This window comes from Dermacentor silvarum, chromosome 1, assembly GCF_013339745.2.
Source record: "Dermacentor silvarum isolate Dsil-2018 chromosome 1, BIME_Dsil_1.4, whole genome shotgun sequence".
Lineage (NCBI taxonomy): Eukaryota > Metazoa > Arthropoda > Arachnida > Ixodida > Ixodidae > Dermacentor > Dermacentor silvarum.
In genome coordinates, this window is record NC_051154.1 from 51,464,527 (window position 1) to 51,536,615 (window position 72,089).

The 72,089-nt window shown below is 44.3% G+C and overlaps 3 protein-coding genes across 15 annotated transcripts in view; all 3 read right to left on the reverse strand.

The window, feature by feature from the left end:
* Window positions 1–3,114: 3,114 nt before the first annotated feature.
* On the reverse strand, window positions 3,115–25,877 carry LOC119462909 (ubiquitin-conjugating enzyme E2-24 kDa). Of its 3 annotated transcripts, XR_007467136.1 has the most exons (7): window positions 25,725–25,877; window positions 25,216–25,344; window positions 24,970–25,020; window positions 9,141–9,273; window positions 6,131–6,278; window positions 3,744–5,402; window positions 3,115–3,610 (listed from the first exon to the last, which is right to left on the reverse strand). XR_007467136.1 is itself a non-coding variant. In XM_037724088.2 (6 exons), the coding sequence occupies exons 1-6, from the start codon at window positions 25,802–25,804 to the stop codon at window positions 5,305–5,307; spliced, it is 639 nt and encodes a 212-aa protein (XP_037580016.1). In that variant the 5' UTR covers window positions 25,805–25,877; the 3' UTR covers window positions 3,115–5,304. The 3 variants fall into 3 exon arrangements, 2 of the variants coding, with proteins under 2 accessions (XP_037580016.1, XP_049523907.1); XM_037724088.2 differs by having other exon boundaries at window positions 3,115–5,402; XM_049667950.1 differs by lacking the exon at window positions 25,725–25,877 and adding an exon at window positions 25,541–25,685 and having other exon boundaries at window positions 3,115–5,402.
* Window positions 25,878–31,516: 5,639 nt separating this feature from the next.
* On the reverse strand, window positions 31,517–45,170 carry LOC119462896 (syntaxin-17). The gene is made up of 6 exons (XM_037724082.2): window positions 44,774–45,170; window positions 41,168–41,363; window positions 40,899–41,095; window positions 40,045–40,095; window positions 35,836–36,052; window positions 31,517–31,700 (listed from the first exon to the last, which is right to left on the reverse strand). Exons 1-6 carry the CDS (start codon window positions 44,936–44,938, stop codon window positions 31,552–31,554), a joined length of 975 nt encoding a protein of 324 aa, XP_037580010.1. The 5' UTR covers window positions 44,939–45,170; the 3' UTR covers window positions 31,517–31,551.
* Window positions 45,171–71,190: 26,020 nt separating this feature from the next.
* LOC119462932 (probable nuclear hormone receptor HR38) overlaps window positions 71,191–72,089 on the reverse strand; it is a 42,536-nt gene continuing 41,637 nt past the window's right edge. For all 11 annotated transcript variants that reach the window (XM_037724097.2, XM_049667983.1, XM_049667970.1 and 8 more), the window contains one exon: window positions 71,191–72,089. This exon is cut by the window's right edge and continues 1,735 nt beyond it. The gene's annotated coding sequence lies outside the window, so the exon portion shown is untranslated.

A 72,089-nucleotide genomic window follows, 5' to 3' on the forward strand; every position in this document is an offset into this window, starting at 1 on the left:
CGAAATATTCAGCTTTGACCATTCGTGCGCCCATCGGTGTAGTCTGTCATTTATTGTGCATCTAAAGTGCACATATATTCAAGTGTGCGCCCATTCACTTATTCTTGACACATTGGTGAAAGAGTGGGCATAAGTTTCCGTGCCGGTTGGGGTAGATGGGCGTAGATACTGTGCGCGAAACGTACTATGACAGAAAGCGGCACTACTCCCTTTATCATTGTTTAACGAGCAGTACTCACTCTTGCAGACGTACCGAGGCTGAAGCCCTCTCTTTGAAGGTTAGCGATACAACGCTGGCGGATGAGCAAATTTCAACATCCTCGAGAAAAGCCGTACATAAATCTCGAAGCGCGGGAAACACGTACGGACTATTGCAGCAGCAGTCTGCAAACTTCGTCACATATTCATTACATTCCTTAATATGCCAGTCACTATTTTTGCAGCCAACTACTACACGCGTTTTCAATCTACATGATTCAAACCAGCATGAATGGAGCACAGTGCGTTAGCGAAAACGTTAGCGAAGGTAGAAGCGGTAATGGTTTCTTATTCGTGCACTGTCACTGAGGCAACGTATGGCGCGCCGCCGTAAGCGACATCTCGTTTTTCTAGAACAAACTGCTCTGCGAAAAGGGTCATACTCGGGCACGATCTTCGCTGCTGCTCGCCGCTCGTTTCCTAGCTTACCTCTTGCTAGGCCAGCTGTCAGCACACGTCTTACTGTGTTGCTCCGCCTCCTCATGGATCAGGGGCGTAGCCAAGGGGTGTGGGGGGGTTCAACACCCCCCCCCCCCCCCCCACTTACCCACCCTTTGTGTGGTCACGGTGTTTGTCAAGGCTTTGACACTCTGTGAGGTTTTGGGCGAGAATGTGGCGGCCGCATTCTGAAGCAACAAATGCGGCAGCCGCATTTTCGATGAAGGCAAGAATGCTCGAGGCCCGTTTAGATTTAGGTGCACGTTAAAGAACCCCAGGTGGTCGAAATTTCCGGTATACATTTCTGCCGCTTCCCTTTCAGGTGCCGGTTAGACCGTGCTCACGCAGGATTAGTCTGCGCGCGAAACATCTCGTTTGCGATTGCGCCCCTATGGAAGGCTGGTAGTTACTGTTGTGTTGTTAAATCCCAGACCAGCAATTACGGAAGGCTGGTAGTTGCTGTTTTGTTGTGGAATCCCAAACCAGCAATGTACACACGAAGGGGTTGATGACAGCAGTGAAATTCCACAGACTCGCAACAGAATGCACGAAAGAGACAACCGACAAGCATGAATTACTGCTGCGCACAGTACAGCGTAACTAAACTCTTGTTGCAGGCGCTGACAGTTCTCGTCGGAGTTCACGCGTCCTGAGAAATTGATTATGTGCACTATGCACTGAACAAGACCGGAGTTCATTCCTGCATCACTAGTACACCAATCAGTCGAGATTCTGTGAGGTACAAGGCCGCTTCCTGTTTGCACCGGCATAAGTGAAGCAGAAATGAATTGCACGCACTACTTAAAATGCGTACACATGCCATATCTATGCTGTGCGGTGAAATATTCTGTGCAATTCTGAATCTGTTGACGTAAAGGCAAATGACGGCTGCACGCTCGCACACAGCGGAAGACACAGCGGCCCATGCACTTGCCGCAGGAAATGCAGCCCTCTCGTATGAGGGAGCAGGGCGACGAAAGCTTCGGAAAAAAAAAAAAAAAAGCCTTACGCGTTTTGCGCGTATTTAAGTTTTCTAGCGCAAAGACGCAGCGAACAAGCTATTGCTATGGGAGTAGGTATAGCCTGGTCACACGTGCATTTTCACGCGTATAGCCGTCCTTAATTGTGAAACGCACTTCGCCCCGACGAGGACGACGCCATCTACGTTTAACAGAGATTAACAATTAATCGTGTCTTCTCCAATCGGGCGGGTCATCTCAATGATGCGTTTTCGGTGACTGGTTCATTCAGTGGCGCGATGAGAGACCGTTGGTTCAAACGCCCACTGTACCTGTCGTACTTATTGTATTTTACTGAGCTTACTTTACTTTTTACTTAACTTTTTCACAAGCACATGCGAGGGGGGTCCCATGTCTGATATACATGTATATAGTCTGCTTAAACTACCGATATTTATTATCAATCGCATCCCGTAGAGGAAAGCAGACGCCGATCAGTTTGCGTCGGCGCGCATCTCTACCCACAGGGACATCCTCTCTGTAGTGTCGAGGCTTGGATCCGACTTACCCAAATTGTGTGGTTTCGTTGCTAACGGTCACACACCGTCATGGGCTGCAACATACAGGGTGTTTCAGAGAACACTTTCAAAATTTATTTAAGGTTGTCTGTGGCAGATAGCCCAATTCTAGTTAATGAGCTGGTGTACTCGAAGAGGTGGACATGCACACTAAATTGAAATGCATAATTGATTAATCAACAAAAATTCACTAATTAAGTTTAATTACCTGATGGCCCACATTACAATTTACAAATTGTAGACGTGGAGTTCGCAAGGCGGATCCACTTGGAATTAATTCTCAGGATGACCCCAGTTTCGAGATATTAAGTCCCGAACTCTGCGGAGAAATACATTGGCGTTCCAGGTAAATTTGTGCTTCAACGCATAAAGCGACGTTTTGTTAAGAAACTAACTGGAATGCCAATGCATTTCTGCGCAAAGTTCGGGAATTAATATCTCTAAACTGGTGTCATCCCGAGAATTCGTTCCAAGTGGATCTGCCTTGCGAACTCCACGTCTACAATTTGCAAATTGCAATATGGGCCATTAGGTAATTTGTTAAAAACTTTATTGACTTTTTGTTAATTATTCGAATATGAATTTCAATTTCTTGTGCAAGTAATGTCCGCCTCTTCGAGTAGACCAGCTCATGAACTAGAATTGTGCGATCTGCCACAGGCAACCTTTAAGAATTTTTGAAAATGTTGCCCGAGACACCCTGTATATGTACAATATGCACAATTTATCTTTACCGCCATAAACCAGTTCCCGTATATGTTAGTACTTGATTGATGGCAAAATATGCCAGTGCTCATGAGTACAATTATGAACAATATGCCACTATTATTGATAAAATTAAACGTTTTCTATCCAAAGATGAGAGACAGGCACAAATTCAGTTTTTGCTTTTTTTATTGTTTATGCACTTTGTATAGAAGATTTAAATTACACAACACCACAATCACTATGTAACAAGCAAACAGAACTGACACATCTGTAGCTACACAATTACATGGGGAAAAATGCATGAAAAATTGCCTACAGTAGAACCCCACTGCTACGTTTTTCACGGGACCGTCAAAAAACGCAAGAGCCGAGAAACAGGAAAATTGAGAAATGAGTGTAGTGCTGAACTGCACAAAATTCAATTCTTATATTTAGAAAAAAAAAAAAAAAAAGTCGAAGTTTTGCCCGGAAGCCGAAGCATCGATCGCAATAGCAAATTCATAGACAGCTATGCAAAGTACGGATAGTCGTTTTATCGACAGTATATACATTCGCTTATTAACTATATTAACAAGCGTGGTGTCAGCGCGCACAGGCAAACATGAAGACATGACACTCGATCACCGCATGAACCATTACGGGTTAATTTTTTTTCGTTCTGGATCAGAACTGGAGCAGAACGTTTTTCAGTGGAACAAAACTAACAGCGCGCACAGGCAAACATGAAGACATGACACTCGATCACCGCATGAACCATTACGGGTTAATTTTTTTTCGTTCTGGATCAGAACTGGAGCAGAACGTTTTTCAGTGGAACAAAACTAAAACCAGAACGAAAAACATTTCATTCCGACACCCTGCCGAGAACCCACAGCACGCACAAAGCTACGACCCGCCGATGCACCTACACTGTCTAGACTCTGCCCCCAACGCAGATCGCTTTCAAGATACGGTCCGCGCAACCATGCAGTTGATGCCCACTCCCTATCCCTCCTCCTCATACATCATAGGTGTCGCCCCCGGCCATTTTGGCGGCCAATCCCTTCTTCAAGCCACCAAGCCAAGCTACATGAAAAGTCAACATGGCAACTCGGGCCGGCAGTTCGAAACACATGATGTGGTCCCACAGTTGCGACGCAACAGCGGGTTTACCAACTGGGTCCTATGGGAGCTATGCCAGGAGCGGCCGAAAACAACCAGGAAAATGCAGCACCCGGGAACGTAACAGCGAGAATCTACAGTAAAAAATTTTGCTGCCACACAAAGCTCACTTGATGTGAGCTACAACACAGTGTTCCCGATGTGAAAGCTTGTAAACAGTAAACTCCCCCGACCCCCTGAGACAACAGCCACCGGAAAAGAAAGCTCAACACTGACCACACACACACACACATCCAAGCAACAGAAGAACCTGTTGCACTCGTTTTAGTCCACCAGAATTGGTTCACTCCTCATGCCACTTCATTCTTCAGTGCGTACAACTGGAATGAAACCTCTCAGCATGCTAGCATCAGTCTTATCAGTAAAAACATTCTCTCATGTAGATACGACATCACACGCATGTACACAGAGATAGAATTAAAACGGCACACAATTCAATCTGTGCAAACAGCATGCACACCGGCCACTCATAAAGTCCAACGTGTTCTTGATTACGAGCACAGTTCGAAAGATGGCCTTAAAAAGTGCACAGAGATTATGCCAACTGGCTGGTTTTCTGTACTTATATCAGGGGTCACAAAATTATACATGTCCATTACCACTTTGGTAATCCACTAAAAGGAGGAGCGCCCTTACTATGAACAAGCTCTAACGTAAGTAGATAAAAAAAGGGGCGTGGGATGTAGAAGGGGCAAGGATAGGTCAAGGAAGCTCTCTCCAGCACTATTTCTAGTATTTTTGGCAATTGCTTCACAATACCAAAGCAGCCACTACTTCACATTTCCTCACAATATTGCAATTTACAAATCATATTTAAGCCAAAAACAAGGAGCCAACATATGATTAAGTTACAAAATGGGCATAACGTCGAAAAATATACTCTATATACAGATGCTCAAACGAGTTGCTTGTGCAAAAGGAATCTCACTTTCTTTTCGCCCTAGAATAGATGCATGATGCACCAGGCATTATGTATACACACACATATATATATTTATATATATATAAAAAAAAAGTGAACGATAAAGAAATAGCAGAGGCTGACTCATGCACACACCACTGGCATCACAACAAGCCTGATGTGGATCCCCGCAGAGGGATGAGAGGACGAAAAAAACTTTGGTGGTGGAGACAGGAAGGAAGGAGGAGAGTGTACACTGCAATAATTAAAGTCGTTGCAACCACTACTTGGCTATCTAAGCTTACGTAGCATAGCGCTTTGTCCACAGTCGGGCAATGCGGTCATGCTCCTCTCTTTGCTGCATGAACTGTGTGGCGATGCTGCCCACCAGTGGGTCCGCTGCAATTGAGAAGATTTCACATCAGGCCAACCAAGCTTCAACGCTTTGCAAAGCACATCATATCCAAAAAGTAGCACCACGACCACACCATACCAACGCAAGTCCATTTACTTGATTTAGTATGTTTCTTAAAGGAAACCTCAAGAGGCCTCATCGCAAATTTTCTTTATACACTGGAAGCTGTCTAGGCACAGTCTAAGAAGCGCAATACGAGTCACGACGCTGCCAAGAAGCCACACCTCTGGGTGAAATTCTCGTATAACCCGCACTCCAACGTTACAGTTAATTGTTTTGAATTTTTACTGCGGGTTATGCATGTAACAATACGGTAGTTTCCTGCATGTTGTGTTGTGTACATTATGCACTGGGTTAGTGCATGACGGGTACAAGATGCACCACCTAATGCATAGGGCATTTCAAAGGTTATTGGTGGCCGTGACTCAACGAGATGGGTATTTAGATTCAAATGCAGTTGGCATAAAAGGAACTTATCTTGTTAGTATAGATAAAAGATGTCACAGCTAACTACCCACACTTGGTCTACAGTTAAAACAATCCATAATGATTCATTAGAGAGGTAGGCCTAAATGGACCAGATGTAGGATGTTTATTTAGGTTGTGTGTATGCAAAAACTAGACATAAAATGAATTTGTTTTCAGAACGATAGCACTGCTAAAATTGTTAGACCCCTGTACTGGATGAGGCACACTGCAAATGGCTACTTACCTGGGTTGCAGTCCGTGAGTAGAGAACATATTGACAGTAGAACTTTGGAAATGGTAAGGGCTGGACTCCAGTTATCCTTGAGGATATCTAGACATATGACTCCTTGGCTGTTAATGTTGCAGTGGTAGATGCGTGTGCGAAATGTAACCTGTGGAAAGATGATGGCAGGTTACAGGAACTGAAGTTGGGAGCAGCAGAATATCTTCTACACTGTGGCACATCATAGCAACTGCAGTAGAAAACACTATCAGTTGGATGAACTTATACCCTCATAAAGGGCATTTAACCTCCCGAGACCCAAACACAACTATGGAACGTAATCTCTCTTGAAGGCAGTTTTTATTTTCTGTTACATTTAGAACTTGAAAAAATTTTTTTTTAATTTAAATACCACGGTTATATGCATGTAAGTGAAAAAAAAAATAACTATCTCCATCATCTCCTCATGTTTGCTATAATAAAAACTGCATTTCATAGCTTAAACACGGAGATTAACATGGAACTATGTGTAGTACATTGCCATGTTGCTGACGCTTCCGCTATTTTCACGCAATCTCAAGTGATTTCGAAACACCTCAAGGTTGCTTTCGGCCGTCTGGGACAACATAGAGTATTGATCAATTGAGTGTCAAATTTCTTGAAAGCTGATGACAAGAATGAGTAAACCGCTGCTGTACAGTTAAACATGCACTGTACTTCATACCGAGAATGAATATTTTGCATAGCCACTTCCGAGTGAATTTTGAAAAAATGTAGAAGGCAATGTTTAATGTTGTACAAGGGGTCTTAGGAGGATAATGCACAGAAGTGATTTCATATTGAACTCCCCCCCCCCCCCCCCCCCCACTTAAAGAACACTAACAGTTAAAACAAAGTTGTGACAGATCCCTGACCTAGTCGTCCCCATAGAACCTAATGTATAGGCAGACCACTTAAGCCATAGTGGCTCATTGTATGCCCCACGGTTATCGCGGAGCGTGATAAGTTTTTGTAGTGTAGAGGCAGGTGCACGAACGTTGTTAGAGCTCTGGCTCTGGCACAAGGAAGCCATGTGCTTAGGAGGCAGTGCTCTGTATCACACAGGATGATGGGCACCATGCGGTAATGGGCACTGTCAGAACAGCAGCACCGGTTCTCACCCCCGGCACATCATTGTACACACACATGCATTGGGGAAAGCTTGATGAGTCGATATATTGTCCAATTTGCCACTGTAACCCCTCTTATCAAAGGTTCAAAATGGTGCTTATTAAAGCTCTCATCAATGGCATAGTCGTGCAATTCTGTATTTTTTTCCCCATTACTTTGAAAAGAAAAAAAAATCTATTTTGGTAGCATTTACTATGACGCCACATTTTTTTCTTTGTTGGCGGCGCAGGTAAAGAGTTGGCCGCTAATTGAGTAGCTTATCGGTGATTGAGCCTGAGATTACGCTCACAGGCAGACTGAGGGCTGTAGAAGCGGCGTTCAAGACCGTGCGTGACCAGCTGAAAACCACATTGAGCTAAGCCCCCTGGATAGAACTAAAATGATAGCAACAACCTTTTAACTTGTCACCTGAGCCAGCGAGCAAGGGCAGGCAAGGAGGTCCGCACCTCCATGTTGTAGCTTATCGGTGATTGGGCCTGAGATTACGCTCAGAGGACTGAGGGCTGTAGAAGCGGCCTTCAGGACCTTACGTGACCAGCCAAAAACCACATTGAGCCAAGCCCCCTGGATAAAACTAAAGGTATAGTGACATCCTTTTATCTTGTCACCTGAGCCAGCGAGCAAGGGCAGGCGAGGAGGTCTGCACCTCCATGTTGGTGAAGCGGAGTCACGTGGTTGCACTTGCGCTGTTTCCGTGAAAACAATCACGCAAGAATCCGTGCCTTTTGTTTTCTTGTTTTGACTTGCGCTGGCACCATGACAGTTGCCCTTAGCCAGTGTACTGCTCAACATTATCACAAAGAGAAAATTGAGAGGGCGAGCGGACCAAGAAAGGAAGGATGTTGCTACCTTTAATTTATTCCGGTGGCTTACAGCGGGAATGCTGACTAAGTTCATATGTGCACTCAGCTTGCATGTAGGCAGACGGCCACTAGGGGTGTGCAAATACTGAAAACTTGAGAATAAAGTCGAATATTGTCCTATTCAATTCGGTTCTCGAATCAAATAGCCAACGCAGTCACTGTCCGAGTAGAAATTACGCGGATCCTGCGCATGGTGAGAATTGACGTAAACGAAGCTTTGTGCCCTGTTTGCGCTGATCGACGATAATTAGCCATGATGTTCACGGTGAATGTTTTAAGTTCATCAGCGTTTAGTGCAATACGAGAGTGGCGAGTTGATGCTAAACGTTACATTGTGTGAATCACTTGCGTTTGTCTGCGTAGTACACAGAACACAGAGCAGGACGTGTTTGCTTGAGGCGTTGTGTGCCTAAATCTCAGATCTTATTACCGTATTTGCATGACTACCGCGCCACTGATTGTAATATGCAGTTATATTATTGCCCAAATATCTAAAAAAATAACTTGGTGCCGATTCTAACGCGCACATCAAGTAACGAAACCTGAGTCGACGTGTACCGTGTCGACTCACTGTAACCTTAGCGGCTAGTCACAATCAGAGTCCGACGACACCTCCTCCTCGCTGTCTGCCGACCACAGAAAGTCATTTTCAGTTTCATTTAATGCATTAGCAATGCCACTCTTCTTGAAGGCTCACGCAACTATCGTCTGCGGGTGCGCATTCCATGCACCATGGACACCTTGTGAAGTCTGCGAGCGTCGCTTTCTATAGACGGCCCCATTCGACGGCAGTGTGGCTAGCTACCTTACATTGAACTTTTGTTTTTAGTAAGAATCAGTTTCGTTTTTGATTTTTAGTAGAAGTAGTTAAGATTGTAAAGTGCATGCAAATTTTAATGAACCTTTTTATTCAAAAGTGCGCGTCACTGCCTCACCCTTGTGCACAAAATGAGTCACAAAAAAACAGAAAAACATGCCATGCAACATGTCAGAATTACCTTCGGTGGTTTGAAAGGATACTCTGGGCTGAAGTGAATGTCCAAGAAGAAGACTCCACCTTCGTACACCGATCCTGGGGGGCCAAGAATGGTCGACACCCACTCATAGAGGTTATCTCCCTTAGGTCCCGCACTATACAAATAAAAAGAAAGTTACAATGCATTTAATGGTTTTGTAGAGAATGACAACGGTGACAAACATCCCTAAATTAGCCCTTTACTGCATGAATTTTTATTTTCTTGTGAAAAATTTAGAAAAGCCTTTGTTTAGGCCAGATAATTGTAAACCAACCTCACTAGAAAAAGAAACGCTTGGCTGCAAATTAACGAGCAAAAATTGTTGCATATTATATGTGATACAGCATGCTGTCACGGGTATATTTTTTAACCATGGAAGAAACTAATTTCACAAATCTTGCAAAAAATATCAGAACACTGAAAAAATTTGACACATTGCTTTAAGAGATGAAGCACATTTTCCACCAGCTCCAGTTAGCATGTTTCATGATTTGATGACATTATTCTTGGTTGACTAATTCATATCTTCAATATTTAGCTCGGATCATTTATAGACCTTGGTTTTGTGCCAATTTTTGCTCTGCATAGTGCTTACGAGTTTGGCACAAAGAGAAAGAAAACCTTTCTATTCTTCAGAGGTATTTGTTACTTCTATTGTGCTCTGGGAACATGGCAAGCCCCTCGCTATCTTCATTGTAAACACTGCTGGCGTTATCATTTACTTATTTTCCATGAATAACGGTTTTAAGAAAAGGTGTAGCTTGTGCAAACAATGCATTTTGCCGTCAAATTTGTTTTTCCGCGAGAAAACATCTCTGCAGTCACAAAACATCCCATAACTGCATGCAGTTACAGCAAACTGGTATTTCGAAAGCTAAAGACTTATAATGTTGCTTTAAAAAACTTTCTTCTGTCATCCCCGGATAAGTTCTGGCGGTACTTATCGACGAAGAAAACCCTCGTGTCCGATATTTGTCTAGATGGTTTCATACTGACAGATAAAGTTTTGCTCCGTGTTCAAGAACGATGATGGAAAGACACCGTGCATAGCTGTTTTAAATGATATTCCACCTATCAGTGATCTTGACGTAAACGAAGCAGGTGTATTGTCCTTGCTTCTTGATCTTGATATAAAGAAATCGCCAGGCGTCGACGAAATACCTAATGCTTCTTTGGTGAGATACGCCGATTGGTGCACCAAATATCTTTGCATTATTTATAATAAATCACTTTCATGTGCAGAAATTCCACGTGATTGGAAACATGCAAAAATAATTCCCATCCCTAAATCAGACGACCGTTCACTGCTCTCCTATTACCATCCTATCTCCCTACTTTGTACTTCATCAAAACTGAAAGAACACATATTTAAGCACATATCAGTCTTCATTGAAAGTAATGGCCTATGTGACGGGCGACAACACGGCTTCCGCCGTGGTAAATCCACCGTAACACAACTATTAGAAACAGTGCACGAAATTGAGGCAGCACTAGACGGTCAAGGCCAAATTGACATGGTATTCTTAGATTTTGAGAAAGCCTTCGACCGTGCGTCCCACCAAAAGTTATCAAAGTTAAAACCTATTCTCAAAAACGACCAACTACTTCACTGGATTGAGGCGTACCTTACGGGCAGGCGACAGACAGTTGTTGATGCGAAATCAGACTTTTGCGATGTGCAATCTGGAATCCCACAGGGATCAGTCTTGGGCCCCCTGTTCTTTCTAGTTTTTATCAATGATATAGTGAATAATATACCAGTTAAAATTCGGCTGTTTTCAGATGACTGCGTACTTTATCATGAAATTCACAGCGAAGCAGATCAGACGATCCTAAATTTATCTTTATCAGTAGTAGCGACATGGTGCTTAGAGTGGCAAATGAGCATTAACCTAAGAAAAACAGTATCAATGACCATTACACACAAAAAGAAGCCGTTACCCTTTGTATACAGCATTAATGGCCATAATTTATCCTCCGTTACAGAATATATATATACCTTGGTTTAGTAATTACGTCAGACCTTAGGTGGAATAGCCATGTAGCTCACATTAAAAAAAAAAAAAGCCATGAAGCAGCTCGGATACCTGAGGAGGACCTTGGCTAAATCTACAAGTAATATAAAATTACTAGTATACAAGACTTTTATCAGACCATTGTTAGAATACGCTACTCCTGTCTGGGACCCTTACACCCAAGCAAGCATAAATACTATTGAAATGATACAGCTGAAATTAGTCAGGTTTATTTTTAATTCCTACCGCCATCATACATCAGTTAGCACTTTTTTACAGGAGGCGAACCTGGAAACCCTATAGCTAAGGCGATATCGAGAGAGGCTCAAAATGTTATATTTAATTCATCAGGAGCATGTAAAACTATATTAAAAATTGTATATTACACCTTGTAGCCGGTGCCCAACTCGTTCATTACATTCATTCAGGTAGACGAGTATCCGCACCATACCACTTTATTTAAGCAGTCGTTTCCCCCCCCCCCGAACCATTATGATTGGAACGCCCTGCCTGAAAACCTTCTTCAAAGCTCAACCTTATGATCCTTTGTGCACGCTCTCGTTAATCTATGACCCGAAACGTGGGAAATATAGATCATATCATGTTAAGGGCACCCTTATTTTTGTGTGTATAAGCCATTGTGTAAACATGTGCTGTTGCAGGATTCCTTCCTTTCTTCCTTTTTTCATTGTAACGAGATGACGCTTTCCTAGTTTCCACCTTTTTGACATTATTATTTGTTTCACATGTTATTAGGTTGTTAAAACCTTTCTGTACATCTCCAGGGTGTCTACCAAGTTGACATTTTCAGATTCCCTGAGTTTTCCACGTTTTCCCTGAGTAATTTTGATAATTTCCTGAGTGAAACGGAACTTTCTTTTATATCAAGACGGGCTGACACCGTGTTGCCTGATGCTGTCACTCTTCAGTAAGCATGTTAAAAAAATGTCGCAGTTTCACCCTAAGGTGAAGCATCAATTGCGATAGCAAATTAGTAGAGAGCTACACAGAGTAAGGATAGTAGTTTTATCAGCTGTATAAACTTGGACATGTAGCACCAGCAAAGCACAGAACTATTGTTGACGCCGTCGGTGTTTTGCCCGCGTTCGCACCGAATGTGCAAGGTGTTGGTGACTTGCCGGTGCCTCTGGGGGCGGCTCGGAGGTTTTTGACGAGATCAGAATGGGACACTCATCGAGCAGCGCCCGAAGTCTTTACCACGTTTTTGCCTCACATTTATATATATATATACGCATTTGGTGCCGTAGCTAAACGTCGCCTCCCCTCCCTACCGTCCCCCCACGGCCTTTCGCGCGACGGAAGTCGCGTTTGCTCTATATATATGCTGATTGTAAAGGAGGAAAGAGAATTCTGCAGCCCTTCAGGGAGCATGGCGCAGAACGCGTGTTTGCTCTCCGTCGTGTGTTCGCTCCCATGATAGCACGCTATCACGCTTAAGTGCGTGTTTACTCGCACATAAAGCATACGGCGCGGGGCGAGGATTTCACCGCCGTTTGATGTCATACGGAACCTCATGGCGAAGGTGACGGCAGAAATCTGCTTTGAGTGTCCATATAATATCGCAATAAAAAAAAAAAAAATGTCCGACGCTTACGGTACTCCCTAATGCGAAATTTGAGCGCAGCTCAATACATCTTTTCATTTCGCAATACATTGAGGTGAATAATTTTAGATTGAAATCACCGCCGTCAGCGCCTTCGCAGAGGGAGCGGTAGTTTGGGAACGCTGGCATGATGAGCGGCATCGGAGCCAGCTGACCTACTGCTCGCGTGAACGACCTGTAGCACAGGTGGCTACTGCTCGTAGCCAGCTGTGCAGCTGTTACGGTTACAGCTGCTACCACTACTGCGCGAACGCGCTCGTGCAACTGCTCGCGCAGTTACGCCGAGGGACGCCGTAACCGCTCTACCAGCTGTGGTAAAAGACGACGAACGCGCGAGCAGTGGCATGCTTGTGTTCGCGCGGTGATGCCGACACTCAACCCAGAAACGGCGCCTACGAGCCAGCTGTGGTAGAAGACAACACGCGCACGTTCGCGCGGTTACGCCGACGCTTAACCCAGGAACGGGCGCCCAAGAGCTGTGTTCTAAAACGATTTAATCCAGTTTGAATAGTAAGGAGTAGTGTTTATTTCATTCAAAAAGAATACAGAAGGGAGGGGTTAGTAAAATGCACAGCAGATAAAATATCTTCGAGAGAAATGGTAGTTTTACTGCTTTAAGGAGTTTATTTTGCTTTGGATGAGCGACACCTGCATCTCGGCGTCAGCCAACACTTTGTTTTTTTGAGCTCAAGCTCTTTCAAAGAACGGCAACACACTTCCCCCTTTTGACGTTCATTCCTCAATGCGACGGCTCTTTCTGATCTCGTCCTCTCCAGCTCCTCCTTCCACCATGCGTTCGCCCCACGGACCATTTGGAGCATCCTCTTGGTCAACTGTACACTGTCAATTCCTCCAGCAGACGACACAGCGCCAAAGACAATTCGTTGGGCGACCAGAGATTGCTCCTTCTGATTTTCTACAATACAGCCCTTGTTAATAGAAAATCCCCTCTCAACAGATTTCCGTGGGAAAGAGAGAGAATAATCTTGGCAAAAGTGAGTAGTTCCTTGTTTTAACCACAGATGCCTGCCCAAAGGGCAACCAGCCGATCTGTGCTCCTGTCAAAAATTTTCAACGCTGCTTTCAAAGTGCACTTGAACACCGTCATACTTGTCATAACAAACAAAGCTTGCCAGCGGTGCCAGTGCAGTGATTAAAACTAAGTCGCCTCAGCACGGCATCACTAAACACCCGACACAATTCGTTACTTTGAACCTCGCCAGCGTTGGCAGATCACGGCAGCGTGCGAATATTTCATCTCTGCTGCGCTGCCCGCGTGCGCCTCCTGAACTTTTAGAAATGGACGCTTCCATCAAGGCATTCCGCAGGAAGAGTTCATTTTGGGCGCATAGTGGAAAGCGGAAACGCCGCAACTAGGCACGTATTCTGCGACGGTACTATTGCCATCGCGTGACGTAGCGTTCAACCAGCGAATCAACTCATCCGATTTTGTTCAACCGACCAATCAGCGCGCGCCTCACGGCGATACTACCGCCGAAAGCGATCGTTGCAGAATAAGTCTCCTAGCCTAACCCGCAACATTTTCTACCGCCTTGCTGGAGCTCTCTTCAGTCTGAGAAACACAAAAAAAGCAGGGGGGGGGGGGGGGGGGCGGCGGCCGTCGAAGAGCTCACATGCAAGCCGTACGAAGCACGTTCTCTGCATTACATGGAGTAATCGGTGACGGCACCGAGAAGTGTGCGCTCTTTTCGCCGCTTTGCTGGCACAACAGTGTGGGAGGCCGGCAGTGGCTGTGGAGAGGACGCGCTTTTTTACGAGCCGCATAAAGTGCGTCATCTTTGTTACTCAAGCCAGCATTACCGCAACTTTATTTCCCTTTCAATAAAATTACAGATAGAGGCACAAATTCCCTGAGTTTTCTATGAGTATTTCCAGAATATTCAAATTCCTGAGAATTCCCTGTTTTGCCGGTTGGTAGACACCCTGATCTCACTCCTGCCTAGGACCTGTAAAACAGGCTGGCAGTACAAAATAAAATAACTATGATACAATTGATGCTTGCCTCATTAAACCACCTGAATGTGTTTCTTGGTTGGTTGGTAATAACTTTATTGAATTGTCCTGCAGTTTTGACGACCTGGGCTCAGGTCTCCCACGACGGGATGTCGATATCTTGTCTCAATGCCGCCTCGCGGGCCTGCTGGATGGCCCAGATTTGGTCGCCGAGGTCGGAGCTGCGCAGAGCGGCGGCCCACCTCAGCGATAGGGTCTCGGAGTTTAGTTTTTCCGTTTCTAGACTGCTTGCAAAGTGCGTTACTTCCCGTCCATTGACCTCCGCTCTGGGTACTGGCAAATTGCTGTTGACGAACAGGATTGCGAGAAAACAGCCTCTGTTACACCTGAAGGCCTCTACCAATTTAAAGTCACACCATTTGGGCTCTGCAATGGCCCTGCCACCTTAGAACGCATGATGGACTCGCTTCGCGGTCCTAAGTGGTCTATATGCCTCTGCTACCTTGATGACGTTCTTATTTATTCGCCCACCTTCGAAAGCCATCTCCATCGCCTCTCCGCCTTTTTTGCAGTTTTACGAAAAGCCGGTCTACAGCTCAACTCTGCTAAATGCCATTTCAGGCGCCTTCCCATCAAAGTCCTTGGCCTCCTTGTCGACGCTCCCAGCACACAGCCTGATCCCGACAAGGTCCGTGCTGTAAAAGAATTCCCGCTTCCACGCTCGTCGAACGATGTCCGTAGCTTTACAGCACTATGTTCCTAGTTTCAACGCTTCGAGAACTTCGCGGACATCGCCGCCCCTTGACTGGTCTTCTCAAGAAGGGAGTTTCTTTTTCATGGGGACCTGATCAGGCCGCAGTATTTTTCAAACTTATTACTAGACTCACGAATCCACCCATTTTGGCTCATTTTGACCCGGCTGCCGAAACCGAAGTTTGTGCTGATGTGAGTGGTCATGGCATTAACGCTATTCTTGCCCAACGACAGAATGGCTTGTCCCACGTTACTGCCTATGCTAACAAACTCCTTTCTAGATCTGAGCATAATTACTCAATAACCGTGAATAACGTTAATGCCTCACTCTTGTGTGGGCCATCACAATCTTTTGCCCTTACCTTTAAGGGAGACACTTTTCTGTTGTTAGGGATCACCGTGCCCTTTGTTGGCTATCTTCGCTGAAAGACCCTATGGGGCGCCTTATGGTTACAGAAATACTCCTTTCCTGCGACATATAAATCAGGGTGACTGCACCAGGACGCCGACTGCCTGTCTCGACATCCGGCTTGCCCACCTGATCTCACCGACGATGACACTGATGCCTGTGTACTATCCATTACGAACTTTCTCAACATCACCATCGAGCAGCGTTGTGACCCCTCCTTACGATCTATCACTGATCGCCTCACCACACAACCGTCGGATCCCCCCTCCAGTTCTTCGTTTTGAAAGACAGCGTGTTGTACAGACGCAATTTTGATCCCAACGGCGCCACGCTTCTTGTTGTCGTTCTGGAACACCTATGCTCGGACGTGCTCGCGCAGCTTTACAATGCCCCTACCGCTGGCCACTTAGGTGTCACTTGCACTTATGACCGAGTCCATCGGCGCTTCTTCTGGTCTGCCCTTTACCGTTCTGTTCAATGATACGTTGCAACCTGCGAGAGCTGTCAATGCTGCAAGAAACGCTCCTCGCGTCGAGCTGGTTTACTCCAGCCGATCGACATTCCCGGTGAGTCGTTTTTCCGTGTTGGCTTGGACCTACTAGGACCTTTCCCCGTGTCAGCCCTTGGCAACTATTGGATTACGATCGCCACGGATTACGCGACTCGCTTCACTATCACGTGAGCTCTCCTCACAATCTGCACCACCGATGTCGCCTATTTTCTCCTTCGAGATGTTATTTTACACCACAATGCGCCTCGTCAGCTCTTAACGGATCACTGCCGTTGCTTCCTCGCCAAAGTTGTTGACGATATTCTACAATCCTGCTCCATTCATCACCAGTTTACGACAGCTTACCATCCCCAAACTAATTGACTGACTGAGCGCCTCAACCGCACGCTTACCGACATGCTCACTATGTATGCGTCGGAAGATCATCGGGATTTGGACAGTGCATTGCCCTTTGTCACCTTCGCATATAACTCTTCGTGCCATGACACTGCGGGTTATTCACATTTCTACCTTTTGCACGGCTGCAACTCACTCCTGCCATTTGATTCTTTGCTTCCAACAGATTCATCCTCAACTTGCTTCTACGCCCTGGATGCCATTGCCCGCTGCATTGCCCGTAGCCATCTTGTAGCATCTGTTCATAAAACGCTTTACTTTCGCCACCACCGAGATGCCCACTTCGATCCTAGCTGAGTGGTCCTCCTCTGGCGGCCTTCTCGTCGTGTGGGCCTCTGCGAAAAGCTAATGCCCCATTACGTTGGACCCTATGGTGTGGTGCACCAAGTGACTGACTTGACATACGAGGTCTCCCCAGTGGCTGCCCCCACTGTGCTTGCGGCCCTGGCTACAAAACTTGTACCACTTGTACCGAGCCCTACCACTCAAACTAGCACCATATCCCTTAGGCAGCACCGGGACGGCGCTTTTCCCCCCCTCGGATTTATGTTACAGTATAGTATGTTTCACTGATCGCTAGATCTTGCTCTATGGAATATATCTGAACCCACAGCTTTAGCAAAATAAGCTTTCCACTGCTCCATAATCAAGCTACTTTTAAATTTCAACTGTAGGATTTTTTTTCAAGCTTTATTTACTGTTCATGCAAATACTATTGCTTTTTGCTCCAGCTGCTCATGACACATTGCTTTTGAGAAGGTAAGAAATTTTAAATATCAGCAGAAAAGAAAAACTTACACTACTGTGTTCACTTGCATATTGATTATTGCCTTACAGCAGATTCACACCTGTTCCACATTTAACACCAAGTGTTTTTCATGCACAGCCGACCTAAATGCACATACCTTAAGAGCAGATGCCTATGTTGAAAAAAGAACAATGCTACTGGATCAGGACTGTTGAAGCAGCACAAGAAATGGACAGAAAGGGTCACTGTATCCATACATCCTCCTTCCTCTTCATGTATATCTGGTGCTGCTTCACTGGTCCCCATTAGACCAAATGTCGATCCTGAACTGCTTCATGCTATTATTCATACGTATTGTATTCGGGCCATTTTAAAGCATGTCAGGATGCCTTAGGAAGCGCTCTAACAAGCCAGGAATATTCAGCAATGCTCTTAATTTAACAACAAATGTGTTCATAGTGACGCCTTTTACAAATTAAGCTTTTAAATTACTTAATCCTTTGAGCGCCAATGCCGTAAATATACGGCGCCATGAACAAGTCTCAAATGGTCAACGCCGTATATTTACAGCACCATCTGTATGTTTGTAAAACACACCACTTTTTTAACTCTTGTCGCTAAGCAAGTGCTGCCACCCTGTGTGGATACAAGGAATTTTTTTTTTTACTCTGTAGTCTCTTGTTCTATGGCTCCTTTGCGCTGGTGTTGCAGCAACCGCTCGCACATCTGCGCGTGTGAGGGCACGTGGCGGTTAGTTTTGGTTTCACCTTGCGGGCTGTTTCCGTCCGTTGCACTCGTAATTGATGTCTATCTGGCTTCTAATCTCCCAAAGGGTCACAGTTAGATGCTCGCTCGTCTGTTGCTCGCAGGGGTGCAATTACATCTGTTCACAGGCGGGCACTGCTACATACAAAGGATGCCGCCATATATAAATGATGCTGCCATGCCTGCATTTCTTTTATCAAAACTCGTCTTATGGTAACTGATTGCCCCTCAATGGCGACAGATGAAGGAATACTGCAACTTTCCAACTCATCTGTTTTTGTTTTTTTTGACAGGTGCACAATCGTCAAGTTTTCTTGCTTGCACTCGCATACACGGTTCGATATTACACTATGGGCGTGCACACTGGTTGCTCTGCTGCAAGGCCTTTTATTACTGCCACCTTGGCAACAGTTAATTCCTCCCAGCATGCAGCTCCAATGCCTACTACAGTCAAATCTCAGCAGAGCAGCTCGACTGGACAGATCACAGTGAACAGCATGCCACAAAAGTAAACTGTGATGTAGACAATATCAATCACGGAGCATCTACAGCATTACCCCCCCCCCCCCCCCATACCAAACTTTAGGTACCTTATTCAACATGGCAAGATAATAAAGTAGGCACTCATGGAGCTTGCTGAAACATGAATGCACACACCTCCTTTACCAATTATCTGGCAATTTTCTCATGCTAGCCATATATTTCGTACGTAAAACTTAAAAAAAAAAAAAAAATTGGCAGCCGATCCACCAAGTGAATGCTGAAGATGGAGCGAAGCTCCTTGGACGATTACGGCTGCTGCTCGAGCTTTCACTTCGAGGTCTTGCTGCCGTTGCCGGCGTGCTGCTGCTTCTCGTGCTCGTAGCTAGCTTCGGGCTGCCGCGTTTCGCTCTTGAAGTGTAGGATCAGTCCAGACGTTTGCGCTTACGTTCGCGCTCCTCCATACTGCAGTGCTAAGTGTAGCAACAGCGGCGCGGCGCAACACCTGCGCGCGGTCGGTATGCGCGCTGCGTGCACTCTGCGAACGGTTCTGCACATGACGTCGTGCACTTGCTCAGAGAGGGGTTTCGGAGCGGCGCCGGCGCAGCGCAACACCTGTGCGTGGTCGGTATGCGCGCTGCATGCGCGACGGGGAGCTACGACGACGACAACAGACATCGTGAGAGCCTAAGGAGCTTCGCTTCTAAAAACATTTAATGACCACAAACCAAGTTACAAAATATCAGTCAATAATGGAAAGCGAGGGTTTCTCTCAGCACCATGCTGCTATACAAAACTACAACCATTTTTACACCACTCGGACCCCTCCCAATGTGTTTGCAATGAAAATTATGCTGCTGGCAGCACAGCCTGGATTATGCCTTATTACTGACAACTACCGCAGAAAAAAATTTACTTTTGCTGATTAAGCTTCACAGCAGTGGCAGAGATCTGAAATCAGCATTTGCATGGATAATCACCAATACAATTACCAAAATTTCACCAATAAAATTGTAATTATAGACATCAGGGGGTATGCTGTAGCAGAATTAGAATTAGCCAGTAAAGGTGTACCTTTTTTTCTATAAATTTTGTGCCTAGCATCAGTTTTGAGAAATAGATTTAAAATGTGCCTCGAAATACGCTGCTGTTAATATTATACTGCATTTTTCCCCAGTGTTCAAATATACATTTAACTAGAACAGCAATGCACCTCACTGAAGATTTCGAGTACTTATGCCTCAAAACTGGAGCAAGATGCAGTTTATAGCAAGAGGTTATTTATTGTCAATACTCTCAAGTCCCATAGGGACTTGCAGAGAGGAATGGGACGGCATGACGTACTGGCGACACATCTTAATTGGTACTGTTAGTGAGTTGGTTCCATTTTGTACTGGTGCGTGGGATGAACCATTTAGCACTCTAGCCTTAAACTGATGGTTAACGTGTGATTAAATCTAGTATGGACAAGTACGAGTTGTCCCTTATGACCTGGTACTCTGCTTTCAATACTGATTTAAATACTGCAGGTACAACATGCCCCTTATAGTCATTATTTACAACTTTAATTATTCAACATTTGTTACTAACCATATTGCTGATTACCATGCAAATTCTGGAATCTGCAGCTGCTATGAAGCTTAATCAGTGTAAGTTATTGCATTGTCTCTGGTCCTTATTTTTAATAACCTGAGACAGTCGCAGCAGAAATGCACAGTACATGCACTGGCAAAATTAAATTATGGGGTTTAACATCCCAAAGTTACACAGTAGGCTATGAGGGATGCCGTAGTGGAGGGCTCTGGATTAATTTTGACAACCCAGGATTCCTTAACGTGCACCCAAGGCAAGGTATAATACAAACGTTTTTGTATCCTGCACCACAGTTGTCAGGTGCCACCGAGCAAACAAACTAAAATCACCCCAAAAGAAGCCGAAAAAAGCGGCGAGACTTTTGCGATGAAGCCCAAAAGAAGCGAAAGTTGAACAAAATTTCTCCTTCTTGAAAATAGTTTAATTATAGTATGAAAAAAATCGCACAAATATGAAGGGAAGGTAAAAAAAAAAAATTATTTTCTACAAAGAAAATATGTGCAAGAATAAACGAAAGCACTCATTTACTTTTTGAAATAGTCTCCACGGTAGTCTGCACCTTGTTCATTGCACGTTTGCGAGTAGATGAAAAACGTTACTTGACTCCTCCAACATATGTTTGATTTCACGGCTCAGCTGCCATGTGATGAACAAGGTTGGGATGATGAGTGCGGATCTCACGCTTGCAATACTTGCATGCTGCTTTTTTATCATCTCTGGTGACTGGGCGTAACCAGTCCTTACTTCTTTTCCCACTCTTTACAATATTGTTTGCCACACTTCGACCACTTCGAAGCCATTTCGCACAAAGAACACTGGCAACACACTACAACGGCCACGATTGCTGGCAAGGCGTCAAAACATTCATGAATGGTTAGGGACAGTTTCGTATTTTGTGGCTCCTGCTGCTATCGTGTATATTTAACAACAAACGCACGTGACTGGCATAAAATGACAATATTTGCACGAAAAACGCGAATGAGCCCCAATGCGACAAGCGACTGTAAAAATCTACAAGCGACTCAGAGAAAAGAAGCCCAAATCCACTTATTATAAGCAGAACAGGCAACCCTGTACTGCACCCATTGGAATGCAGCTGAGAATCAAGCCTTGTGCTCAGCAGCAGAAAGCAAGAGGCTCTGAGCCACCACGGCAGATTATAAGCAATAGTGTTGTCAACCCTGTCTTAGAAGGCACAACAGAATGGGGTAAATATGGATAGTTGCATACCAAAGTGTCCAATGGGCACGCTATGTTATTGGACCATCCATGCCACAGTGAACCTACGTATACTGTGACATGAATGCTGTGCACATGAGGCAGTGCATGGGCACTGCAAGTTCCCAAACATTTTGCCAATTCATGCTTCAACACAATATTGCGCTCAGAATAAAAGCCAGGAAATGTAACAGGCATGTTGTTCCCTGCGTCAGCATACGTGCACAGACACCTGCACGCACACAAAAGTGGTGCTGTATCACCCAAGTTGCAGCAGCAGCTGCACTTTTGTGCAACAAATGTGTAAATCAGACATCACTAAAACACTTAAGACAAACGATTGCTTCCACTAAAATTTACTTCCATATACAGACCAACATAACCATGCAAAATAGTGCAGTTAGAAAACTTTAAAGGGTCTAAGTGAAGAGAACAAGAAAATCGCGGTCAGAACCAAAAGACCTCACTTACAATGAAGACAATCAGGCCTGAAATTGAGTTAAAAAATGTGTAAGGTTTTGTTAAAATATTTCAGCACTCAAGACACTTTTTTCTTTTTTAAATTGGTTTGCAGTAAAGGGGGTTTAATGTCTCAAATAAAACTAGGTCGTAACAGATGAGCAAACACGAGAACAAGGTAAGAGCAGGAGCCAACGTTTCGACAAGTGGACTTGTCGAAACGCTGGCTCCTTAGCATATGTCGCCTTGAAAAAGACAAGTCCACTTGTCGAAACGTTGGCTCCTGCTCTTACCTTGTTCTCATGTTGCTCGTCTCGAATTTCCCATAGAGATTTCCATTAAATTTCCATCGAGAGACGCAGAACTGCTGCGCCACTGGCCGCTCGAGGCACTTTGCGTGTATTCGCGGGCTTCTTTCACGCTTGGAAAAACACTTATGTAGCACGTATTAAGCAACAGAAAGCTGTATCGGGAGTTTTTCATGTTGCTCTACAACTTTCACATTGACACTGATAATTAGGACAGTTCTTAACGAGTTAGATAATTACAATTACCCAATTAAATCTCAGTAACGAAAAAGTTACTGGCGGCTACTACACTGTACTGGAAACAATACGCACTAGGTTTGCTTTGCGTAACGCCATTCCTCTTTTTTTCAATCATGCTACAAGATAGCTGGGACACCCTGTATAATATACATAGAACAACATCTAGCATAACAGAATCGAAAAAAAAAAAGCACTGAAAATAACGTTTAGGTTAATTTTACTAAAAAAAAAAATGTATGGCAGCAGCTCATCACATGTGCAAAAAGGTTTGTAAATAAGCAGGTTATTTCCACAATTATTACATTTGAAATCAGTGCCAAGAATGTATATAAGGGGTTTATTACTCTTTATTAGCCTACTGTGATGTTTCGATCGAGAAATACATTTGGATGCTCTGCGAGGCAAACATTATTTGCTGTATGACATGATACAGCATGCAGTAATGGGTTGTCTTGTAAAGGATGGTACAGATATGTTTCCCCGTAAAAGAACAAGTTTGGTGGCAAAATTTATTGTTTGCACGAGCTTTACTCTTTCTTAGAACCATTATTGGTGCAGAATAGGTAAGAAAATGAAACTGCCAGCAGTGTTCACGTGGGACCTGCTACATTACAGGAGCTAATAACAAATGCAAGAAATGACTTGTAAAAAGAGGAAGGCGGTTTTATTAAGGTTTACGCCAAAAGCAAAAATTAACACCTAGGTCTTTAAATCATCCGGCCTAGATACTGAAGGTATGAATTAAGACAATCAAGGATGGCATCATCACATTTTAATGAAATTTGTACTAGCTGGAGCTGGGAGAAAAATGGTTCTGATATTTTTTTACAAGTTTTCTGGAATTCACATGTCTCTCTGCATGGTCAAAAAAATAGACCTATAAATGCACGGTGCATTATATATAATACACGACAATGTTTGCTCATAAATTTGCAACTAAGTGTTTCTTTAGAAAAGTGAGGTTGACTTAAGAATATCTGCCCTGAACAAAGGTTTGTCTAACTTTTTCACAAAAAATGAAAATTAATGCAGTAAGGGGTTAATCTTATATTGCACTGCCAACTGCTTACTAATGCATGGACCAGAATAACTACAAACAAGCAAGGAGGCCCTACATAGAATCCATCCCAAATTTAACTTTTTAAGCTGTTTTCCACCCCGGAAACATGTGCATGAGGGTGCTAGGGCTTTAACGCTTTATGTGCAAGTGCCTAAGGATCAGCTAACTTCTCCCCAATGAGCTTTCTACTATATTTCTTTTGTCAGTCCCTGTCAGAATTCTAGCTATCCATTTGGTCATCAAAGCAACTCAAATAGTCAAAATATAGTCCAACTACCTAGAATTCACTTTCTCTGCTGACATGTTTCGATTCACTGGTTGACAATGGTTGATCCTTCCGAGCTTGAAAAATGGCTTGGGCATATGAAGGCAATAAAGTTTGAAAAAGCATGTGTCTGAACTTATGTCATAAGCACAGTTAGTGCAAAGTGAATGTGAAAGTTTACCAATCCATCCACTTTAACAAAATACCCATGCATATCCAATTGACGTGATGTTATGTTACTGACACCATGTTAGCTTTCAACCACTGTTAAAAAAAAAAAAAGTCCTTACAAGTCATGAAATTCCGACAACAGAATCTCAATGCCACGAATCTTTAACGAAAAGCAGAAAATATCAGTTTCACTATGTTCCAATGTCTCAGAAGCAAGGTTAGTACAGTCAGCCAGGACTTAAAAATGATCCTATTTAATGAACATAGCATCATAAAAAAATGAAGCTACTATCACAAAATCTTAATGACAGGTCATGCAACAGCAGTTAAATGAACACACACACACACATTCATAATGCTGTGCTAAGGCTCCTCTTAGATAGCACAGGCTTGTGCAACAGTGAGTCGGAATGTTTTGGACCTCACATGAAAGCAGTCTTAATTTTATCAGCACTCAAGAATTTGGCATGTTGCAGCTGTACGCTAAACACAGCTCAACAAACACTTCACCTTAACCTTACGTCCCTGTCACACAGGCAATTTCGATCCTTAGTGTGAAGTTTATCTCTCAAATTTTTCAGGAGCAGTCAACGGCGAGGCATAATGGTGTGTGCCAGGTAAAGCAGCAGCACTAAATCTGCATTAAGTCCAACATGCTCGAATGTGTGTGTGACAAGGATATATGTCATGTCACTTTACATTGAATCGACTAGTAGAGCGCAGCTGCCACGCGCTACATGCGACCCTTCGTTAAATGTCGATAACCAACATCGTGTTTCATGGTTGTAAATTCGAACATTGATTAAGTAGGCAAGAAATTACCTGCAATTAGGTGGTGGGTCCAATGTTATTTCCGCAAGCTCCTTCTGGATCCTGGGAAAAGAAACAGCGAAACAAACATTATGCACAGACAGTCCATTCTAGCTCCTGAAAGATCGCAAAGTAAAAATTCGCAAAGCAACCGCAATGCAATGTTCAACAATGCTCAGCAAAAGCGGCGACTTATGAAACCCAAGTTCGTCACGACGTGGGTGCCGCCTTAGTCCTAAGGAAATTTGGCCCACTCACCTCTTGGCACTTGTGCTTAAAGCCTTCGACATTTTTAGGTTTGGTTTTGGTGCCTCTGAATCCTCTGGACACTTGTTGGTCGCCGACGAGTTTCTGCTAGTAGTGGAAGACTGGTCTTGACGGTCCGGCCTGTGTTCAAACACCGGACATTTCACACTCAGTGGCAGAACCAAGGGAGATGCACTCCAAACCATGCGCCTCGGAGAGGCCACACGATACGGCAACGCTCTGACACAGATGCTACTGGGATGAGCAGGCTCTTTAGTATTTACAGAGAATAAGTCCACGGATTATTCAGACACATGAATAAGACCGAGAGAAATACCTCAGTCCTAACAAAGACCTGAATGGAGCATAAACTTCTTCAGCCAACGCATTCCCATCGTAAAAAGCCACGACAACGCTAAGCACGCCCTTCACAAAACGTTTCTAGTTATGAGAACGCAGCCGTAGGTTATTTCCTTTAATGCTCTACACGCACAAAATTAAAAAAAGAAATCGGGGCTTACAGAATGACGGACTTCCACAGACGAACAGCAGAACGGCGAACGCTGCGCCCCTGTTGTCGCGTTTGTGTCAGGTAGTGCATGCTGTTCCACGCAACGGCAACACTCCCTCGCCGCTGCACTTACGAAATTCACTTCTCCCTTCAGCGACCTGCGAATCTGTGAATTTAATATTGGAAAGGACAAATATTCGTGGAAGTACGACCACAGTACAACTGCAGGAAGAACAAGAAAACTCGGCGCACATCGCCGCTGGCTGGCACGAGTACAGCCCCATGGTGGTGTGGGCATTTATTAGTTATTACAGTTAGCACGTAGGCTCCGTTTGAGCGGTGAATGAAATTTTATGCGTTCAAATGACCAATTGAGCGAAATGCAGCTCCACTAACGTGAAACCCGGGGAGGTGTGAAGCATGCAGTGATGCGGCGCTAATGCGGTCGTACTGCTTTGAAGAAAAGTCCACTTGTCGAAACGTTGGCTCCTGCTCTCACCTTGTTCTCGTGTTGCTCATCGTCTTCAATTTCCATCTTACGCATTCCCTGTGCCTTAAGCAATGGCTCATAAATCCGTAAACGCGGCCTCCCCATCATGACGACAGAAGAGAAGTGAAATTCTACGCTGGAATGATGAGCGGCAACGCAACAAGCTATGGAACACGACAACGAACGCGGGAGCAGTGGCACGAGCGCGTGCCGAGCGTGAGCTCGAGCCGCTTGCTTCAACGCAGCCAGCTGTGGAATACGGCGACGACGAACGCGGGAGCACAGGCATCATCATCATTACAAGCGCGTGCCGCGCACGAGCCGCTTGCTTACCGTGACTACGACAGGAGATGTCGACAACCCGAGCGCATAAGGTTCTTCGCACCGAAAACGTGGTTCGAGACCCAAGCGCGAGTGGTCACGGTAGCCCATGCTTAGTCTGTAGTTTTCTCCAACAGTTGCAGATATAGGTAACAGGATGCGTAGTAGTCATATCTATCTCAGCTTTGTGGGAAGTGGCGTAAATATTTTGCGCAAATTTGTCATTTGAAACAGACCTCCATTACTGCAGCTATCCACTCATCATTGTAAAAACTTCAAACCTCATCAAATGGGGCGCTCGGACAGCAAAACTTTGGTTCACCAGGTTTGGTTCCTCGACCACCATGTCCACATCAGTAAATTTTTCCACTTGGGAACAAAACGCCTTTTCATATTTGGAAAAGTTGTGCCTGTTTGTACGTAACCCGTGAGCGAAAGTATATGTACCACAGGGTCGCTGAAAAAACAATGTTTTCGTAATTAACGTGCATAAACTGAAATTGACGAGTGCACTAGAAGTTAGTTAAAATTGAACACAACATTGCAGAGACGAAGAAGGACCAGCCCTGTGTCCTTCCTCATCCCTGTTATTTTCTGCTTGTCTTTTATGTCGTTTCATACTTGTTAAAAAAAGAAATGTCGCTGTTTCTTGTTTTGTGGTCACCGTACAGTCGCAGAACACCTATAGATTTGTACAGTGCGCTCAACTTGATGCAGCGCCTTACATGTTCTACTTTGCGTAAACGAAGAAAAATAATTATGCACATACAGCCCACATTTTGTAATATATTTGAAGCAATGCTTTCGTGAAGCAGTTAAGTACTGCTCTAAAAACAGTTTACACACTTTGAGGTGTATCTTTGCCCCACAAAACGATAAACGTCATCTATCTAACTGCGTGTCTTTCCTTCAATATAGACATGGAGCAGCGCAACACAACAGGGGCCAAGAATAAGAAGACACATACACAGCAAACCAACTAACGCGGCAACGTGCCCTAGCAAGTGCCTTTCTGTCTTCATCAACATTCTTAGTAGTCTAAACATGTTGGTCTTCATAACGTTGCGCGCACGGTACTTCCAGGTCACGAATTTCGGCATGCGTGTTATCTGCATGAAATAGCATTGTTGACAGTAAATTAGCGATATTCTAGTATACTATAGTAGCGAGTGCAGAGTTTTCAAGAAAGGAAATGCAACCAAGACGGACGGCGATTATTCACTCTAAAAAACATTTGCACCCTTTGGAGCTTACCTTCTTCTTTCTGGGGTTTTATGTGCCAAAGCCAGTTCTGATTATGAAGCATGCCGTAGCGGAGGGCTCTGGATTAATTATGACCACCTGGGGTTCTGTAACGTGCACAACTCAAGCACACGGGCATTTTTGCATTTCGCCTCCATTGAAATGTGGTCCCCGCGGCCAGGATTCGATCCCGCGATCTCGTGCTCAGCACTGCAATGCCTCTTCCGGACTAGGAGGTCCGACCACAAAACGGCTATTAATTTTCACTAATAATAAATGTTTTATTCTCTCTCTGCAACGCCTTAGCTGACTGAGCCACCGCAGCCGGTTTGGAGCTTATCTTGTCCCCAAACAATAATCGTAAATCTGTTTGAGTGCGTTTCATTCAACGCTGAATGTGCTGAACGACATGCGCATTATCAGAGTGACATAGTATTCTTGGCAGTAAAGTAGCGAGCACAGTGTTTTCAAGAGAGGAAACGCAAGCGAGACAGATGTGGACAAGTTACACCTCAAAGGGGGTAAATTTTTTTTAGAGTTGGGGAACAAAGATACACTCCAAAAGATGTAAATTGTTTTTTGAGTGCACTCTGCTAAAAGTTTACACCCTTTGGGTCGTATCTTGTCCCCAAACAATAATCGTCGTCTGCCTTGCTTGCGTTTCCTTTCTTGAAAACTCGGCGCTTGCTACTTTCCTGCCCAGGATGCTGTGTTACGCTGATAACGCGCAAGCCTTTTGGGACTAGGAAGTACCGGGCTTGCAGCGTTAAAGAAAGGAAATGCGGAGACGACAGATGACGATTATTGTTTGGGGACAAGATATGACCCAAAGGGTGTAAACTTTTTTTAGAGTGTGCACTATAAAAACATTTACACCCTTTATTGGGGCTTATCTTTAGGGGTGTGCGAATATTGGAAACTTTCAGATAACGAATCGAATAGTGTCCTATTCGGTCTTCGAATCTAATAGCCACTATTGGTAAATGCAAATATTTTTTAAATACTTTTTGAATATTTCAAAACGTCAACTGCACCCAATTAAACATAAAATTGGAGCAAAAGTACAGTAAGTTTTCGCCCCCGGGGCCACAGTATAGACGTAAAACATGAGAACTGGCGTAGTGGCGCAGGCTACATCACTTAGGTAACCATACTTTACAGGCTATGCACAGGGTGTTTAAGCTAACTTAGGCCAAGTATGAAAAAAACATAGGCGCTACGCGTGTCGTATTGGCGCTGAGCCACATGGAGCACGTCATGATAATTTTTCTAATCTGCTAAGCTGGGGAATTAACACAGATTACTTAATTTTTTAAATATTAGCTCTAGCGAAAAGTCAATACAAAAGTTGTAGCACTTGTTCAGAAACATCGAATTATTTCATCTATGCTAAGGTAACTGCCCTGTTTAATTTTTTTCCAGCATTTCCTTGAAGTGCGCGAAATTGAAAAAAAAAAAAATGCCACGTGACTGCCGACTAATGCGCCGTGCTTTTAGCGCCCTCAAATGCAAGTTGAACGAATTAGCGAAGGCTGCTCCGCGCACAGAGGTCGATTGAACAGGCTGTCAGTGACCTGTTCATGGTTTTTATTTTTTTTTATTTCTGTCATTCATCACGCGCTTCCCCTCTCCATCGTGTTTCTTCATTGGTCCGAAAAGAAAATAAAAAATGCCTGCGCTGCGTCAAATACTGTCTTCGGTCCCGTATCGCATTCTCACATGACGGCTGCTTTTTCGTTGTGAAGAATTTTTTTCTCTAAACGGTATGCCCCTTTTGCCACTTGACATCCATCGCAGTCACCGACAGCCTGCCTCTGTGCGCGGAACTGCCTTTGCTAATTCGTTGAACTTACATTTGAGGGCACTAAAAGCGCGGCGCGTTTAAAGCCCCTATACCTTCGATATAGGGACATTAGGTGGTTAGCTGGCAGCCACGTGGTAATTTTTAAATTTCGCACACTTTAAAGAAATGCTGGGGAAAAAAAATTAAACAGTGCAGTTACTTTAGCATAGATGAAATAATCCGCTGTTTCTGAACAAGCGCTAAAACTTTTGTATTGAGAATTTCTTGCTAGAGTTATTATTTAAAAAGTTTATTATACAATCCTTGTTAATTACCAAGATTGGCTTGGAAAAAATATAATGACGTGTTCCATACCGCTCAGAACAATACTGCACTAATTCGACAAGCGTAGCGCCTATGTTTCTTTTTTTTTAATACTTGGCCCAAGTTAGCTGAAATACCCTGTATACAGGGCCGGTATTTTGTAGCGATGTCTTTAAAGTAATAATGCCTTTTCGCGCTTTGTCAGTGGTCAGAGCGACGGTCCGCTCACGATATCAACGTTGATAACGCGAGCGGACCGTCACTTTGACCACTGACAAAGCGCGAAAAGGCATTATTACTTTAAAGGCATCGCTACAAAATACCGGCCCAGCAATCATTTGCACTCTCTGAAGAGTCATGTGCGTGCAAACAAACTTGTTTGCTCGCAATGCTCCATTTGTGATTTTAATGAACAATGCTTCATAACATACTATCTAATGACAGAAACTCGTTATAAGAATTGCTAGGATTTGAACATCGTTATATAAGTTGTGATAACTGTTCATTATTCTTATAATTGTTCATTATGTTCATTATTCAAAAACTATTCGATTCGATTCACCTCTCGCACTATTCATGTTCGATTCGGTCTCAAAAATTACTGTTCACACACGCCTACTTATCTTGTACCCAAGCAATAATCGCCATCTATCTTGCGTGCCTTTCCTTTAACGCTGCGCTTCCGCGGTGCTTCCAGCTTACGAACGGCATGCGTGTTATAAAAAATGTTTACACCCTTTGGAAGCGTATCTTGTCTCCAAACAGTAATCATGCGCTCTTAAAAAAGTTTGCAGCCTTTGGGGATTATCTTGTCCGAGAACAATAATTGTCATCTGCTTTGCTTGCGTTTCCTTGAAAACTCTGCACTCACTACTCTCTTGTCAAGAATGCCATGTCATGGCAATAACGTGCATGCCGTTCGTGACCTGGATGTACCGAGCGCGCAGCGTTAAAGAAAGGAAAGGCATATAAGATAGATGACGATTATTGTTTTGGGGCAAGATAAGCCCCAAAGGATGGAATCTTTTTTTTTCAAGAGTGCAACGGCAACTGCCGATTACACTGTTAGTTGATAGGCCCATTTTTTATCACACCATCACTGGGATCAGCATTTTACTACTGCACTTTCCATCCACAAGTAAATGTAAATAACACCTCCAGGACTGGCCCACCTTACTCGGCAAGAAACCAACCGAGCAAACGTGCCAAAGCTCGGGAAAGAAGGCATAGAAAGCTTTGCTTTATAAAGGGAGTACGTGTTTGAAGGCGTATATTTGTTGCACTGAGGATATTTAGGTACGCTTTGTTGTTTCAGTGTGTAATTCCTTAGAGAACAGAGCTGGCAACTGACACATCTGTAGTTGTACAAATAGGGCTACATATAAGGCAATTTGTTATATGAATGCTGCCCCATGTGTGAGCTATTCGTCTCGCACACAATCGTCAAAGTGCAGGTGGGTTCAACCAGAAATTAAGCTTCACTTTAAAAATGCAATCCGCTGCAGTCAGAAACAACCATAGAGTATGTGCAAGTACGAATGGAATGTTCTCCGTTCTGATGGCCTTCTGCATGCAGAGTGCATGCGGCCGTGGCTGTACTCGTCTTAAATGTACACACTTGAGGTGACATTATTGCACTACATAATGGTGAAACAATTTTATTTGTAAGGTTCCCTGTTACAAAATAACAGGTTTGGCAAATGAGGTCAAGGTGGCTTCAGTGTCTCGTGAATGCCGTTTGGATATTTCGTGCAACTCCATGTCTTGCAGTATTGGCATTTTGTCTTGATCTGCCCTGCGCTGAAGAGCTTTACCGCCAGTGTAACCTGCAAAAGCAACAGGATGCTTGAAGTGCTGAAAGTTGATACGTCCATCAGCAGACCATTGTTATGTCAATAAAATTTAGATTTTACAGCCACATGCCTTCACGCAGAGTGTGAAATGTACAGTGCAATTGGGACAATGCTTCCAAAGAGAAATGCAGGTTAAATTAATACTACAGATTGCAAGGTCACACTACAGGGATACTGATAACAATATTGGTTGCACCACCATGCAGCAATGACCATCCAGTGAACATTACTCCAGACGCTTCCAAGGTTTTCCAGCTTGAACAACAAAAGGCAAACTGTGGTCATGCTGGTAAAAGTGGAGGTACGTGGCAATAACAGATAGGGGCAGAGACTATGTTGTGCCATTGGTATAGATAATGGCACAAATCTGCTGAATACCGGAAGGCGTAGTGAGGTGGCAGCATCCTTACAGCTGATAAGCGACACCACAGCCCTGAAAAGCGAAGAACCATGCCGCCACATGCTGCCTATCAATGGTTTTATACACTACATTTTTCCACGCTTGCTTCTGTATATGCTCTCTGTGTCATAAAGCGATGGTGATAGTGGCTTGATAAAGACATTTGCCCCACGGTGAGTCGGAAACAATCGCATCACTCATGGGTGTTTGCTAGGGCATGACAGTTGCGTTTAGCATAGGGTGTCTCAATATTCTCCCTTTGGAGAGTGCATCCAGGCACTCTAGTCTGGCATTTCAGCATGTTTTCTGAGCAATACCAACTAGAATTCACTACTACGCAGAAATGAGCAGGATCAGCTTTTTGCCAGTCTACCTTGAGCCATTTTAAAATGTATGCCACTGTGGTAAACACAATCAAGAGGAAATAAAATATTTCAATTTTTCCAAAGGAATTTCGAATGCAGGAGAATAGCGTGCATTATTGAACAAATGCCTTGAACAAATGCCTTTTGTGGAATACGTACACACTTTATTACAATGACTTACCTTCAAATGCACCACACAAGCAGCAGCAGCAAACTTGAAACAACAAAGATTGACAGGCAATACATTGTTTTTAGTTCACCATGACTTTTTAAGAGTCTTCGTTGTTGTGGAATTCACCTTCTTCAGGAACATGTCTGAATAAACTGTGTAAGATGCACAGCGTACTAGATCATGAAGTTTATGGTTGAGGCTGATGCTATCCCTGGAGCGTGGATCTGTTGCAACGTTATATTTTTAATGTTACAATTGTAACGTGGCATTTTTAAATCTTCACATGCTTTTTTAAAAGTTTGGATTGCCTAGGTTGCTTTAAATGCTGTTATCGGTCATATCTCGACATCCTCCACAACTTTTCCATTGACGCCTTATCGATTTGGTTAGTTACAGTTTAGTCAGTTACATAAAATTAAATAATTATGATTAAATCAAATGTAACCAATTAAACATAAATAATTATTGCTGGAAGATAAAGAATATACTCATGGCTAGCATGAACAATGCCCATCAACATACAGTGAGCACCATTTGTGTAAAGCTGTTATTATTTAATTGTTGACAACATTGAGTTGGGACAGCAGCTTTAAGTCCACTGCAGGGCAAATGCATCTCTCATAGATATCCAGCTTACTAAACATGCTAAATACACATCATGATATGTGTGGTCTTGACTACCTATCAGCTGTTATCAGTGATACACAACATCAGTGATACACAACTATCTCATTTAGTGCAAATCTAGTGGTAGTAAGCTTAAACTCAAATTGCCATGAATCTTCCTGGTTCCGTGCCTGAGAAAAAGCTGGTATAATGGACAAAGCAAGTAGCACTTTTGTTGCCTCTGCTGAGCCACAGATTTATTTATTTATTTATTTATTTACAGTACCTTACAGGCCTTCAGGAAGGCATTGGGTAAGGGGGGATGTACATAGTCATATAAGCATTAAAAAGGCATTAGTAAAACGAGAGAAATATCCAAACGTAAATATATCAGAAATATTATAACACAAAAATAAACAGAAATAGCCAAAAAAACACACGAAGCAAAATGTCATATTACTGTGATCACATCACATGGCATTAACGCCACTAAGTGCATGTCTACATAATCCAAATGATCAATGAAATGTTTAATAAGCACGCAGAAGAATTCAGGCGAGACAAGAAAGCAAAAATGTGCTGTACGGCTGAATCAACAAAAAAAATTGTTCGAATAGAAGATCCGAAATACACTGTTTTGAGTGGGAGGCAATGTCGTCTGGGAGAGCGTTCCATAAACGTATTGCCCAAGGCAAAGCTGAAAAACTGAATGCGTATGTAGTGCCATAAAATCGGGTGTAACTAAAGGTATTATGCAGCCGTTGTGATGTTGAGGATGCTTTTTTCAGGTTTGGTAATGACAGACCAGCTGCGTGAATGAATCTATGAAACAATAATAGCAGAGCAATGTCACGACGCGTAGATAGTGATTGCAAAGAGAGGTCGAGTTTTATTTTGGTTACACTTGACAGATTGCTGTCAACATTCTGTGGTGCTAAAGGGAAAGCTACGGTGCCAGAACTTCTGCATCAGTACCAGGTAATCAGCCCATGAAGTGCTCACGAAATATATGCTAGGGTAAACGCAACAGATGACATGGATATGATCCATCGTAGGAAGGGATATTCTACGATGGATCATATCCATGTCATCAATCAGGTAATCGAGAAATCTGCGGAGTACAATCAACCTCTCTATATGGCTTTCATAGATTATGAAAAGGCATTTGATTCAGTAGAGATACCAGCAGTCATAGAGACATTGCGTAATCAAGCAGTACAAGAGGCATACGTGAATATCTTAGCAAATATCTACAAGGATTCCACAGCTATCTTGGTTCTCCACAAGAAAAGTAGAAAGTTACCTTTCAAGAAAGGGGTCAGGCAAGGAGACACAATCTGTCCAATGCTATTCACTGCATGCTTAGAAGTATTCAAGCTCTTAGACTGGGAAGGCTTAGGAGTGAGGATCAACGGCGAATATCTCGGCAACCTTCGGTTTGCAGATGGCATTTTCCTATTCAGCAACAATGGAGATGAATTGCAGCAAATGATTGAGGAACTTAATCGAGAAAGTGTAAGAACTGGGTTGAAGATGAATATGCAGAAGACAAAGATAATGTTCAATTGCCTGGCAAGGGAACAAGAATTCAGGATCGCCAGTCAGCCTCTAGAGTCTGTAAAGGAGTACGTTTATCTAGGTCAATTACTCACAGGGGACCCTGATCACGAGAAAGAAATTCATAGAAGAATAAAATTGGGTTGGAGTGCATACGGCCGGCATTGCCAAATCCTGACTGGGAGCTTACCACTGTTGTTGAAAAGAAAAGTGTACAATCATTGCATTCTACCGGTGTTAACATATGGGGCAGAAACTTGGAGGTTAACAAAGAAACTCGAGAACAAGTTAAGGACCGCACAAAGAGCAATGGAACGAAAAATCTTAGGACTAACGTTAAGAGACAGGAAGAGAGCGGTGTGGATCAGAGAACAAACGGGGTTAGCCGATATTCTAGTTGACATTAAGCGGAAGAAATGAAGCTGGGCAGGACATGTAATGCGTAGGATGGATAACCGATGGACCATTAGGGTTACAGAATGGATACCAAGAGAAGGTAAGCACAGTCGAGGTCAGCAGAAAACCAGATGGGGTGATGAAGTTAGGAAATTTGCAGGCACAAGTTGGAATACACTAGCGCAAGACAGGGGTAATTGGAGATCGCAGGGAGAGGCCTTCGTCCTGCAGTGGACATAAAATATAGGCTGATGATGATGATGAAACATAGCAGTAGGCTTGTTACATAACAGGCAAAGATAAGTAGAGAGAACATATTTTCTTTGTGTCCATCTAAGCAGTACGGACAGGTTCACTGGAGGAACACTTTCTTCTGCATGATGGAGTAGCCCACAGAGTCGCCACACCACCACTAAACTCTGCTCCAGCCCCTGTACAGCAGCCACTCAGACTAGCAAAGTCAATGCCCTTGCTGCTTATCACAGTTCTCTAATGCACAACTTTAGCACACCAACAAAGCAGTGGAAACGAGCTACACTGGATAAACTCGCAGATTTTTCTCTGTAACAAAGCAGGCCAATTACAAGGCGAAAGCGACAGAAAGATGGTTACCTAGCAATCCAGCACCAAGTGCACATCCCAGGGCCATTTTGGTGCCCAACACCAAACCAACGGGACCCCCCACGGTCAGGCCCACTAAGGCTCCCGTTACTGGCAGCAGAAGCCTGCGCAGTTTAGCTGCATGCGCCAGGTGTGTTACGCCATGTGCTACTTGCTCATCAGCATGCGTCACATTGTCCTCTATGGTCTCGACTTTTTCTCGCTGGGCCTGCACAATACAAACACAATTCACTGATGAATGGATAGCTCCTCATGTGGCCACAAACCAAGAAAAGCATGCCAGCTGAAGCAATGATCACACTTACTTTTTTATATATTTTAAAAGGAACACATAAGCCAAGAGGGACAGGGTCAAACTGCATAATGAATTAAAAGTTAATTAGAATGGAAATTGGCCACTTCAAATATTAAGCTGTTGTCTTTTTGAGATTTGCTACAACAGGCGCTTCGTGTTACCAGGTGCCAAACTGGTAACAGGAAGTCGGAAGGCACGCCGTTTCAATGGGCATGCCTCTTCTAAAAAATTGAAGATGTAGTGTGCGTTCAGTTGCCATAATATGGTGCCACCAACAAAATTTAAAAATTGGCCCCTAAAATTTGCACTATACATGCTAGATGTCTTAAAGGCAAAGAAATTCCACTATACTGATGTGATCAATATTATGACTGATTCTACAATATGGCAAAAGTTATCCAGAATACAATGATAGCCAATAAGAATACAAGGTGAAGTCAACAAAATCCAAAGAAAAGGCAACAGGGCCCAACACAAGGCACCTCACTACATATGGAAAGTTAAAAAAAAAAAAAAAAAAAAGGAGGGCTGTGATAGATTTGTTCAACCTTGCACAACCACAATCCAAATTCTGGCAAAGCAGAGTTTGGGGCAAAGAGGCCGTGACATCCAGTGTGAGAATTTTCTTGACAGAGGTGTTTCCAGTTCCAGTAGAATCTTCTTGCAGCCCTTGTGAACACTCCTGACCACCTTCACACACAGGCCAAACCAGAGCTGTTATGTCAGCGCCAGCGGTGTTGAGCGTATGACAACTTACTCTCAATGCTCTCAAATAACAGCCCTCAACTTATAAGGTACTTTCAATGGTTGATCCAAAACATAGAAGGCCACCTGCATATGTGTGCAAAGTTCCAAGCAGAAATGTTGAGCTGTTTACTTACATCAACAACTATAAAATTCAATTTACTACCTCAGGAATCGTTCTAAAGGGATACTGAAACAAAAATTTGTTTTTCTTTATTAGATAGTGGCAGATTTTGCAATGGTGGTAGGGCACCTCAAATGCTCTGACACATTTTAAATCATTAATTATGTCTTGTAATGTTATCAGTTCAATATGCACGCTAAGTGCAGCGTGGTTTCGTGGTGTAGAGTGCATTCTATACATCACCAAAATCAGAAATAGTGATAATATGGTATCACAAACTGCTAACCTGTCAATCAGGCAGCCTGGTGCAGTGGTCACAAGCCACACATTGACTGTGTTGCCAAAACCTGGGTGCATGCCACATCGGCCATTCTTTTCTCTTTCACTCAGTGCTTCTCCGATTTCGACGTGGGATTAGCCTGGTCCTTTGCTGTTGCTTCTCTTGGACTGCAGAACGCCTTTCTCATCTTCTCTCACCCATAATGTGCTCAGTTTTCAGCGAGATGACCGCTGTATCAGGCTGACTGACTAGGCACATCAGTGATATCACACGACAACCACTTTTGATTTTCGTGATGCATGAAGGAATCCTGCTCAACATTCCCAAATTCATGCTACACTTGCTTTGCATTTTAAACCGGTCTCATTAAAAGATGACACAAATAACAATTTGCTGTGTGTTAGACAAAGTGAGACAAAGTGAGGCATCACATTATGATTACGAGAAAAGAAAAGTGACAATAACTTTGTGCCAGCACTCCATTAAAGGCTCCGACAGAAATTTGAAAACTTGCCATGATGCCTCCACCATGCCTACAATTTTGTAGTTCTGCAGCACGTTGCTGCTAGCACACACTTAATTCTTATGACGTTTAATTTTGATACACCCAGTAGTTTGGAAACGTTCTCGTCCCCTGGCAAGTACAAAGAAACCCAATTGGCGCAAATATGCCATTTTCCCATGGCACCCCAATATGCCTACAACTGAACATCCTCCATGCCACAAGTCACAAATTATTCCTGCTAAGTTTCATCTTAGTATGCCTGATAATTCTGAAATGACCCACTGTTGAATACCCCATAGTGTTCCAAAGTGCCATTAACAAATATTTGGTAATTTCCAACAATAACCTAATTTTCCCATACAAGTCCACACAAGACCCTTGATATGTCCAATGTCCTCTCTAAACTTCATAGTGCTAGCTCCTATAGTTCTTTCAATTAACTTTCCATAAAATTTGGAGCAAAAGTTTGCAACATGTGTTTTGTAGCAGATATTATGTAGCGAATATTCTCTACCACATGTAATTGCACCCATAGCTTCACTGTTAATAGTATAAATAATAAAAAAAGTACACAGATCCCACACACTGTGAAAATCGATATTATGCGAAGCATTTTGCAGGTAGCTGGTTATCCAGCATCGTTAAGGGTTCTGCAAAGCATTACGGAATGGACCAACAGGTTCATGTAAGGCGAGCAGTTGAGCGTGTGCGACGACAGCAGCAAGGCAATGACAATAGTATGATGTTAATGGCGATGGCATGCCCACTGATTTATTGTATTCTGGTGAAGAAACGTTACAACCTGTTCCATTATGACCTGGGCTGTTCTCGAAGGCAGTACAATATGGTAAAAACTGGCACACACTCACTTTTATAATCAACTTGTTGCTATGGGATATGACGCATGCTAAGAACAGTGGCAACGTTAATTATTCATGCCTTCCATTTCTACACCCGTGGCGTGCGCACGTGCATGTGCTCTCGCTTTTTAAAGAAAATTATTGCCATGTGAGGTGCCACACGTGACAATCATCTCAAAGGTCTAATTAATGTCGGCATGAGAGGAGTATGTATCTGTGGCCTAATGGGTAGAGTAATTGAGTGGGGGAACCCTGGTTTGATACCACTACTAGACACATTTTTAAAAATTTATTTAAGAGGCCTGAAATGAGGCTAGACAGAAACCTACCTGCCTACCACAAAGTTTTTGGTATGAGGCAAAAAATGTGTCATATTAAAACTGCACTTGCAGTTAGGAAAAGGGGGATACAGGTAAGTTGCAGTTTATTGTGAGCAGCCCTGAGAGATGTGCATCATGAACACATTGATTTTGGAAGCAATTGTAGACACTGCTGTACTGGCACAACTACTTGTGAAATGTGAGTAGCCAGTGTACTTGTATTCTTGCAGAATGGAAGTTTATTTATTTCTTCTTTAAAGAAATAAATTCTTGAAGAAAGGAATATAAAACAGTAAGCAGCAGCACATTTAAAGACAGAGCGTGAAGTGGCACGACTCATGCAGTAGAGGCTCTGTGCTGCGCCATAAAGCAACTGGAACCCGAAGGAGCCCAACAAAGCAGAGGTGAGGTGATAGAATGTGAATGCTTGCAATATAAGAGAATGTTTGCAAAAAAAGTGGCCTGTCTGGCACAAATTCCCACCGTGTTGGGAATGTATGCTTATGCCACCAGCGGTAATGTCATTGAAGCAGCGGAATGATAGGCCATGAAAACAACAGATAGCGCAGTACTTTGAAGCTAAAGAAGTGGTGCAGGCAGATGAGGAGAGAAACAAGGCAGCAGAAGCAGCAAGCAAGGCACACACAGAAAGGACGTTTAGTGCATGTGAATGCATGAATGATATGCATGTGCAAAAGGAGGATATATATTGAGTGTAGAGGGTGATTCAGTGAATTCATTCTTATGCCTGATTCTGGACACAACAGCTGGACTTTTTATGAAGTGCCATATTTTTATGCATCTTTTAGAGGCAGTGGTTCCCGAGGAAGCAACAAAGGATGTGTGGCACTGCTTCTCTCCTCTTTTAAAGGGGCGCTGAAGCAATGGGCCATTATTTCAGAGCAGAAATAATATATACTTGTATGGCTAAATCGGAGCACGAACAACTGGGATACAGGCTAAGGCACGAGAAGAGGCAGACGAACCTTAGCCTGTGTCCCAGTTGTTCGCGCTCCCCGAATTAGCCATGCTTCCATACCAACTCTCCCATTTTTCGCTTTTGTATACTTACATAAACGAGGTTGCTGAAGCTGCTCACCAAGTCATGAAGATCATGTAAATCCTGCAATAACAACCAGAAAAATATGGTGGTATAATTACTCCCAAAAGTATGAACCAAATGTGACCGCTAAGTTTATCGATCTAGTAGATAAGAGTTACAAAACACATCCTGGTAAGACTATAGCTCCACATCTGTTATTCTCATCTTACTACCTGCTTTTTTACTATTCTTAAAGTTTTTCATTCAAACAATTCTTACAAATTGCCTGTAGTAGGGCAATTCTGCCTTTTCAGCTGGATTACTTCGAGTTGACATTACTTATATGAAAAACAATAATGTGGGATTACAAAAGTTGCAGATTTCCTTACTGTAATAATCATGTTGCTGCACTTTAAGAACATTAATAGAGTTGAATGGCATGCGCAAATAATGTTGCACATGCTTCATAAAGGTAACGCATAAACAATGTTTTTTTATTGTTCAACATTACAGGAAGCTCACAAAGAATGAAAACAGGCCACATCATGTCCCCTAGGCAGAAGCACCTCATAAATTGCTGAAAAACTGATAAATTTATTGCAGCTAATAAAAAAAAAAAAAGAGGTAAAGCTGAAAACTTTTTTGGATAAACGCTAAAAAAGATATGCCTAGTTTTGAAAAATAAAAACTGAAAATGCTGGACCTAAGGTAAAAGGAACAATGCACACTTGCTTTCTCACACCTTTTCACTATGCCTTCAAGCTTTCAAAACTCAAGAGCACTTCAGTGAAACTTTTTTTTTAACACTGCCTAAATGTTCAATTCTCTCAGTGTAACTTGTCATAAGCACCAACCATTTTTTTTTTAATGTGGTATGACATTACCCTCTTTAGTGAATTCCATGACTTAGAAGCAGCTGTGTTGTCAGGAATATGCTGAATGTAAATTTTCTGCTGTTCTATTGAAACACTGTCTGGTGAGGGCATGTCAACTCTGGGTATAGTGGCAGGTATGACTTCAAGCGAGGACGTTTCAGGCCTTGCAAAAAGGTCAACCGCAGGCCCAGAAGGCAGGCATACTTCTGGAACGATAAAAAGTAAAGCAAGTTAAAAAATATGTCAAAATAAAAAGTGCCCTACAACTATTAATTTACCTGTAAAAGAGCGCACCTGCTCAAGTGTTGCCTTTGAAGCTGGTCGCACCAAGCGTTCAAACTGTAGCAGGTCATTTGGGTCTACCTGGTTACTTAGTGTTTCCAGCTCATACAGCACAGCCTTAAGCTGCTGAACAGTAAGACATGCTTTAACTTGTTCATCATGTAGTTTGTCCCACTGTTTCAGTTTCTGGCACTGAAAGGGAAGGAAATATAAACACTTACTAAGTTATTGTTCTGCAGCCCAAAAATGTTTTCAGAACAAAGAACTTACAAAAATCTCAATTTCCTTCCAGCCTAAGCTTAGCACCCAGAATTCGGCACAACTGGCACCATTATTTGTATAATGCATATCTCTATTTCTGGTTGCACGCTTAGGCTGCACATAAATGAAGCTTTTTTGGCGACTTGCGCAATTCAAGAACTTCCGTGGGAAACGATACCTGTGTTCAAAATTATTGTTTTGGTACATAAATTCGTGCTGTGCTGTCCTTTGAGTGCCGGGTGTTTAAGCCATTGCTGCCCACTGTGTGCCAGAAATTTAGTGCATCAAATTCAGTTTCTAAGTAACACATTACCAGGCTTTACACTCAAATGGTATTTATTGTTCAGTATCTTGCTGAACATTTTACAATATTTCGTGATCTGAGTAATTAAACAAAAATGAATAATTATGCTAATTAATGATTTCACCACTGTGTCACTATCAATTTCACATGAACACTCCTTTAGTCAATATCAGGGTCCACCGAACCAGACTCCATGAGAAGCTGTTGGATATTTCTACATCATTCAAAAACTGCGTAGGCATTTTACACTGGTATTCCACGTCAGAACCCCCCTATCCATGCAATTTTAGTTTAACCAACTTCTGTGTAAATAGTACGACCAGTACAAAGGGGTATCATGTTTGTAAATAACCTTGGGAAAGGCAGAGAATGAGCAGAGATTGTGACACAGGTTTACTCAAGCACAGCAAGGGATGTGCACAGGCATTCAAAGGAGTTGACTCAGACAGGGCACCTAAAAGGTTAAAAATATTTTTTTAGACAAGTAGTGGCAGTATCTGCTGCAATGGGGGGGTCTTCTGATCCACTGAAGAATGCTTGAGAGACAGACAATCAATGCTGCACTGTATTGTGAGTAATTCAGCAAGCGGAGGAAGCCATTGAACAGAAGTGCCCAAACTGGCACTAAGGTCTCATTCTTCAACATGACAATGCACATATTCACAGTGCAAAAATGTGCATATTAGCCATAGAGGTGTTGAACTGACAGTTATTTTACGCCCATCCAGCCTATTAAACGTTTCTTCTTTGGACTACCAGCTGTCTTGCTCTCTGTGAAATGCACGCTGAGGAAGAGCCTTCAAGAATGGAAGAGTTTCAGAATTACATTGATAACTTTTTTAGCAAAATCTGAATTTTCACTTACAGCAACGTTATTAAAGGCTTCCCCAAACATTGGGTATGTATCATGAACAGGCATGAAATGTAATTGAATGATCCTGTAGTTATATTTCTGATGAATAAAATTTTTCTGTCATAGAGAAAAATGGACATATGCACTATACCAATACTAAATGAAATCTGAAATTGCAAACAACTGTATTGCTTAGTCTGGTACCATGTTTTCATGATGTGCTTTGCAAGACTTCAGATGGGATGCTCCTCTGAAAGCTATTTTCCTCTCGCCAATTATGAACAGAGTTCTTTATTGTGCATGAAGATGTCAGTACACAAGCATTTTTGAATTCTGCCATTATAATATGGCTGCAATGGCAAAGAATTGACCCCACAGACATTTTTTTAAATTAGTACAGTTAGTGCTATAAAAGTCGAGGCTACAATAGAGCTTCATTTCCTCTAAAACTGCCATCCACTACATGCAGGTTCCTATACTTGAAAAGCAAGCAGCAAGGTATTGACTTTTCTTGTTACAGTTTATTCATTAGCTAATATTTTGATATAATAACTGCTTATATCACTGAGTGTAAGTTGATGGGCTAGTTCGTTCGACATACTAAGCCAGCACCGCAGGCAACACGAGGACACAAGAACATGAAAAACAGACACCCCGAGTGCTGAACTAACAACCGAGTTTTATTGCTGATGAACCAACATTTATACGTACAAACAATGTTTCCTGAGCAAAGGAAAAGAACATCCTCAGAAAAAGAACATAGAAGAGATATGTCATGGCATTTCTGGACAATCATTGTTAATCACAGTGTGTGGTCAGATTTGTTTTGTAGAACTGTGCAGGAAATGAAGTTCTGTATCCAATAGCGCAAGGGGTGCTGACACTAGGTGACACTTATACACTATTTAATTAATGAAGCGTGAAGGTAAGTAGCTAGATTGTGTTCATATGTTACAGCATAGTTTTTCCATATACTAATCTTCTGCAACAACTTTCGTGGGAAAGCTTATTTTGCTTCTAAATTACATCAAGATGTAGGTAACTGGCTATAATCTGAGCTCTTAAAACGTTTAAATATCCCGAGTAGAATTAGACCCTCCTTGCAAGAAATTTTATTTAGCTTTATAATAATAATAATAATAATAATAATAATAATAATAATAATAATAATAATAATAATAATAATAATAATAATTTATTGCACAAATGAATACAGAGTACAAGAAACGGGCCTGTCAAAGCCACCAGCGGCTTGAGAGACTTGGCCCGGCAAAACCAGCGAACGAGCGTGGAATATTTACTTTAGCATCGACATATAACAAGATAGTGCAGGAGGGCTAACAGCTAGGAAGCTTAACACGAACAAGGTGCAAATCATGAAACAAGAATCAACAATCGACACCAAGAAGATGCACATTTTTTGCCAGGACACTGCAAATACATACTTATCTTGCACATACTGCAGTCTGGGCGCAAGGTTTTGCAACGAGTTTGCACTGTAAAGCAACTTGGTTGGGGTTTAACGTCCCAAGTAGGCTACGAGATTCACAGTAGATGAGGGCTGCGGATTTATTTGAAATTGTATTACAAAACTGACGGACGCAAATTTTTCTACATCTGACTGGGTACGACTACGCTTTGCGGGTGCAAGAAACATTTTGCAGTTTCTTATGCAAATTACTCCATTGATGGGCTATACTTATCACTCCATCCTCCAGTTCACAGCTCGCTTGAGACGTAAAAAGGTAGCTACATGTAAGTGCAGAATGAACGCGCATTGCAAGTTTTCGCAATCGTGTTAATTTTCGACCTGAATCCTCCCTTGAAATAGATTAAAATGTGCCAGTCATGGGAACGACATTGCCAATGCGCAATTCGTAACCGTGTCATATTAACTAGAAATCCAGAATATTACACAATGCATGCTTTATTGCATTATAAGGTTACAAGATGGTTTAATCGCCAACTGCTTCCTACATATTGGAAATACTAAAGACATTAGTACTTTTACTCAATTTAAACAAACGTGGAAGTTTGAGGTGCAAGTACACCAACATCATTACTCCACCTCGCGTATTTCTGCAATCATTTCATAGCTCTCATAATTTACGTTAACCTGCAACCTGGTTCAATCCTCAGATCGCTGAATATAAACGCATTATATTTTAGTGCACATTAACTAACCTTTTCGATGATACTTCGCTGCTTGGAAAGAATGTCGAGGTGGTGCGGAATCGCTACTTTAGTGATTCGGTGGACTGCAAGCTTTACTCTCCGCAGTGGAAACTTGACACAAGGTTCCGTCGTACTTCCGTCACATGAGCCATCCCGTGGATTCGAATCTACCATTGTATTAAAACGTTCTCAGCAACCTGATTAAAGGTAGTTGTTGTCTTAGAACAGCGAGTTTGACAGTAGCCACAATGCGAATACAAATTCAATGAATGTCCTGAGTAACTATTTCCTTATATCCAGAAACATGAGAAAACTGCGCCGAATCATGTTGATCGGGCCAAACAAGGCGATTACTCGAAAATACACGGAGCAAGGACAGGAAGGCTTCTGACAACAGCGACAGGAAAATAGCTGGACGTGCATATTGGAGAACGTTCCACCGCACTTTCTGCAAGCTTCGTGAGATGGCGCCACCATGCTACTAAGATTAATAAGCGATCGTGCCGGTGGGTCAGCGGGAGATTTTCAAACCTGACAAGTTACACGTTACAACCTGAAGTTGAGAGAGAATGTTAAACGGAGGAATAAAACAATTATTGACCCTTTTCGCGGCGATCCCGTGGGCGCTGCCATGTTTGATCACGTGGTGACGCGTCCATTGCTTGCCTCAACTCCCTTCGTTGCCTTCTTGTTTACAATGGAAGTGTATGACGCCGGCGCGGCTTAGAAAACCTCTGTTTTCGGAGATATATGGTAGACAGTGACTAGGTGGACGACACGAAGCTTTAATCACCTCTTCAGAGAACATGCAAAAGCACTTTCGGAGCTGATTAAGCTATGTCCAATTGGCGCAAGCAGCGTATATGGTGCTTGTTCTAAAAGCGGGGCTAAATGTGTATTCCAAGCTATCCAAACATTCCGCTCATGAATTCAGTCGGGATTACTGTTTTTTCTCCGTTCTTTATTTGGCAAATAATTTGATGCAGCGGCTTGTCACGTTTCTTACTCAGTAAAGTTCCTCGGTGCGGTCACTATCTGATTATTTCTTGCATAATCGCTCGCGGGTGTGCTCAGTTTCGATAGATTTGTTCTTGCTGTGCCCAAGGCATGAAACGTAGCAGTTTTGTGCACTGTAATACCTTGTAGCAAAGGTGTACTCGTATTATCGCTAGTAACTCGCTTACTCTTGTGAACCGTCACGAAACATTCAGCTTCGACCATTCGTGCGCCATCGGTGTAGTCCGTCATTTATTGTACGTATTCAAGTGTGCGCCCATTCACTTATTGATACGTTGGCGATAGAGTGGGCGTAAGTTTTCCTGCCATTTGGGAAATATGTATATAGATAACCTGCGCGAAACTTACTATGACAGGAAGCGGCGCTACTCCCTTTGCCATTGTTTAACTCTTGCTAACGTTCTGGGGATGAAGCCCTTTCTTTGAAGGTTAGCGATACAAAGCTGGCGGATGCGCAAATTTCTGTATCCTCGAGGATAGCCGTACATCTCGAAGTGCCGGTAATACGTTCGGACAGTTGCAGCAGCGGTCCGCGAACTTGGCCACACAGATTCATTCCATTCCTTAACATGCCAGTCACTATTTTTGCAGCCAGCTACTGCACACGTCTTCAATCCACATGATTCAATCTAGCATGATTGGAGCACAGTGTGTCAGCGAAAACTCAGTTGCATTTCCCACAGCTGATCGCACAGAAGCAAGGTAGAAGCGGTAATGGTTTCGTATTCGTGCATGGTCGCTGAGGAGAGGTATGGCGCGCCGCCGTGAGCGCGATCTCGTTTCTCTAAAACAGTTTGCTCCGCGAAAAGGGTCAATACAGCAGTGATGACTTCCATACGTCTGGTCCTGACATTGAAATTGCCACATTCTCCACCTGGGCCGTATTTTGTAGCAAGCACTGTGTCTGTCTCCTTTTCTTGTCTCAACAGCAAGCTCTCTTCAAGTGTCATTTCATTTTTCATTTCTTTGTAATCATGCGTCACACCGAGTGGCTGATCCCAGCGATAACGGCGCTGTGCCGTGCGCCCTAAGTGGTTGCAGAAAGTAGCGCCTCTTCCTCTTTACAATCACTCTCTCTCTCTGAGACCGAATGGAGAATGAAAAATGAATTGAAACTAGAAAACACAACACACCAAGGCCGGTATTTTGTAGCGGTGCGTTATGCCTTATTCTACACTAGTCATATCATCCACCGCTCACGACCAGCTGATCCCGCTGATAACGTGAGCGGACCGTCGCGCTCTGACCACTGACCAAGCGCGAAAAGCACGAAAAGGCATTAGCATCGGAAAGGTATTGCTGCAAAATACCGGCCCAAGTGATAGTTGCAGTTGTACCAATTGTTACCTTGAGAGAGAGAGAGAGAGAGAGAGAGAGAGAGAGAGAGAGAAGTTTATTTGAAGAAAGGCAGAGAGGTCGGCTTGAGCGTTAGTTTGCTCTGGCCTGCTACTCTACACTGGCGGAAGGGGGAGGGGGGGGGGAGAAAAAGAGCGATGAATGATGATTATAAGATAAGGAGGTGCTTATATACATGTCCATCATGTTGACGTCATACTAGAGTCATGCATCGAGTCCAGTGGCTTGAAGGAAGGCTATAGTCGCTCCGATGACTACAGCTGCGCTGTTGGCGTCAGGCCAAGGACCTAATACAATCTCGTCAGATATTGGTCTTTTAGTCACTCGTTGAATAGTAGAAATAAGGCTGTGCCGTTCTCGCGCGTACGCTGGGCATGAGCAAAATATGTGCTCAAGTGTTTCTGGCGCTTGGTAGTGATCGCAGTTGGGACCAATGTCACTGCAGCCGATGATATCCGTATAACGCCTCGGGAGTGCAACACCCAGACGAATCCGGTGTATCATACTCGTTATACTCCTCTTCAGTTTATGAGGCATGCGGAACTTCATTTCTGGGTCTCATTTGTGCAGTCGCCTGTGTCGTCGATCTGGATTGGTCCAGTGCTCAAGTGTAGAGTTGCGCATAACGCACCGAAGCAGGGCATTCGTGTCTGTTCGTGAGAACGCAATGCTTACTTCTGGCGCATTATTTACAACTATTTTAGCGTCAGCGTCTGCTTGCTGATTTCCTATCACGCCACAGTGTGCAGGTATCCACTGAAAGGTGGCATGGTGGCCGCTTTTTGTCGCAATGTCGAGAAGCTCTGCGATTTCGAGAGCTAAAATATAATAAGGGCCTTGTCTTATAGCGCACTCAATGGCTTGAAGAGCGGGTTTGGCGTCGCAAAATAAAGTCCATATGCGAGGAGGCTCTCCTGCAAGGAATCGTATTGCCTCGCGGATAGCAACAAGTTCTGCGGCAGTTGAAGTGGACTTGTGGTCTAATTTAAACCGTCGAGCGATGGACCCCCCCCCCCCCCCCCCCTACGTTTCCAGCCCCACCACTCCAACGTGTACCTTCAGTGCTCTGTTCACAGTGTCATTACATTTCAGGAGGTGGCTTGAGGTCGAATGTTCCTGATTAACAAAAACACTCTATCACTGTCTTGTATTTATTCATTCACTTTTAATTTACTGTGAGTAAAACGCTCAACAAATAAACATCGTCATCATCCTAGGTGTCGTTAAATTATTATCATTATTAGGCATTTTATTTGCTGTTGGATTCCTTTGGCTAAATCAAGGAAATTGCAATTATGCAAAGTGCTTGCTTCCCCCCCCCCCCCCAAACCCCCCCCGCCCCCCTCCCCTCCGGCAGAGATCCTGGGTGCGCTACTGACAAGCGGTTTAGGCAGGACGCACTGAGGTGCTCTAGGAATGCACGGGGAAGAGAATCTCAATGGCAGGATGTTCTCATGACGCAATATAGTTCCTGAGTTTGGGTGTGTGGCAGGGCGTGTTGCCTATGTCGGGTCAACAATCGTAGGTGTGTACTCGAAGAGGTTCGCAGAGCATATATACATTGATGGGACAAGCCCGAGCTTCCGCAATGGTTCCATTGGTTGAGGTGCAGCGTGGTAGGCCCAAGCACGTGCGCAATCCTTGAGCTTGTATGCTCTCTAACCTCCGCACACAGCTGGGTCTCATGTTCGAGAGCACCGGCATGCTGTATCTTATATAGCTTACCAACAGGGCTTGGTACAATTGCCAGAAGCATCGCCTAAGTCAAACGAAGGCCGGCAGAAGAGTCCTGAAAAAGATCGGCTGGGAGGAGACGAGACAGACGGAGCGAGGACAACTACCAGACGTCTGGCTAGAAGCAATCAAGGTAAAACCACTCCCCAAGAACATGAGCCCAGCACACCACAGCGGCAGACGGGAGGCCAGAGCAAAAGCTTACAACAGGCTGCTGGCTTTGCAGAAGGGGGTAATCTTCACAGACGCCTCCCAAGACAGAGGAAAAAGCTGGGCGACCGTAACGGTTGCAACCACAGAAAAGCTGCTAACGTGCGCGACGGTAAAAACAAACGATGTCGACGAAGCAGAAGAGCTGGCAATTGCCCTGGCCCTCACTACACAAGGCAGGACCAGAGTGGTCACAGACTCGCAACAAGCGTATAGGAGCTTCCAGTCGGGCTGGGTGTCCCGGTTGGTGCTTCGGGCGCTCAAAGGCAAGGAACCCCCGAAAGGGGAGGAGATAGAATTAATCTGGGTTCCGGCCCACTCCGCAGTGGAGGGCAATGAGTTTGCCCACCAGCAGGCCCGAGCGCTATCACACCGAGCCGCAGCCGCGGAGAGGGAAGAGGAGGACGCAAAGAGCCAACCACTGGTCACGTACAAAGACATAGTGGCATATTACAGAAACGGGAGACAGAGCTTCCCCGAGCCACACCTCACGTTAACGAGGGAGCAGCAGACTACATATAGGCAGATCCAGACAGAGTCAATTCCCGACCCCCGATTACTAAACCGCATGTACCCGAGCCAGTACGAGCAAGAATGCCCCGTGTGTCACGAGCCAGGTACACTGCAACACATGATTGCAGAATGTAAATTTAGCCAACAACACCCACCACTCCTCACCAATCCTAACCCCAACATGATCCCCCTACCTATCCAACCCCTTAGAGAGCGATGGAAGATCCTGCTGTCCAGCCCCGCCCTGGAAGACCAGCTTTGGCTCGTAACCAGGGGCCAGGCGGCGAGAGCAGCATACGGATTCCCGTGAAGTGGGAACCACTTCCATCCGGCGCATGCGCTGAAAAGCTCGTGAAATAAAGTTTTTCATTCATTCATACAATTGAAGAAGAGACGATTCCGACGTGCCCCATCTTGCTCCTGCCACCACCCGAAGCACAAGGACAAAACTCTTCAGTTTTGACTTCAGTGCGGTGACGTGCCTTGACCAGGATAGTTCACAGTCTATGGTTACACCAAGGAACTTGTGGTGTGTTACGTAAGGTATCGCGGGTCCTTTAACGACTATCGGGTATTTAGTCATTTGTTTGCGCGTGAATGCAAGCACTGCACATTTTTCAATTCAAAATGTGAGATCTTGACGTCGTAAGTACTTGGCTGTAACTGTCACTGCACGTTGCAGACGCGCACGAAGTTGCGGACGCGTAGCACCAGATGCCCATATGCATATGTCGTCGGCATATGCGTTAATCTTTACTGTGTTGGGAAGCTCAGACGCAAGTCCAATCAATGTCACATTGAAGAGAGTCGGACTGAGAACTCCACCTTGGGGAACACCACGGTGAATATTATATTGACCGGTGTCTCCATCGCTTGTCGACATATATACGGTACGGCCATTCAGATAATTAACGATCCAATCATATAGTCGGCCACTAATGCCTAAATATTCTAGCGCATCAAGGATTGCGTAATGCAGAGCATTGTCATAGGCGCCCTTAATGTCAAGGAAAACTGCCCCCACTAATCTGCGTCGATTTCTTTCTTGTTCAACATTGAAGATCAAGTTGACTACACCGTCAATGGCAGATCGGCCTCTTCTAAACCCATGCATAAATTGGGGGAAAGCAGTTATTGCTCTCTAAGAGCCACTCTAATCTTGACAGTGCCATCCTTTCCATTACTTTGCCGACGCAGCTGGCTAAGGCGATCGGCTTGTAGGAGGAATGTTCCTTGGGGCACTTCCCTGGTTTGAACAATGCAATAATGCATTTCCAATTGGCTGGAACATTTCCTGACTCCCACAAGATGTTATAATAGGACAACAGGATATGTCGTGTTACTGTGCCAAGATGACGGAGCGCAGCGTACGTGATTCCGTCTGGACCTGGAGCCGATGAGCGTCAGGAGACAGAAATTGCAGCGTCAAGTTCTTGCGTAGTAAAAGGCACCTCGAGACGCTCATCAGGTGACGGGGGCGCAATGGTGTTAAGAGCTTCAATTTCGGTATTAGAGCTGGCCACAAGTTTACAGTAGTCATTGACCACCTCCAATTCGATCCGGCCTTGATGTATACAGCCACGGCACGGAATGGGTGGCTTTGTTGTGGACTCGTCTGCAGACTTCGTACTACCCGCCAGATCCGTTGCATATTGACGGACGGACGTGGACGGACGGACGGACGACGGACGGACGGACGAATAACTTTATTTACTTCATCAAGAATAGTGCAAAATTTCAGCAAGAATAGTGCAGCGGTAAACGCAAAATCTTTTTTCGAACACGTTGAGCGAAATATGCAGGACCCTGTACAAGCACAGAACGCATACAGCCATGCATTAGTACCTACATTACGGTACATTGCAGTACAGCACCTACATCGCCGTACAAGGCTAATAGTGTGTGACCCTCACTTGCCACCACAGCGATAGCGAGTGCTTCTTAATTAACTATAATTAGCAGCGCTCAGCTTTCAGGTATAGAAGCTTTTAGAAAATATGCTTGGAAACGGGTGCGGGTAACAGACTCATCTTTCTCATTCTCACTAAAGGCTCATTCACACTAGGCCGACACGACACTGATTTTTGTCTGCCGACTGTTGGCGACAGCAGTTTATAGGGCGAAAAACGCTGTGACCAACGGTTTAAAGGAAGGAAAACGCTGTCGCCAACAGTCGGGAGAACAAAATTGGTGTCGTGTCGGCCTATAGTGTGAATAAGCCTTAAGGGGCATTGAAAAAAAAATATATATACGAAAATGCCCGCAACTTTTGAACAACATTCACTCACGGTGTAGAAAATGCGCAAATGTGTCACCAAGTTAACCAGCAAATATTGCATAAACGGACGTGTTAACAGCGGCAGAAAATCGGAGACCGGAAAACAGCATAGTGGATATTGGGGCGATGGTAGCCAGCTGTGGAACTATATCGAACACCATAAGAATGAAAGCAAAAGAGAGGAGCTTAATAATACTTCAAAGCGTTGCAGCATTGCTGTTCGAACCCATATGAGGGTATGTGATTGTCTGAAGGCGGCGTTATATAGGAGAAAATTCGCCCATGACGACTACTCGCCTATATAGCGTCTGCAAATAGCGCAGAAATTATTGAGCATGTTCTGTTATAATGGCAACGTATACCCGCACAGAGGTGAATAATTGTGTAGTTATTCTGTTAAATGCCTTCAGTTTATAAAAAAAAAATAGTAAGAAAACGCACTAAATTATTTGAAACTGATTAAGAAATTTCTTTCAAAACGGTCTGCTCCTCTAATTTAGCGGTAATAGGATGAATATTAGAATAGAAAGTGAAGGCCAAAGTTCTATTTTTTAATATCGCGCCGAAATGCCAGCGCCAGCACGCCAGTGTAACGAGCAAGAGTTCTTGAAATTTGCTAAGTCCAATCCTTGGCGGCTTTAGAACACAATGCAGTCCGCCTTTGCCGATAAAAAAAAAAAACTTAACTAAGCCCGAGCAGACGCCGTCAAAATCTATGACGTCGGGCCGGGTTGGTGCGGGAACTCCAAAGCAGTGTCGTCACCCGTCTTTCGTTTATGCGTATTTGGCTTTTTTGGGTGTTTTACAAGGGTAAGTTACTAATACAGCTCAAGTAATTTATTAGTGTCCATTCAAAGATTGTATAGGAGAAAAGCAAATGAACCTGCGGTGAAAAATAGTAAAAGACAGCTGGAGTTATATACAGCTAGCACAAAAATAGAGCGACGTATACAGCAGGCTGTGCGTTCCATTCTACACCTTCACTGCTCCCTAACTGCGACAGCTGTCAAAGTGTTCTGACACGTTATGTAGGTGATTCCTATGGTGGACTATTATACTAAATTTAGTGCAGCAACAATGAAATAATACGGCAAGTAGTGTCTCTTAGACTACGTGACTTCAAACAGCAGGCCGATGTGGATGGAGATCGCGTAAAATACTGTATGCAAAACTGTAGCCGGGGTCTGGTTCTAAGCACAAACTTTCTAACAAGCACGCACGCACGCACGCACGCACGCACGCACGCACGCACGCACGCACGCACGCACGCACGCACGCACGCACGCACGCACGCCCGTGAGCGTGAGAACTATAGTCTCTCTAATAGGCCACTCGAACGCAAACATTTCAAGTGTGTCTTGACCGACTTGTACGTGGTGTGACGACTGGATAGGTCGGCGTTCCAGGGCTGTCTGCTCCGAAAGTGGCCGGTCGTCAAGACGGGCCGGCGCGGTCGCGAGTGACTGCCTACATGCGTTGTATCGGGGACAACGGCAAAGAACGTGTTCAATAGTTTCCTCGCTGCCGCAAAGGATTTTGTAAAAGCGACGCCAAGCAACAGTCGGTAAAGTGCCGTTGTCTCGGGTCGGCATAGTCTAGGTGGAGGACGAAGTCGAAGACAGGGGTCCAGTCGATGCAGACGTGTGTGCTGGAAATTAGGTGTGTTCCACAGTGATTGTGTAGCATCATTTGCAAGCTCTCGAGGTTTCGCTGCTGCATCTGTTCTTGACAGTGGGACTGATTCCTGCACGCCGTCTGCATGAGCAGATCGAGCAGCTTTATCGGCATGTTCGTTGCCAATTATTCCACAGTGGATAAGGACCCACTGAAATGTGACGTCGTGTCCTTGCTCGACGAGGCGATGAAGGAGCTCTCGGATTTCTAGCACTAGTTGTTCGTAGCATCCACGACGTAAGGCGGAAAGCAAGCAATGTAGAGCTGCCTTGGAGTCACTGAAAACACTCCATTTTTGAGATGGTTCCTCACGAATTATGCAAAGTGCGCTACGAAGAGCAGCAAGCTCCGCGGCTGTCAATGTCGTCTGGTGTGATGTCTTGGAAATTCAAGGTGGTGACTTTCGAAGGAAAAATCACTGATCCTGCAGAACCGTCCACAGTGGTTGACGCCTCAGAATAAATGTGAACTGCGGTCGATGGGGTGTCTCTAGATGTTTCCATAGGTGTATCTTGTATCTAAGATACACGATACTTCGTATGGTGTATTGAAAATACAGATACTGATACATGTCTTGCAAAATATATCATGATACAAACACCAGATACCGAAGGGGCATCTTAAGATAGTATCTAAGATACATGTATTTTCGATCATCTCGCCCCTCCAGAGCGTCGTAGCGAGTCGCAAAAGGCATAAAATAAAATGTAGGTCTCAGAGAGACAAAAAGCGAGAATTAGTCGCAGAGTAGGTAAAATTAACGGTACAGGCGTAATAAGCGCCAGTATAGTACAAAATTAACCACATTGCACCATAAACTGCACTATGTCGGGGATCACCTCAGCTGGCCTCTTGGTCAAAACAAGGAAGGGTCAATCAAGTGTTGATGCTATAACATGACACAATTTTGAGGGTGAAATACGACACGAATAAGATACGAAACGAGTCAGTAACGAAAATTAAAAAGAGGCAAAAGAGACAGAATAGAGAGAGATAGTCAACATTTATTCATCGACTCATTTGAACAACAATGTACGTCGACCTTGTCTTCTTTAGCGTCGACACTTAGTTGACCCTTAGTTGACCGTACAAAGCTCTGGTAACATCTGCATCGAGAAATCTTTTAAGTATCTGGCTTTGAAAAATCATAGCAGGAGAATATGACCTGTATAGTTACAACGGACGTGCACTTCCTGAATAAAATTTGATATCGCAAATTAAGCTTGCAGTACCCGAACATCGCTGATCTATTTATCAGCGTATCAGAACATTTTTTGAGAACCCAGTGCAGCTAGTAATTTTGTACCCCTTCTGTGGCCTTTGCCTCCTTGTAAATAAAAAAATGCCTGAATTTTAATTGCGGCAATCACTGTCGTAACTTAAAGTGGTGTGATATCCGGCATTGTAGCGCGCGTATGGAAGGTGGCGTGATCTGCAGTCACGCGGATGTGGATTGGATGCGGCTTTGCGCTTGCCCTTCTCACCTCTGTGCGAGATCGCCATCCGTCTATTAGAACTGAGGAAAGTAGCTAAAGAAAACTATATCTTCAAAAATAGAACGCATGATGCATATACGAGATGCAACTAGTTTTTATTGGAAGCATGCATCTTGCCAAAATATATATGGTGTTTTTTTTTTACAGCGAATCTGTCTTTGGCTAGGATCCGGGATTTTATGGCGTCCACGCGGAAAAACTATCATCATCGGCAATGGCTCGAGCGTCGTTGTCTTCTTCCACAGTTGGCTCGTTGGCGCCCCTCGGCGCAACCGCACGAACGCGCTCGTGCCACTGCTCCCGCGTTCGTAGTCGTCGTCTTCTTCCACAGTTGGCTCCATTGCCGCTCGTTCCAACGTATAATTTCACTTCTCTTCTGTCGTCGTAATGGGGAGGCCGCGTGTAGCGGGAGTTAACGTTTACGCCGAGCGCCGTCCTTGGGTAAAGTTTTGCCTGCTCAAAGCATTGTTTTCTTTTGAGCCTGTATCACCGTCTCTGCGTCGGTTTTGCGATGACGGACGTCGACGAGCAACGTGCGTGAATCGAATTCCGGTCTCTCTTGGGGAATCTCTTGATATCAAAGAGTGTATTCATTTGAAATTGCTACCAAAATGTGAAACAGTCGTCCAGCATTTTTACATTGGAATACCCGAGTGGTTGCGTGATGCAGTTCGAACAAAACGTCCCAATTTAGCTATGGAACACAGGCGAGTCGCTTGTGCATCACGACAGCGCCGCCACTCACACAGCACTGAGCGCGTGCGTGCACTTCTCGCCAAAAACTTAAATTAAATTCTGAGGTTTCACATGCCAAAACCACGATCTGCTTATGAGGCACGGCGTAGTGGGGAAAATTTTAGACCACCTGGGGTTCTCTAAACGTGACTATACACGATCGTTTTTGCCTTTCGCCCCTATGGAAATGCGGCCGCCTCCGGGATTTGATCCCGCGACCTTGCGCTTAGCAGAGCAACGCCATAGCAACTGAGCCACCACGGCGGAAGACAGAAATGACTTGGCAACGCCAGCGTACCCTAAATCCTCCATACCTATTTCCAGTATCTTGCCCCTTGCATTTTTTAATCTCCGAAACTAAAAAAAAAGTGTTTTCAAGATGTGATGAAGAAGAAAACGAATTAAGCACCGATAGCTATTAGTTTGCAAGAGTTGCTGAAGAGGTTTAAACAAAAGTGCTTAGACAAATTCATTGCGCCTGAGAGGGTGTACTTTAAACGTGACTAATATTTTCAAATATTCTAAGAAATTTACGAATTCAAAAACAATTCTCGTTACTTTTGGGCCGTCTCTCGTATATATCCTTTTCCTCTTAAAGTTATGTAATTGGTGTTCTGTTGACAAACAACTGAATTTAATTGAACGCACTGTGTTGGCAAGAACAACAAATATACAGGAGAGTGCAATTCCAAATTCTAAGCTGGAAGCCAAACTATCTGATCAGCAAAAACTGAAAGCTTGTTCTTAGAAATCGAGCGTATGTGTGTATTGGAAGCGTCAAAAGCTTACTACGCGTTTGAGCTAGGATACTTTTTAAGTTCGCTGTGTTTGAAGGGAAAGCACCATTGCAAACTTTGGGAAAAGGTGGAATTCCAGTCCTCAAACTCAGCAAGATGCGCCAGCCTTTATTTTCGCGCGTCACCCTCTCGCCTTTTTCGGAGGTTGCCCAGGCCCCCAGACGTCAACCTGTGAAGCAGATAACTTCTGCTTCGCGCAGGCCCACATGCATGCTCATCGATGATAACCTACTTATAATCACAAAGTCTATAAAAATGGCCGGATCAGGGAACATACCATTATTCATGAGCATTTCTAGATATATTAGCAAGCATTGCGGCAACGTATACAAACGCGGAAGTATTATGGCAGATTCTCACAGATGACAGTCTGGGTACAAGACATTATAACGTTACTAAAGGCAAATGTACCCCCAAAATAAAATCTCGATAGCATGGGAAAAATTAACTAGCGGCGAGACAGTATAGACATCCTGAAAGGCTTTCACTAATATTTCTACGGTTATCGCCACTGCTCTGGAAAGGAGGTCACAATCTCTCGTAATAACAAGAAAGTGTGGCGGTGAAGCAAAGTCTTCCGGGTTTAATGTACAAAGATGACGTTGTTCTGTTATCGGATAGTCTGAGAGATAGCGAGCTTCCGGCAAATGTTTGCGGAGGGTAGAGCGAAGGTCGTGATTGCAAATTCAGCGGGGAAAGAAAAAGGTAACCTTTGTGGTTTTTAATGATACCATGCAGTCACCATGGAGGTCACAATACAGAGAAACGAAATGTTGGGCGTTGCAGAATAAAACTAGCATGAAGTGTGAATAAAAGAGGAATAAATAAATTGCATGAAAAAAAGTTGATTAAGTAATCAAAGCGAAAGGCAAGAAATGCGCAGCCGTAATGAAACATAGATCGCTATATAGGGGGGCGTAAGTATGAGGTAGTCGCGAGGCGAGTGTAAAGGGAGTCATGGATCTCGGAGTTATGTTCGCAAACTCGGCTTAAATTCCGAAGTGCAATCGGGACTAGAGATTAATCAAAGGGATGTTTGGAAGTCTAGCTTTATGTAGGAGCGCGTGGCAAAAACGACAAACGAAGTATAGTTGAGGGAGACGGGCTGGTCGTCCTTCGATGCGCGGGAGTCTGAGGAAAATGGGCTTCGAAAAATGACTGAGGAGTATGACAGAAAAAGATTAATGTTATCTTCACAGATATATATATATATATATATATATATATATATATATATATTGCAGCCACCCACATCGCCAGTGGCCAGGCTGCAGGAGAGTAGAACAGGACGACGAAGGAGAGAAGCCCGTTTAAGAATTCCACAATAAAACGATAGAGTCACTATGTCTACGTAGAAACTTTACATTGGCGCAGTCGAGGTCTGGAACCTGAAAATGAAGATCAAGTTCGACATCACGTGCCGTGAGGGGTGACCCGTCATCGTGGGCTTCCAACCGGATGGTGAGAGATACGTCGGGCTGCCGGAGGACACCACCGCCCCGAGTCTTCTGGAGACGATGTCCCATGTAGCCGGAACCTCTATAGATGACCTCGTCACTCAAGGTAGTGTGACTGTCAGCATGAATCTTGATGATTTGGATGCTTATTTAGGAAGAGCCCCACCGGCACGTGAAATGGAGACGCCAGCAAATTTCACTGATTCTAAGACAGAATGTATCATTCGCGCATTACAGGAAATGCAGATGATGCATATGGCACAGCAGCAGCAGCTCTTTGCAGTTGTTATTTCAGCTGCTAATGTGAGAGGGAGCCGCGAAGATCTTTTTGTGAAACCAGACTTGTTTGATGGCACTTCATCAGGTGTAGCTTTTATTGCGATAGCAATTATATGGACACTCAAAAGCAGATTTCTGCCGTCGGCGTCGCCGTCGCCGTCGCCGTCGCCGTGAGGTTCCGTATGACGTCATTTGGAGATGAAATCGTCGCCGCGCGCCGCCGAACGCTGTATGTGCGAGTGAAAGGGCGCGAGGGACGCGCGCTTTCACAGGGAGGGAACGCACGGCGGAGAACAAACGCGCGTTCTGCGCCATGCTCGCTTAAGGGCTGCAGAAGTAGGCGTCTCTTTTCTCCTTTACAATGACCATATATGTAGAGCAAACGCGCCTTCTTCAGACGCGCGAGAGTCCGTGGGGGAGGGGGAGGGAAGGGAGCCGACGTTTAGCTGCGGCACCAAGTGCCTATTTATATCAGAGGCTCCAGCAACAGTCACCAACGCCGCACGAATTTTGAGCTAACGCGGGCAAAACGCCGATGGCGTCGACAACAGTTCTGCGTGTTGTTGCTACCAGAGCCGCTCACCTTACTTCGTATGACATTGCTCTGTTGCTATCGCATTCATTGCTTCGCCCTTAGGGCGAAACTGTGACATTTTTTGGTTAGATTACTACGAATATGCCTGTAACAAAGACTAATAGACAACGGATGAAGACCGCATACATAATATGAGACCTTCTCTGTGGGAACGCACGGAAGTGGTTTGACTTGCAAATAACATCGCATGCAAACATCGCAATGGAGGAAAAGCTGCTCCAATGCGTTCCAGATGAATCCTATAGAGATCTGGATTAGTGCTATTGTCTACAGGCAGAGATGCACTAATATCAAATATTACGTTTTTGAAAAGTGGCAGTTGGTAAGTACTGCTGACCCGACATTAGCGGATTCTTCTGTCATCGCTCTTGTTATACATGGTATGACTAGACATTATCAAAGACAGAGTGAGGTCGCTTACTACTATGGACGAATTGCTACTAGCACTGACGTATGCTACATATCCAGAATACCGTGCACCTGATAAGGAGATGTCGGTCGGCAGAGGCGATTACCGTGGCAAGGACACAGCCACATCATTGGGGGCAGCAGAGACTAGCACTGATTGTAACCGACACCACAGCGTGACGCCCAATGTACAGGGTCAGGACTTGGATGAAGAGCGATGCGCTGTTGAGGAAACAGTATTTTTCACGAAGACAGGCATGTTGAGTGTTCAGATGCTAGTGGATGGCCGCACTTTGTCAGTTTTCATTGATACTGGTGCTTCTGCAAGCTTATTCAACGAGAGCCTAGTAGATGCTAACAACATTGTGCGTGGGAAGACAATTCATGTCTGCGGCTACGATGATTCTTTCCGAGAATATAATAGATGGACGTCAGCTTATCTGGTGTTTGAAGGTGAAAAATTAAAGGTTCAAACATTGGTAGTGCCCAAAGTCAATTTTGATTTTATCTTACCAATACCTGATATGAAACGCATGAAGATTAATATCCACTGGAATGATTTGGTCACCGTAGGAAGAGGATGTCATCAACTTCATATCGCCCAAAATACTGATCGTAAACTGTCTTCCGCAGAGAATATACTGTAAGGAAGATAGCGAACGTCGGCGCAGAGTCAGTAGCATCGGCAGCATCAAGCGCGCAGCAGAGGCTCGAGCTCGGGGACTGTGCTCTGCGCACCCTACAACCGGCTGTCGCTACGAACCTCAATAAATCTCCTTTATAATGCCTTTGAAATTTTCAGAGCTTTTGTGCATTGGCTTATATCCAGAAGCCACAACAGCCATTGAAGGGCCTTTCCCCTTACGCGACAGCATTATAGTCGAGAGAAAGCCATATAGCCTTAGCCATGAAAAAAAGATATGGTTAAAGCAGGAACTTCAGGGAATGCTGGAGGCGGGAATAATCAGGCCTTCTACTTCGTGTTTCGCCTCGCCTATTACGATTGTTCCGAAAGAAGATGGGTCATTTCGCCTCTGCACTGATTATAGACTAGTAAACAAGCAAGCAGATCTCTTCTCATATCCAATGCTGAGAATTGATGAAATAATTGACGAGACAGGAGGATGTCAATGGTTTTCCGGCACTGACCTATGCAAGGGATATTGGCAGGTACCACTAAGAGAGGATACCAAGAAAATTACAGCATTTGTTACCTCTTTCGACATAAACGAGTACAATAGGCTACCGTTTGGATGGAAAAACTCCGGTCATGGTTTCAAAAGATGATGAACGATGTGCTAAAAAACTTCATTGGAAAATTCTGTAATGTTTATGTGGACGACATAATTTTATACTCGAAAACAAGGAAAGATCATGAAGAGCATCTGGGAAAGGACCTCGAAGCCCTCAGCACTGCTAGACAAAGAAAAGTGAATTCTTCTGCAGGAAAGTGGTATTCCTTGGAAGAGTATTTGATGGAAGAACAAAGGGCACTAAAGAGGAGAGCGTTCAGCGCATCAAGAAGCTGGCAAAACCATATGACATTCATTTTTTAAGAGTGTTTCTTGGGCTCGCCGGCCACTTCCGCGCGTTTATAAAAGACTATGCGAGAAAAACTAAATGTCTCACTGAACTGACACAGAAAGGAATGCCGTTCGTATGGTCCGAAGAATGTGAGAATAGCTATCTGGAACTTGTAGAAGCCATTTCCCTGATCCTGCCAGACTTTGCCAGATCCTGGCTGACACTCCCAGACTTTGATTTGCCGTTTGAACTTTACACGGACGCTTCTCACTACGCTGCTGGAGCCATTCTTTATCAAAGAGATGAAAACGAACAACCTGGCCGGGAACTCAAGGTCATCGGATACTATTCTTCTACATTCACGAAACCGCATGAAAACTACATGACAACGGAGAAGGAAGCACTAGCGGTCGTAATGACCCTAAGATACTTCAGAAGCTACCTGGAAGGCAAACACTTCAATCACTTCACTGATAATCAGCATTAACATATCTCTTGGAGCTCGCACTGCCAAAGGGCAGAATGCGCTGGGTGAGCCAGATTCAACAATTCAGCTTCGACATAACGCATAGGCCAGGCCAGAGGCATCAGGATGCTGACGCATTATCCCGACTCCACGTACCGCAGGAAATTTCGAAAGGAAGTGTTAACTTGATGCAACTCTGGGAGGGTACGCAAGAAATAGAGCTGCGTAAGGGGAAATAGTATGTTCCTGAAACAAAAGTGCCCACAGTCCTGAAGTTATATCTCAGCAGACCACAATCGGGAGGACATGATGTATCTTGGAAGACCTACCACAAACTCACCAAGAGGTTTACGTGTTAAAACATGAAAGCAGGTGTTGCCAATTACGTCAAAACGTGTTACGAGTGTCAAATGGTTAAATCAAAATACAAGCCTCGTGGGAACAGAACGTTACTGCCAGAATACTCAACGATCCCATTCGAAGTCGTTTATCTTGATTTTGCTGAGCTCAAGAAGAAAGTTGAAGATGTTAGAAGAACTCAAGCTTTTCTGGTCGCCGTGGATGAATGCACGCACTTTGTTGCCACCAAAGCTGGAGGAGAAGCTGCGAACTGCGTCACATCTCTTCTCGAGCGAGACATCTTCAAGAACACTAAAGTAATTGTTGCGGACAATGGACCAGCTTTCAGAAGTAAGAAGTTGCGCAATTGGGCTAGTGAGAAAAACATCGCGATTCGCTACCAAGCACCATATCATCCTGAGGCTAATTCTCTCGCCGAGCGCATGATCCGGGACCTCAAAATGTTTATCAAGCTATACCCAGAGTTTAAGGGAGGCTGGAAGAATGCCTTGGAGGCAGCAGTGTTGCACCACAACAGATCCTACACCGCAGGCATAGGGTGCAGCCCGCACTTTGCTGCATTCGGCACTATTCCTTGGTTGCCGGCTGACCGAGAGCTGGGCTTAGTCGACCGGATTAATTTAAAAGAACAGCCAAAGACCCAGCTGCAGCGACAGAAATACCGGATGACTATGAAGATGCACTTTGATCGTCGCCACAAAACAAAGATGCCAGAGATCGACCCTGGATCCATGGTACTGGTGCGAAAAGGATTGGACTCAAAGACTCCATTCACTGGTCCGTACTTCATTGTTAAAACAGCTAAACAACAAGGACTGTTGAAGACCATCTATTACAATGGACCAAGTGGTAGAATTGAAGAGGCATCTGTCGGAAATGTGCTACCATATTACCATCGTCAGGGAAACGACAGCCGGCCGGGAGAGTGTAGCGATCCACATCGCCAGTGGCCACGGAGCCGGAAGGTAGAAGAGGACGACGAAGAAGAGAAGCCAGCTTAAGAATGCCACAATAAACAGATAGAGTCACTATGTCTGCGCAACTTTACACACACACACACACACACACACACACACACACACACACACACACACACACACACACACACACACACACACACACACACACACACACACACACACACACACACACACACACACACACACACACACACACACACACACACACACACACACACACACACACACACACACACACACACACACACACACACACACACACACACACACACACACACACACACACACACACACACACACACACACACACACACACACACACACACACACACACACACACACACACACACACACACACACACACACACACACACACACACACACATATATATATATATATATATATATATATATTGCGAGACGTCGACCGATGCGATGCCTTTATTTCCGATTAGCCGCCCGAGGCAGAGACGAAGCACCGCACGAGACAAAAGATGATGATGAGTCGTATGTACAAATGACGATGCCGATATCTCTCTCTCTCTCTCTCTATATATATATATATATATATATATATATAGAGAGAGAGAGAGAGAGAGAGAGACTTACAGTGGAGAAAAATAATTCTTGGACAGTGGAAGTACAGAGTACGAAGCGCGAAGTCAGAAATTCAGGAACAGTATACTGCATAGACGCGATGGAGAGGAAGGCAGCTTTGGAACTATGTCAAGCTACGAAATAGATACCAACGCGCGCTTCATCGGAAGTGCAGTCGGTAATGTCGTCTAGCTTATAATACTTCTTTATGTTCTTCTTTCAGAGGTTTTACGTGCCAAAACCAGTTCTGATTACGAGGCACGCTGCAGTGGAGGGCTCCGCATCAATTTTGTCCAACTGGGGTTCTTTAACGTGCACTACAACGCAAGCACACGGGCGTTTTTGCCATTCGCCTCCATCGATACGCGGCCCTCCGCGGCCGAGATTAGATCCCGTGACCTCATGCTCAGCAGAGCAACGCCTTAGCCACTGAGCCACCGCGGCTTATAATAGGTGATTTATTTCAAGAAGGAGTTTCTTAAAGATGCTTCTGCGCAATATATCTACGTGTAATCTATCAAATCCGCACATTGAGTATCCACGTGGGTCATGGTGATATACTGAGTGACGCGCACAATACAAGAGCAAAAATTTGTGGCAAATTCAACATGGTATATATAACAGCAGAGACAATTACAAAGCGGTATTTAAATTTCTGCAACATTGAGGTATTTTATGTAAAAATAAATAAAGAGAGGCTCCCTCTTCAGTCCTTTGACTCTGCCTCTTTCTGCATATGGCATGGTTTCCTGCGTATTTCGGTGTGCGCGTAATACGAATAAATTGAATTGAACTGAAACGGCACAGCTGGCGCAAATTACCCCAGCATTCACTGACAGCCATAACACCTATACGTCTCAAGTTCAGGAACCTAACACACAATGCACCCCTACCAAAACACGTGCGCCCGGTAACAGATAATAGGAGCAACAGAGAGAGGGAGGGAAGACGCGGAGGTCAACCAGACGCGCGTCCGGTTGACTATCCTACTCAGGGCGAAGTTTAAAGGATGAAAAAAAAAAAAAGAGATGGAGGGTGCCTGCTTCGCATGGGATCATGGTCCGAGATTCTGTGTCTCGAAAAATGGTCTACCATCTAGCCTGTTTAACACACTCCGAATACTGTCGCGTTCGACGTTAGAACGATGACAAAAACACAACACGTGTTCGATCGTCTCTTCACAGTAGCACGAGTCACGCACGGGTGAGTCCTGCCATTCCAATAAGAAATGAGCAGGTTTTTCTAAAAGCCATCCTTAACCAGAGGCGACACAGTAAAGTTGCTCACTGCGGGAATAGTGCGATGACATTTGCAGCTTCAATGAAGGCTCAAGTCTGTGGAAGCGACCAATCGAAATACACAAAGTACGCAGAGAACAAACGAACCTCATACTATAAAAGATACGTGACGAGGTAGCCAAATAGAGCATACTACGTCGACGCAAGCAGCAATGGCGCACGATCAGCAACAGCAGTGGTACACCACTTGCTTCACACCATTCACGTACCTCATACCTATTAAAGAGCCTGGCGCAGCGAAACTCCAAGCAAAAGCATATGCTATCCAACACTTACCAGCACATCCGCAAAACACATAACTAATTTTCACAGATTCAATGACAGCCTGTCGACAGTTACAGAAAGAAGAGTAGTCCAATAACCTTAACAAACAGTCACAACTACACCTCCAAAAAATAGCACAAATCATCTTGATGCCAGGCCACGTGGTACTTCTACAGAATGAATGGGCTAATCAGCTCTAGTGCGATACATTACGCCAGGCTACCAACATCCCCAGGCTAAACACACATGTATACTAAGCGTGGAAACTTCACCAACGTTGGAACCCTGCAGAACAGCAAGAAGAGTCTTTCCGCAGCTACAAACATACTTAACACGTGAACAGGGCACATAAATGCGACAAGAACAAACAAACACTTTACTGACATCAGCACACATACACCAGCTCCGCGGACTATTGACCGAAGATTCACCACTTTGTCAGCGGTGCGGTGTATACCCTAACACCGCACATGGACTATGGGAATGCCCACTAGCAGCTCTTCGATCCACAATACCCATTCACACACACATTTCCCGCTTCATTCACCTCCTCTCCACACAAACAGCTGAGTGACTGACTTAAGCGACCTCCGCTATCTGGACCGAGTTTACCTGGCGGAATTTATCAGAGCAGCTAAGCGAAATAACGCCAGTGAGCCCATGGAGTAAGAAATTAGACTTTAGCTTATTGGTTAAAGAAAGTTCTGTTCCCCCATCTCTCCTGCCGTCTTTCACTATTACGCACTTGCGACATGCTAACAAAATATGCTAAATGATTTCTCTGTTATTTATACATGCTCGCATGAGCAATCATCACCGGGAAATTTTCTGCTATAATTTCGCTTCCAAATCCTAATTTGACATCGAACTGTTGAGTACTGACCTTTGAATTATCATAGAACTTCACCCTTTTGGTTTCATTCGTTGTTATTTCATATAGCCAGTGCTTGAAGTCTCCCTAAACTTGACGGGGGCGTGGATGGAGGGGGGGGGGGCGCTCTGGGCTGCTCGTATGTATGTATGTATGTATGTATGTATGTATGTATGTATGTATGTATGTATGTATGTATGTATGTATGTATGTATGTATGTATGTATGTATGTATGTATGTATGTATGTATGTATGTATGTATGTATGTATGTATGTATGTATTGTATGTATGTATGTATGTATGTATGTATGTATGTATGTATGTATGTATGTATGTATGTATGTATGTATGTATGTATGTATGTATGTATGTATGTACGTATGCGGGTAAAGAGGATAACAAACTCATTTGAGAATTTAGCCAATAAATCCGCAGTAATCTGCACAGACCATCATTCTTGCATATCCCATCGTTTTTAGCATTGGCTCATTTCACTCTTTAGGAACGGCCAATTTTTGCAGGAAAAAGGAGACCAGTCCCCCTTTAAAATTTTTTTGCGGGGGTTGGGGGGGGGGGGGACAGAAGAACCCCTGCTGTGGGTTCTTCTGCAATTTATGATGCCGTTCTGCCAGAAATCGACTGGTACGGTCTCGAAGAAGTTGTTGAGCCAGTTTTAGAAGTCCTTCCCATTGTCAAGGATAACGCCGTTCATTTTGTTCGACAGTGAACGGAAAAGGATCCGTTGACGCATTTAGAGGCCCGGAGAGTATGGATGTTGCCTAAGTCTGAAGAATCTCCCATTCGAGCTTTTGGAGAACGGCTTTGACTATGTTTGCTGTGCGGGGCTTGGCGTTGTTGTGGAGCAGGATGACTTGGCCTTGCCGATTGGATCTTTCCTGTTGAATAGCCTCATTTACTCAATGCAACTGGGCGGCATAGAAATACTTCTCGACCGTCTTGTTCTTCTCGAGCATTTCCCAGTGCACCAGACCCTCCGTGTCCACCAAACGCAAAGTCCGGGGAATATGAAGTACAGAGAGTAGGGAGTTTGGAGAATATGGAAGTCCTCTCAGCTATATATCGTCCTCTCAGTACACAGCGCAAATGCCCCGGTCGGCTTTCTGACCGCCGCAAAAGGCGAAATAAAGAAGGTGTAGAAAGGGGAGTTTTTCGTCGCCTGGAGCATCCAACTGTAGAGCCTGAATTATAAGTAAAATTTAGTTATGAAAAAAAAAGCGATGCCAACAAGCTCGTAGAGCAAACAAAGCGCTTTCAAATGGGATATATAATTGGCATAGCAGCAGACAAATAGCGTGGAAAAGATGCAAAGAAAAAGAAAAAAGGCGGGAATTTATTGCTCAATTTATATATGGGTCAATACTATAGAAAGTAACAATGCCATTGGGCTTTAGTTATCGTGAGAAAACGTAAACGGATGCAGAATATGGAACACTTCGAAGAACGCAAGACAGCACTCACGGCAGCACCAGCCGAAGCGGCACCATTGAATTCATCACACAAAACTCAAACATAAAACAGGTGATCACAAACATAAAACAATATGATCTCAGGCAGGTTCGATGATGATGATTATGATTTATTGGCATCCCCTTTGAAACGGGGCAGTGACAAATGGTCACCCAGCCTGCTTGCGTTAATCCGGTATGCTGTACATGCTTTTTATTCTACCATATTGTATACATCTCCTTAATATTTTTCCTCTTCTTCAAAACTTCTATAGCTACCGTGAACCGATATCTATGCCTTTGACGGATCCAATCGTATCAATCTCTTCCCTGCTTGTTTTCCACCTATACTCTAAACGTCTCTTGCTTATCTGGACTTGTGATGGTGGCAGCATCAACCATCACAAGTCTTATCTTCGCATCTCATTAGGATGTGCTGAGTGGTCTCCGGAAATTCGATGCAGCGGACACATGTCTCATCTTGTTGCGAATATTTGCTCTGGTATCTTTTCGTCCTTAGGCAACTAGCTCGAGCCTCGAATAGAAGGCATTTCTCTTCGTGTTATCGTACAGATTTTCCCTTCTAGTGTCTCTCTTGTCATTCTTGTAAATCTCCATGGTCTTTTTTGTTTGCATTATTTGCATCTAATTTGCTGTCTCTGTTTCTCTCACTTTCGCTAACTCTCCTCAGCGCCCTCTTCATGCAAAAAACCTCCTTATCTACACTCATTAATTGTGACAACGAAGTGAGTAAACGTCGTATTAATAGAATTTGCCGTGCTGCTCGTCGGCGTCCAGACGTGTAGTGCAGGGATTCCGTAAATGCTGTAATTTTGACGCAATAGACGCTGTTTGCTGTGTGTACTCCTGCTATCATTGTTTACACGAAAACTACAGGAGTGAATCGTGCCAGGTGGTGAGTCAGGTGAGGTCATTACAACTCGTCACCTGCCGCGTTCACACGAACACTATTTTAGCGCCGATATCTAAAAAAAAAAAAAAGAAAAAAAAACGCTTCAGGCCTTTTCAATATACATATTCTGATCCCCTGCGCATTTTAATGGTCAGTTCTGGTACGAGAAAATCTGCGCTTAGCCAAAGGCACAAAGCTGCGTAGTGGACCTCGGATTTCGCAGCACGTCCTTTGGGATTTTTGTTGTGGCCTTCGAAACATGATTCATACCAATGAGGGGGATCGGCCACAATGGCGGTAATGAACAGTACAGGCGCACACACGCACAAAAAAAAAACATAATTCATACTCTTTTCGTAATAGACGTAATGAAAATTCAAGTATATAACAGTCGGCCCCCATATCAAAGTAGCCTTCAGTGAAATGTTCTCGACCACTTTCACCGTTCGCTTTCTTTCAGTACTTCGCGTAGATACAACTTTCTGTATAACTAACCTCCTCGAGATATCTTTAGTGTTCAGATATCCTAAGGACACCTATCCGGTTTCTTCGAAGCATGCTTTCACGGTGAGCCGGATTAGCGTCCGAAACGTAGGATTGACGGCTGTTTACCTGTATGGGTGGCTTGAATACCTTGGATTCCTTCAGTTGATAAAGATGATGACAAACTATTGGGGGAGGCTGCTACTGAATGCGGATCGGCTTCAAGAACGCAGATAGACTGGCCTCGCTGAAAAGATCTTTTAACTGCCAAATGTCGTCAAGACAACTACGTTATTGTCACATTTGATCTCTTCTCGTATTGCGATAAGGAGGTGATTAACCTTGCAACAGGGCTGCTCACAGTGCGTTGACAACGTTCCGCCATGCGGTCAGAGAAAGAAAAAGCTCAGCTTACACGACATATTGTGTCGGACCAGTCACGCATGTTCGCCTTCACCAAGAAACTGCGAGACTAATGGCGAATTCGTCAAATCACACCGATGGGCACCGGGGCGCCCTGGTGCGACCATGATTGGATGAAACGGCGCATTGGGGCGCCCCGGTGCACACCGGTGCAACTTGCCGAATTCGCCTTAAGAGGTTTAGTCTAGAGAAAAGACCACATGCCGGCTTCGTACGTGGTCTGCCCATACCAGGCCTGGCTTTTCAGGATGAGGGGCTTTCGGTCTACATATTATACATTATATGATGCTAAGAAATATAATGAGCGCGATTCCTAAGTGACGCCCCTACAATAACAAACAAGATCATGTCTTACCATGAGCAGCGACTTGGTAACCCTAAAATTATGCAAAAACAAAACGCAGCTTTGATGTTCTTCTATACCAGCTTCCCGTGACGTCACAGATTTGGCAGCATATGCGCGGGACAAACATTGCTTACTAATAAACGAGGATTGCGACCCAATCTAACGGTACAAAAGACCTAACCTAGCAAATTTTGCACAAGTTTCCCACCACATTCACGCCCCAAATACGCAAAAATAATTCACAATATTCTCGTGTATTTGACCGGTGACGTCACGCTGAGCTAAACGGCATTGCAGTTTGGGCCGACTATGAACTGACCGAACCGACTGTAAACATTTGTTGTTGCCAGCTCTCAATGCAAACACAGGTTTTTTGGAATTATTTCCTCTTCCTATTTGTTTTTTTTGTGTGTGAACCATAGACTTCTATTTAGTAAAACTACATCCTTGCTACCTGGGAGCTTATTACTCGTTTGCAAGTTTTCATCTAGGATATGCGTGTTAAATAAAGGTTTGACATTTTCAACTGGTTAAAGAAGATAGCAGGCTACTCAGCAGGAAATCGACAATCCGCGAGGTCTAGTTTTTCCTCTTTCACACTACAGCAAATGATTCAATCTGATACGATGGCTCTTGCACAAATATTGGGCACTTTCGATTATTCGTAGTGCATTTATATTTCTGTGTAACTTATGCTTGGACAAGGCCATGTAACTTATCTGTGCACAGCTCTATGGCTGACTCAGGTTCTTTTACATGCTTTCAGGTTTTTATATGCTTACGACTTTCTCAACCTATGATACTAATTTCAAATATCTGGTCAGTTTTCCAAAACACAACAAAGTAGTTACGTTGCTTTGTATGAAGTTTGGGTTTGTAAATGAGAAATTAAGCTTAGGTTTAGAGATTTTCTTAGTCATAATGCTTACTTGGCGAACTTTTCTTAATTCGGGCGATTCACCACAATGCATATGTTGTAAAAGTGACAAATAAGGACATCGAATAAACGAACGCCGCCCTGTGTGATGCAGGTACTCCAGAAGTGACTTTGTGCACTCGTCCGTTATCCAACAGGGATGGTCCCCTGGAACATTATGCTTGAGTTTGGCTTCCTTGAGCATCTTCTGCCTAATATCCCCAGTACAACGGCAAACCACAGCAGGTTATGAGTTCCCACCGTAGACAGAAGAGCCGGACACTTTGGATTGTCAGTTGTAGATACCCAGGCCCATGTGACAGCAGGGGTCAGGACCCCCAGCACCAAGCCATTGAAAGCAAATTTCCTCCACCCGGGAAAGGTTGCGAAGAAAGAAGCAGACACACGGGGATATAACTGCAAGTGTGCCCCGTCAGCGAATGGACTTGGAGGCTTAAAATTACTTGACAAATTGGCGAAGGAATTGACCCCTGGTGAATTACTTGGACTCAGTGCAATAACCACGTCTGAACCATTAAGCTTTTCTCATTTTCTTTTGTGTGAGCTAACAGTTTGACGCAAGGCAAACAAATTATTTCAAGATGTAGCACCAATTTAACTGATGAGAATTGGTGGCGCTGGTAGCTCCGGCATAGGTTTCCGGCTGCTTCTTTAGTGTTGGAGCATAAAAACTCACAAAAGGAGTTGCTTATATAAAAATGTAAAAAAAGGAGAAAAAAAAAGCTAGCTCTACAATTGTATGGCCCGCAATGCCTGAATCGTGCCCTACATCAACTATGTTACCTGTACCTTTGGTCGTGGCAGGTTCTCGAGGTTTCTTCGTAAGCTTCGTATAGCACACACATGGTCATTTAATTTATTACGGTACGTAGAGTCCTAAAGCACGCGCGAAAATCCCCATCTCTTCAATAACGTGCAGAGACGGAGAAGTAGTGACACATCAACGATCACAACAGCAACAAATTCTGTATTTCACTCACGTCTTTCAAGAAAAACAACAACAACATAAAAAGGGCGGTTGAAAGCACAAAGAGAACCGTGAACCGTGTTACAGTCTTCTGGTCAGCACAGTATTTCTGGGATGGTGACGGAAACGAGTACTCCGGCAGAAGCCCTCCCTAACGAACGGCAACAGAACGGACAACGACTCGAACGTACGGTGGTGGTGGGCGACGGCTGGACAGCACGTCACGCAGGTTTGGTCGGTTTTGGGGGGCCGCAGGCGCGGTCCCATTAGCCCCCGCCGACGCGAACACCGCCAAGGGCGAACCTCCGGTCTGTCGCCCGCAACACTAGCTCGGCTGCACGCCGAGTCCCATCAACATATTCAACATCAACATCAACATGGAACGAGTCCCATCACATATTCCCCTCACTGGGGCCCTTGGCGTGCTGCCGGTGGTGTGTGGGCCCGGCCGGTATGGCCTGCCGTGAGCGAGTTGCTCGCAGAGGCGAGGCGGGGTTCGCTGGGGGCGGGCTCGCAGGACCGCACCAGCGAGGCGGTGCGCGGACAGGATGGGGGTTGTTGATGCCGTTACCGCTGCACCGTTACCGTTCCCATCCAGGCCCCAAGCCGCGACACTATATACGGGCGTAGGCGGACTTGGCGTCTGTAAGGAGAGGCAACGACAGGGGCAAGGCTAGAGTTACGTCCGCTGAGCGCCGCGCGCGCAGCCGCCGCGGCGCTCTTGAAAGGTGAGCACCGGGCTGGTCGCACGCACGGCGCGGACGACGCGAGACGCCGGACCTGTCTTGTGTACTTGCCTCGGGAATTCAGCGCGCAGCTCCCGTATCTTTTTGTACTATCGACATATATTGGTTCCCTAGACACCGAAACAGCCGCACT

What these genes read in the sequence shown, in the direction of transcription:
- LOC119462909 (XM_037724088.2), bottom strand. Translation starts at nt 25,804, where the DNA reads ATGCACTACCTGACACAAACGCGACAACAGGGGCGCAGCGTTCGCCGT. An exon ending in GACCCACCACCTAATTGCAG is followed by an intron (nt 9,274 to 24,969) that starts GTAATTTCTTGC and finishes TTATTTGTATAG; the next exon opens with TGCGGGACCTAAGGGAGATA. An exon ending in ATCCTTTCAAACCACCGAAG is followed by an intron (nt 6,279 to 9,140) that starts GTAATTCTGACA and finishes ATCTTTCCACAG; the next exon opens with GTTACATTTCGCACACGCAT.
- LOC119462896 (XM_037724082.2), bottom strand. Translation starts at nt 44,938, where the DNA reads ATGGTAGATTCGAATCCACGGGATGGCTCATGTGACGGAAGTACGACG. An exon ending in GCAGGTGCGCTCTTTTACAG is followed by an intron (nt 41,096 to 41,167) that starts GTAAATTAATAG and finishes TTATCGTTCCAG; the next exon opens with AAGTATGCCTGCCTTCTGGG. An exon ending in CATGGAATTCACTAAAGAGG is followed by an intron (nt 40,096 to 40,898) that starts GTAATGTCATAC and finishes TTGTTATTGCAG; the next exon opens with GATTTACATGATCTTCATGA.